We start from the raw sequence: 72,089 nt of genomic DNA, 5'->3' as shown, positions 1-72,089 counted from the left end.
GGAGGAAATGCCAGGCTGTTCACATAGTATAGGTGCATCACTTGCTGAGGGATGTAAAACTGTGTTGGCATTCTCCTGGTGTGAACCCTGAGGTTGGAAACCATCCCATTAACTTGCAACAAGTTCAAATCAGTTGTTAAAATAGCAGTGGCTAATGCAATCTGAGGTGCCCGAAGGAATCTCAGACAGCCATACGGGGCTGACTGGATGCATAATTTATGAAAGGCACATGTTCTTCTGGAGCAGCTGGAGGTCCTATGGCATCTTTTATGGCATTTAAACAGCTGAATACCACTCTAAGAGTGGGATTTAATGCCACATTCAGACACTGAAATTTATGTGTATGTATGCAAGCAAGGTGTCTAAGCTTCCATTACAGTTGGTGAAGTCAATGACTTAGAGTCTAGAGAGCTAATAGTCTCATTCTGAAAGAAACACCTACATGTGACCAGCTGATTTCAGATGTCTAATATGCTTCTACGGTCTGGACCTGAATTTCACCGCTATGTAAAAGCCCAATTCATGTGCCTACATTAATGTGGTACCTACTGCAGTTTGAGATGCTCTTGGTCTCCCACTTGGCTACTAGCTCTTATTCCAGGAGAGCATAGGTCCTTTGTCATATTTGAAAACCCCATGTAGATAGTACTGACACCCTAGGACACCTGAAAAGGCACTAGATACCTGTATCTGTGCAATTGACTTGAGCATTAAATGTCTGCTTTTTTGTGAGCTCAGAAGTTCCCTGAAAATACCTCTTTCTCTTCATTGACTACAAAAGAAGCCTAGTTCAGATGTTGAGACATCTGTGGTAGATCTCTAGACGTGGTCAAGCGAATGCCATTTCTGGTCTTCTGGGCACATGCAGCACAAAGACTCCTGGGAATCCTGTTATTCCCAAGGTGGCAGTACATTGTTTCCCTAGAGCTCCTGCATGATACAGTCTCTGTGCTGGTGCTTCTGACACAGAATAAAACGTGAGTGAAAATCATGTTGGAGTGGCTCTGGAGTGAGTTCAATGCTTATGCCTTCCTACATGCTCTACAACCACAGGGTGCAACCTGTGACTGATGCAGGTTGGTGCTATGATATGAAGAGCCAGAGATATTTTTTTGGCCATAGTAAGATCTGTGGTGTTAATTTTCTAAATTTGCTTCTTGCACAACAATATCTCTTCTCAAGCTTTCCCCCACTATCTCTAAGACTTAATCTTTTAAAACAGTGTCTGTCAACCAAAGGCAATGAGAAAAAACCGACAGGAAGATTTAGATCCTATTACAGTCTTCTGCAATAAAAATCTTGTTCCCACAAGGATCAGCTGTTCTGAACAAGATTCGGGTGGGATCCCCAGTGGTCTGTGTAATTACAGGAGAAAGGATTACTGCTTTCTGCCCTGAGTTAGACAGCTAAGTCTGAGCTAGACACATGACCTCCCTTCACTGAAACTGAAGAGAGAAATTGAAGTCTTCAGAGGAGATTCAGCATTTAAGACTGCTCTAATAAATCACTCTGGATGTGCTCATTTCTATCTACTGACTGTAAAAGGAGTTTCAAATGATGAGCTTACCCCAAACATAGACATTTTGAAAGTCAATGAAATAAAAATGGCTTATATGGACCTGTGACCAGTGGAGGATTTGCTCCTGCTCTTCAAGATGAAATGTTCTGTCAGCCTCTATATGAATACATGGAGTTGTATATACAAGACAATTATTTTATGTTTATCTTTACTGTTATACTACTTTTTCAATATTCAAATGGTGACCTTTAAATGAAAGTCACCAGTGTTTTCAGGAAAATTTAAGAAATTCTTCTTGGCAATCACATCCATCCTTAAGCCGTGGTGACAGCCAAATATGCACTGAGTTAATGCTAACTGAATCAGGTATGGTACAAACCCCCCTGGACATGGTGAGTGGGTTTCTATTTGTACTGCCTGACTATCTCTTCAAGCACACATTCTGCTGCTTTATTTCTGACCTCTTCTCTTCACACAGGTTTGGCTGTTGTTGCCTCTCTGATTTTTTGCTTTTTTTCTTGCTTTTCCCTGTTTTTCTTCTTTGCCTGTCATTTGGTTGTCAGTCAGTTCCTCAATTCTTCAAGCTGGGGATCATCTACAGGAGATGCTCAGAGTTCCTTGACTCATGTGGCTCTTCTTTGTACCACCACATCTGCAATGAGGTTTATCAATGCTCTGGCCTGAGACCTGACCTGTATAACATCTTTATCAATGACCTAGAGGAGGTGATGGACTCATCAAGCCTGCAGATGACACCAGACTGGGGAGCACCAGTCAGTACACTCAAGGGCAGAGCTGTCAGACAGATAGACCTAGACATGCTGGAGGAATGGACTCACAGGAACTTTACGAAAGGAGGGCTTGGTAGACAGCAAGCTGCACGTGAGCCTTGCGGGACAAAAGGGCAAAAGCCTCCCAGGCTGTATGACCAGGAACACAGTCAGTAAACTGAGGGAAGTGATCATCCCCCTCTACTCAGTACTCATTAGACCACATCTAGATACAGCAACAAGTTTTGGAACACCAGTACAAGAAAGTCAGTGACAAACTGGAGCAGGTTCAGCAGGGCCACCATGATAGTCAGGTGCTGAAGCATTTCCTCTGTGAGGAGAAGCCGAGGGAGCTGGGCTTGTTCAGCCTGGAGATGAGATGAATGTGGGGGGACCTCACAGCAGCCCCCAGCACCTATGAGAAGCACTGAAAAGACAGAGACAGGCTCTTCATAGTGGTGTGGGGGAGCAGGACGAGAGACAACAAGCTTACGGTGAAACAAGATGGGTACAGACTGGATATAAGGAGAAAATTTTCCTCATAAGGATAGTCCAGCAGTTAAAGAGATTTCTTGGGAGTTTGTACAGTTTCCACCCATGGAAGTTTTCAAGATCTGACTGGATGAAGTTCCAAGAAACCTGCTCTGACACCATAGCTGACCCTGCTTGGAGCAGGAGGTTGGACTAACAACCTCCTCAGGTCCCTCCCAAACTGAATTATCCTGTGATCTTATGATTTAAGCTCAGTCCTTGCCCTAAGTCCTTGCCTTAGCTAAACTGTAGTCCCTATATATTGTTGATCCTGAACTTGCTTTGCTGATTTGACTTCCTGGCTTGACTTTGGCTTCAGCGTTATGGGCTTGATGTGCAGTCACCAAACCTGTGGTGGAACCAGTTACTGCTGCCAACCCAGCTCTGCCTGACAATCCCAGCTACTAGAAAACTCACTCTTTCTTAGTCTGCAAGGACTCACTGTCATCATAAAATGTTCTGAAATTTCAGACATCACTTTAAGGCTCTAAAAATCTCCATGAATTTTCCTTTTAGGGCCCAGATACTGGAATCTGATTAGTCTATATTGGGCTTTTTAAGGCCTTATTTTGCGGGGGACGGAGGGATCTGTTTTTCTTCCTGATGAGAAGTTAGTCCACACACTCCATTCTTTCATATTTCCATTTCACAACTTTCCCTTGTTCTTTCGTCCTCCTGGGAATAGTATCTATATCAGCCTGTTACCACAGTGGGCTGAAGCACAAGTAGGAGCCAGTGGCATAATGGTTGCAGTAGAAGAATGTATTTTTATTAATAACATCTTGGAAAGGATGGAGAAATTGCAGCACCACTTCTGGATATAGTAAAACCATCATTATGTCTTTATGTGCTTTGAGGAAAAATAATTAGTCTACCTTGGGGCACTGTTGAAGAAATATGGGGAAAGAGACACAGTGGGAGGAGAGACTAAGAAGCTAGAGGGCATATAGGATCTGCAAGGAAGGTTTAGCTATAAGTGGTAGGGTAGTTGTGGGAAGTAGTTTGGCTTTTGAGATAAGAAGGAAAAGAGGTCTGGTTTGTTTACTCTGTAGTTTATATAAGTAATGATCCACAGCTATTAAATTTTAAATCCATTGTACACCTTGAAGACATTGCAGGATTACCCAGCTTCTCATGTTACTGCTGGAGACTGAAGGCACATAGTCTCCTGTAAGTGTCTGTCTATGTAAGTACTAAAATATTCCAATATGAAATATTCTTTGCTGTTCAAGGTCAACATCCTAGCAAGAGTGTTCATCCTTGAGTATGCTGTGTCAAACAAGACCAAGCATATCTACATTGTAGATTGTAGATTGCAGTTGCTTCTGCATCCCTCTAGAATCAGGAGTTGCAAGTTGTGTGGTGGTGGTGGTAAGAAATTTGTGGGGAGATGGAGGCTTTCTATGTGACAAAATATTTTGGTATGTCTGTGCTGGATTTGTTCCATGTGGTATTTGGGATGCTGCTGTAAAATTATCTGGTGAAAGTTAACAGTGGATTTTGTAATCAGAAAAGCTGTCCCAAACTCTCATGCATGCAATGCTCAGGGACTAGCTGACCAGCTGCAACTAGTCTTCTGATTAACCCTCCAGTTCTCAGAAGAGGAGCTGTCCCCATAGGTTGTTCTTCAAGCTCCTGACAGCACAGACTTCTCACAAATTGCACTGACGCAAGCATATCTTGTTCCCTACTTGCTACCTTCTACTGTCTGCTTGTCCTTGTTAAACAGATCTATCCATCCTACTTCTCTGCAGAGCTGTAGTCTCTGAGTTTTATGTGGGCTTGGAAGGAAAGTGGGCTACTGTTTTGTTTCTGACATCCCCTGAGGGTTTGGAGACATTCATTGGGAATTTCTCCTCCTCACATTGATGTTGCGTAGGAGATAGATGCTTTATTTTAGTAGTGACTTTGAATTGGGTTGGATTCTGTTCTCAAATGTACTGTGGAACAAGGGGTGGGTGGTGTCACATCTGAAACTTCATGCTAAATTCATCAGGATCAGCTAAATAGACAAAGCTCACATATAGGAAGATGACAAAATAATAGACATGTTTGGCTGGAAAGGTCCTCAAAAAGATTACTTATTGCCACTCTCTGCAGTAAGACAGGGTCAGGTGTACCTAAACCTTTGGTGACAGAGCATTGTCTACTCAGCTGTTACAAACCCTCAATTGCTCAGCTATTATAAACCCTAGATTTCACAACCTCCCCACACAGCAAACTCCAATGTGCAACTACTCGTTCATTTGCAATACCTTCTTAAATGTGAAACTAAATCATCTGCTACAAATTAAAAGTCTTTATTCTCTCCTTGGTGAACAAGGAGAACAGTTGATCACTATAATGAGCAGCAGAAAGACTGGACTGTTGAAACAGGGCAGTCTGTCTCCAGAGGTTTTGATTGTATAAGGTTTACCGGTACCTTTCTCACTTCCCTTGCCTGAAGGACAACACTGTAGATCTCAGATCACCGCTGCCCATCTAGATGGCTGACAAAAAGCACCAGCAGAAGAGAGGGAGTTTCCCCAGGATTACAATGAGCTCAAACCAAACTTTTTTGAGGGTGAGAAATGGCAAACTTGTAAAATCAAACATCTGGTGTTGCAATGTCCAGAGCATGGTAGTGTGGGAGACTGGATACTGCAGAGAGGAGCTGGTTATGGCTGTCATATTCACACAGATGCCCTATATTTGGTCCAGTGTCATCATGTAAACTGAGCTGGTGGGGTGGAGAAAGGCAGCTTTGAGCTTTCGTGTGAAGGTGGTGATGCAGACACCTCTCCCAGCTGCTCCCTGTCTGCTTCACTCACACCAAATGCCCTTCCGTTTGCTCAGAGGCAAACAGGCAGGAGGAAGCCAAATGCTGCATAAGCTTCATGAGGCTGCTAATGATGATGGCTGCCTGGAGTTGATGTGGTAAATGGAAATACCACAGCTGAGTCCAAATGGACATGCTGGTGTTTGTTTTTACCTTGCAGAAGCAAACTGAACATGAGGGCTTGACAACATCTGATCCAAGCCCTTGGAGCATTCCCTGGCATACGGTACCCTGAGTGATGAGGGACATGTCAGATGGACCATTTGCATAAAGAAAGTGACCCAAACTCTCCCACAGACCACATTTAGGAGATTCTGGATCTATACATAGATAAATAACACAGCTGAACATTTTTCTGTGTATCACATAGCTGCCAGTGACCTTGTATTTCCAATCTATCCCAAAAGATACTTAGCCTAGAAAAGTGGTAAGTACATTTGTGTAAATACAGAAAGTGATCCTGTTTATATTTAACATACACATTTAAAGAACAATAAGATTGCAAGGTCAGTATTTAGGAATAACTAGAGTTACTATTAAGCTTATTCATGTAATATCACTTCTGTCCCTTTGTATATATCTAGTATTTATAGCTATATTTACCCCTAGTTATAGTCTTTATTCACATCTGAGAAAAATCTAGCATTTTCTGTTGCAACGGAAGTCTGTATCCTAAGAGTGCCAGAAGGTCACAAAAGAAATTTTAGAGCTGGCATTTTCTAAATTTACACAGTAATTTCTTCTTATACAAGCTTATTTTCTGCTCATTTGTTTGTGTGTGCCTGTGAGATATATATGCAGTTTATTCTGTATATATTCATGTCCACATCCTCTTATTTTTTATTTCTTTCCATTATAAAAATCATAATAAGGACTATATTTCATTTTTAGTATATCCATGCTACAGTGCAGGAAAATCAATTAGCTTTAGCCATCACAGTTCCTCTTCTGTAAAACTGGGATTTACAATTCAGGTTTTGCAGTCTTCCTATGGAAAAGATGTGTTGGCTAGCATCTGGATGTTGTTGTTACTGCTACATACTCTTCGTTATCTGTTGAAGGGGTTAATAGTTTTTCACCCAGACATTTTTGAGCTGGGACCATGGGAGCCAGTTTAGGTAGAGAGGTTTATTGCCCCATGTGCAGCACTGTGTATGTGGGACTACGCTGCATACAGAGCCCATGTGGGCTCTGGTATTTCATCTCCACTTGTAAGCTCTAATTGGAAACAGAAGCACTGGAGAAACTTAAGCAGGGCAACAGCATCTGATATGCCACATGGCACTACAACACACAGTATCATCTTTGGGACAGTGGTTAGCTGAGATGGGGACTTCAGGCATGACTACAGATCTCTAATCCCTCTTACGGTGCTGCAGTATCCAGCTAATATTGCCCAGGGGTGTCTGTACTGCGGCAGGTGTATACTGCTGTTCTAAAATGGCAAACAGCGAGGCTGTAGCATGCATTTTGCACTGCTCTCTTAATGAAATGGAGCTGTCTGCATGCTGGACTGTGTCATTTGAGCCTGCTTATTTTGCGGTCAGTGCATGGAAACCATTTAATGTAGGTCACAATATGCTACAATGCAAATAAAGCAAAATCTGGAGTGACTGCAATCTAACATATGCATTCTTACATGCTGTCTTAAGTCATGGCTTGGAGACTGTTTGCAAAAATAATTTCCTCTGAGCATTTGCAAGGGAAACAGCTTCTGTGCTAGTTCAGTGCTGTAGGATGCACCAGAATGACAACCTCCCTTCCCTTTCTGACTTTGCAGCCTCCATTTTTATTAGAAGCCCTACTGTGAAGTACATCCTACCTTTTTTTTTTTTTTTTTTAAAAAAATACCCCCTCCAGCATCCCCTCTCTGACTATCAAACCAAACCCTTTTGTGAGTGCCTCGCTGAAGTCTAGGTGCGGTTTCTTTCCTTTTTATTTTTTTTGTGTGCCTGATGATGAGTGTTTTGAAAAGAAACATGGAATCTGAATGCATGAGCAAATCTATTTAGGCACCTGCTTCTTGAAAGAGAGGAAGAGTGAGAAGAGGATAAATGGCAGAGGCACTATGTTATTGCTGGAAACAGCTCTTTTCACATCCATTTTTTTTTTTTTTCAGAGCAAGCTTTTCTTTTCTAGCTGCAACAGTGCTTTTTTTTTTCACTGCTGCTTTTCCAAAATTTGCTTTTACAAATGGAAATTAGTTAAACCTTGTGGCACTCTTGTGAGATAAGTCATATGGTATGGTCCAGTTCGGCCCTGTAGATCTGTTTGTATGTAGAGCTACAAATGTGCCCACCAGTAAAATCTTTAAGGTTAGGTTCTGTGCAAGAAAAAGGGATGTAGAGAAGTATGTGGGGTCCATCCAGGAGACTGATGGTGTAAGTTGCATGAGCTTACACCAGTTCCTGAACAGAGATACTTTAAATCCTGTGGAACTTGCACCTGATAAAGTATCTTATGGCATTTCTACCTTTCTTCGTTTCTGTATTTTTTTTTCCCTATCTGTGTTTTGAGTGGCAATAAAAGCTGAGGGAGATCAGGAAGCTGCAGGGGAACATAAATCCACCTGTGAGATGACTCCAGCCCCTGGCAGATCTCCTGGGAGACAAATGGCTGTTGGGTCTGTGATGGTGGAAAGCTGACCATGCTGGTTTTTCAGGGATGGGGAGGACAGCTCTGACATGTTCTCCCAAATGAAGAATTTAAAGGAAACATCATGTCTGTCCTCTCCCATCTGTTCCATGTTATTAGTTTTCCTGTGGGAATGGTTAAGCTTATTCATGACTATATGCTACCATGGCAGTAGTGGACCATGGCTGCTACTTCATAATTGTCCATTATAACCTGGTCTAGTTTGAGTCTTGGAGTCTAGAGCAAATATAATCCTGTACTGCTGACCCGATATTCAGTTCTAGCTCCGCAGAGTCATGGCAGCAGTGTTCCACTCCTTAACAAAGGAGTGATACTACCTACTTCCCTACGCAATATATTTCGATTTCTGTGACAAACAGTCACACCTAAATTCAAAGTGTTATTATAAAATCTTAACACTAGTAATAAAGAAAAGCACTGCACTCAGCTGAAACTGTAAAGAGAATTTAAATAGTGTTGCAATTATCTCATTTGTAAATTGAGCAGGACACTGCTGGTAGCAAATTTTATGTAAAGTGTTGTTGGGTTTTTAAATGACCATAAGTAGGCAGGGCATTTGCTCTGAGTGTTTTGTGCAAGATGGAATAAATGGTGGAATGATTTGGGTTTTAAAACTAGGCTGAATAAAATGCTACAAGATATCCTGCATGGGTGGGCTCATTCTGACAGGCAGATGCATTCAGGAACATAACGTGTCTTGTATGGCTCTGATTTATATGACTCTCTGAAGGTGCCTAAGGGCTGGTTTACACACAAGCTTGCACTGTTTTAATTAAACCTGTTTTCAGTCTAGGATTTTCAGTTCAGAATAAAAGTTACTGTCATCAAGACAGCTAAAAAATGTCAATCTCTTCTTTATGCATCTCACTGTAGGTGTCTAAGTGAAGTGGCACAACTTTGCAGGTATTGTACATACAGAAAATGGAGAGGTAGGCAGTTCCAGAGCAAATGTCCTGAATTCCCTTGGGAAGAGGTTTAATTCTCTCCACTGACTCCAGGGCATGAGATGAAGTCCATAGCTTAGACAGCTGGAATGGCAGACCCAGAGTAGATGATGTAGTATCTCCTCTCATTTGTGCAATTTTCTTTTTTCCTGTCTCTGATTGTCCTTTCAGTGTTTATACCCAGTGTTTATATCCAAACTGCCACCGTTGGGTGGACATCAAATGCAAATGTTCTGTAAAAGACCTGAAGAACAGTCTGGATAAGAAATGAGGAATAATAATATCTTACTAAAATATCTGTAGAGAAATTCAAGAAAAATTAGGGAAAAAAAAAGAAAATGAAAGAACAATGAAAAGGTGCAGATGACCACTTCAGGAAGATGTGGCTGGAGGTCCTGTGAATGGAATATAGAGGGGTTTTTGACCACATTTGTAGGCTAAGTCTTGAGTTTTCAGAGAAGTCAAAGGGAGTGAGACAGGCAACTTAACAGGATTTTGGTGCATAATTTTCTTTCAGAAAATCTTGCCTTAGATACCCAAGTGAGACAGTATATTCTATTCATGTACATATATATTAATGAATATATGCACATAAAACACATGTATATATGCATACACATATATACTTATACATGTATATACACCACATGCACACAAATATAAAATGTATATTCAGTAGGTTTATGTGCATAGTAATTGGGTACACATATGCATATAGGCCTCCCTCCCCTTCATATAAGTACAGTCCTAAATTGACTAGAGTTTCTAGGAAAAAGAAATAAATAGCAGTTAGACACCAAAAATGCCACTTGGACTATTATCACTGAACTCTTAACAGAGGGATTCAGCTGTCCCTCAATCTCCTCCTCTGAGTTAGTTCATCTTTCTGAAAAGCTGTGAGCTCCCCTGTTTACTTCAGTGGTTTAAATTCTGCTTGCGCAGATGCCCAAAGGCTCTGGGTGCCCATCTCCTACCTTAGTCTATCTAGGATTTGTAAACGAATTCCATTCCTGTGTTCGGTCTGGCAGACATGATCTGGGCCACCTGGCTGGCAGGATGGGCTTCACACTAAATACAGTGCTCGGAGAGGTAGAAATAACCTTGAGATTGGAACACTAATCTTAGAATCATTAGACTTGGATTCAATCTGCTGTTTCAGAGATTCACATCTATGTTGTCTCATAGAACAAAGCAGTAGCCAGCACTCCTGAAAGGCTCTTTCTGCTCTTGAACTGAGGCCACAGCAGCGTCCACATACAGGAGTGTCAATGTCAATGTCCTGCACTCATATTGTTCAGAGTAAAGCCCCTCTGTGCTGATGTTCAGGCTGGACTCATTGTAGCCCTGGTATTTGAAGTATCTGAAATAAAGAGCTGGAAATAGCTGGAGCTATATAAATCAGCACTATAGGACTGAACTTGATGCAGTCTCACCCATGCCACCGCTGAGATCTTAACCAGGAAGATTAAGAGTAGGAGGAAACAAGTTTAGTAGAAAATAAATTGTTTCACTTCAAAGGAGGATCCCAGGCAAAACTACAAATAGACACTCAGGGTGCTGGAGAGAAATGAAGAGGTAAATCCTTTGGCATTTACAACATTTCTGTCCAAGAGCTACAGGACTAGAAAGAGAGCAGAAAAGAAAGCCTGAGTTTGCAGCTTAATGGGTAGGGCTCTTGAGTGTGAGATTCAGTTACAGATCATTTACAGCTCTCTTTCCTCATGAATAATGTTTATCATCACCCCTGGATAAAATAGGTAGAAAATATTCACAGGGGTAATCAATGCCAAAAGTCTGGCCCAGCTATTTTGCAGAATGAGATACTGCAGTCTGGGAAGGTACTGACTGGGAAAAAGGGTATAGAAAAAAATGAACACTGTAGAAAAAGTGAATAGACAATATTTACTTAGTGTAACACCTGGTGAAGTTGTCTGGGAAATTTATAACAAGAAAATTCAGTATTTTCACATCATTAAATTATGGAACTCATTGGCACAGCATACTGGGAGAGCTCAGACATAAATACCACTGGGGGGCAGGGGCAGATTCATGGGGGAAATACCTATTGCAGCCTACTCAAGCTGCAATAGAATGTCTATTAAACATGAGGTTCTGATATAATCTATAGCTGAGGAAGACCCTAAGCTGCTGACACAGGGAAGCAGGGAAGGTTTGCTTTTATTCTATTTTTATTTTATTGATGTGCTTTTTCTTTCTTTCCTAATGTCTTCCTCAAAGTGTCTGCTGTTGGTTGTTGTCTAAAACAAGAACTAGGTTAAACATGCCTTTGGTCTAACTCAGTGATGCTCTTCATATGTTATTGTAAGAGAAATCGCAGATAATCCTGAGAACTGTTACTTTTAAGGCTGGAAACGGAATATTTCACATATCTTTTCTGTTGCCTGGATAGTGCAGCATACTGCCACGCATGAAGTGTGCCAGTAATCCCATTTAACTCTCCCTATTCCACAGAGGATTCAAATTCAAGACAACAGCTCCCGGCGCTTAAAATACCATGTAGGAAGCCCAAATAAAGGACAGTGATTAGAGAAAACCCTTTCTAAGCTGCTTGGGCTTGATCGAGAAGTTCCTGCTTATGTCCCAGAATGTCACTGCTATTTTTGAGCAAACTCCCTTGGTGCCTACCTCTTATGATGGAGGTCCAGCAGGTTTACAGCAAATAATGGGCCACAGGCAGTTTAAGCCACTCTATGTGCCACAAGAGGAAGTCTGTTCCTACTTGTTCTGCCTCCAGTCATGGGCACATGGACCCATGCCTTCCCTGTGCAAACACAGGCATTTCTGTGGCAGTACAGTCAGCTTGATCAGCAAGATGATAACCATATGTCTACCTGAATACTAACGAGCAGAAATATGGAACACAAGCTAAAATTACTATTTTTGAGAGCAATGAGGCTCTATATTGGCTTAGACCACTTGTGAAAGCATGTATACCATCTCTCATAAGATCTAATTACTAAGCTCGCTCAGTCCAAGATGAAATTTTCAGTTAAAAAATTGTGGAGTTAATGATCATTTATACATTACATACTGTGTAGAGCATTTGGTTAGAAAGTGGAAGACCAAGGATATCAATTAATGTTCACATTGTTCAGATTAGGATAGGGGATTGTACAGCTGAGAAGGATATGCTTGCTGTAAATCAGATATATTCTTAAGAAGATCCCCTACATCCCTCCTGTTTAAAGCAGGGGTGAAAAATTTACAGGGTCAGAAGAGGTGAGACAGAGCATATTTCCAGTTTAGATGCCTCATCAGGGGTTGGAAAAATCTTTTCCCTGGATGATTTTTTTTCCTCCAGTGCTGATATAGGGTGGGATGTGCACACAGAATCTTGTAACCACAGCCGGATACACAGTTGTTCCTATACCCAGGTACAGAATCAGGCTCTTCTGCTGTTCTTCCTTTGGGTGCCATGAATTCTGCATACCTGGCTGCACAAAAATTCAGCCTGAACAGATGTGGAGGCATCTTTCTACCCAGGTGAGCCTACAGATGGCAGTTCATGCCCCCTCCAATACTTCTGGGAGGTATAAATTCAAACCCTGTTAGTCTGAGGAAGACACTGAACTCAGCTTTACCATTTCCTGGATAAGATGTTGTGCAAAAGAGAGCTAGCTGTTGCAGGGGCCTTCTCCTCAAGGGAAATCCAACAGTTTAAGCCAGCATCAGGTTTCAGGCTCTGAATTGCACAGACAGCCATGTCCGAGATAAGTGCTCTAGTCTAAGCAAGGGGCAATGTTTCAAATGCATCCTTCCCTTTGGCTTTGTCTGTCGCAGCAGTCTGCAATGTAGGAACCAAATCACCTCGTGTTTTACTCGAAGGGAACCCAAGCACCTGATGCATCTGACTGGAGCGAGGCACCCGGGCATGCCACCGCTGAGCCTTGCACTACAAAACTGCCTGAGCCAAATGCACACGAGTGCTGTCAATATGGGCCCGTTGCTCACAGAGGAGGAGTGAAAGAATTTAATTAACTTAATTCCAGTTACTGGAACACCCCAACCCAGGTTTTAATTGGGTCTTGAGAGCGTCCCCTTGAGTGCTGAAGGCTACAGCCTGCTAAGGAAAGCCCTGTGACTGTCACTCACATAGAAAGGTGACCTCGGCTGTATTAACACATGCAGCAAGCCTTCTCAGTAATTGAATGGGCCTGTGAGTAAGCTTCCAAAGAAATTTAATTGCATGGAAGGCTACCTTACCCAGAAAATGAACATAAAGGCAAGGAAATTTAAAAAAGAGCTATGTATCTTTATGTTAAGAATAAAGCCAAGTTCAGCAGTATAGTGATGATATTCCTGTAACTCACAGGAATTTAAAAAAAAAACAAAACAGGGATGTCTATTTGGTGAATATTTATAATTTTTAAAATAATTTTTTATAATATAATTTTTAAAACAGTAAGAAAAGAGGTGATGGGAGGACATCATATACCTCTTCCTATTCCTTGGATTAAAATCACAAGCTTCGAATACTATCATCAAAGATAAAAGGCTTGTTGTGTTGGTAACTTTACAGTCATTTTTCAAGCCTGTCAGGTAGTCATGCTGTGGTATCAGCCATTGTTCTTGTGGAGGCCTCCTTCTTCTCTGACTTGATGGGAAAGAATCTGTCATTTTTTAAATGATATTCCCTTCCCAAATTAAAAGGAGGGCAAGAATTGGCAGATCCCTCTCTAGGTGAGAGAAACCATTTATTATTTATATACTTCTTTTAACCCTGCTGCTGTTACATCTGATTGCAGAAAAACCCAACAAGCTGCCACCCACCATAAAAAAATAAATAACATTGAAAACGCTGCTTTGTATTGAATTAAAATATCGGAAATGCAAAGCTCTACCTTGATGTTGGGATCAAGGGAGATGCATTTGTGTTGCTGCAGTCATGAGACAGAACCCACTCTTTTCAAAGTAATTGGCTGCCTGCTGTCAGAAGTCCTGAGGAAAGTTTGGCATGTTTGTGCAGAGCTGCATTGTCTTGCTGTATTTATTTAGAATAGGATGCTGCTTATTGCTGGACCTCTTCAATCAGAAGTAAATGTCTACAATCCAGCTACTGAGTTGTGCATGTGCGCTTGCTTATACTGTGCAATGTATTTTCTCTGGTTTTGTGCCTTTAAGCTGTTTTGGTTGGGAAGACAACTAAAAGTCTCCTCTGTGAACATGGAGCAATCTGAATTCTAAAAGATTTCCACTTCAAGATTTACAGCAGAGACTTCTGAAATCCTGTTTAGAAGAGTTTTAAAGAAGAGATGTGGCCTCAAAGCAGCTCAAATGCCTTGTCTCTGTCTAGAAGCTCAGAAATAAATCTCACACACCATCTGGCAGGGAAAAGTAGCAGACTTAGACTGTGGAGAGGAAACGAGCCATTGACCAAATGTTTCCCACTTAAGTATCATTCAATGGATATTTGCCCCCTTCTCACCCTGAGAGCTCAGATTACCCAGTGAACCTCTTTGCCACAGTACTAAATGTGTGTGTCTTCAAGATGCAAGCTTTCAAGCAAAACTATTGATAGCTGATAGTTTAAAAAAAACAACCCCACAGCAAAACAGTTGGCTAGTTCCAGTAAAACTTCATATGAACAATACAGACTAGAGAGGACGTTTTGCATGAAATCACAAAGCAATTATAATCAGAAGGAGCTTGAAGAGATACGATATGAAATCCTGGCATTCCCCTGGGATAAAATAGTCCTGCAGGGCCCTTCCTGACTCATGAGTCTGTACTGAATTGAAGGAGGAAAATAGGACGTATCAGCTGATAAAACAGATAAAGAAGTAATAAATTCTTAATATTATGGACCAACCCTCCTCCTGTTGTAAATGTGTTTCTCATATTGAAGGGGCATATTCTGCCCTCATCTCCACCATGGATCATTGGATTTTTGAAATGTAGCCTAAAAGTAAAATGAAAACCAAAGGCTACGTCTGATATTATTAGCATCCTACTAGCATCCAGATTTATTTTTCATGGTGACACAGTATCAGTATTACTGGTTTTTATACATACACAGTTGGGTTTGTTTCTTATTATGAAAAGAGTTTCTGAATTTTGAGGTCTAGAAATCCAGGGAAAATATATTTATCCAACTTCTGCACATGACAAAATTTTTCTCATCAACTGACTACTCTGTACCTCTCCCTAATTTCAGATATCTAAAAATAAGCAGTCTAACTCTGGGCTAGTAATCTAGATACTTCCTCTATTTAATGGAGAGAAATAGGCATCTCCAAAATACGACATTTCTCAGACTATGCTAACTAACATGGATGGGTGAGTCATTCCCTCTTATGCCCATCCCGGTACAGATACTTTCTAGGAATTGGATGGAGACCACTAGGCACTGAAGGCTGCACAGCAGACATAATAATTTTGGTTCCAAATTTAGGTCACTACAATGAACCTGGTCTAGATCCAATTAGTGACCTGCTACAGGGGTGAAAGCCTGAATAGCCCATTGGTAATTCCCTGAGTTATTTGGTCTCCCAAAGCAATTTTGTTTAGCTTGAAGCCTGTTCTTCCAAACTACTGATTTATATTTTAGCTGAGTGCAACCAGGATTTTAATCATTAAATGTAATAACAGCATTTGTTCTTATAGGGTAAAATCAGCTCAAACCATATCCAGTAAAGAAGCCTGAGTAATTGAAATAGAAGCACCTAGTCCATCCCTTCAGGCATGTAACAATAATAGCTAATAGTAAAAGATGATATATCTCATCCCCTTAGAGACACTTGAGTAATTTGTAGGCTGACAAAAAGATCATCTATAGCAGCTGTTCAAAGCGGACAAGATGGTTTCTGTCTATTTGTATCTCTTGATTTACGCTTTGGATTGTATTACTAATCTCTGTGCTGGGGGTATCTTTGCATCTGCAACTAGACAAATTACACATAAACATGCTCACACACTCACTTGTGCCCACACTCACTCACATACTTTTCCTCTCAGAAAGACCATACTGTAAAATAAGTATTTTGTGATAATAATTTAAACTCTATAGAACAGAACATGTCAGAGCAAGGATGTTTATTTAAATGCCTGAATTTCAAGACATCACATCACTTTTTCACTTTTGCCATGGTAAATGTATCAAAGAAAATGTACTTGTGCTCAGAAAGAAAAACCCCACAAATCTGGTTAACTGCTGCTGGTAGAATCTAACTGCTGCTTCTGTGGTGAAAATAACAGAACCAATGTATTAAGAGGAAATAAATCACTAGCTACCTAGATGGTAATAGCCCCCTCTATATAAGCTTTGCTGGACACAACTGAAAGTTGGGACACAGTTTGCTTGATTCAGGCACTGATTCACACAGAATCTTTAGGTGATTATTTCAGTTGTGCTGCAGTATGTTTCCAAAGAGTGCTGTATACCCCAAGGGCAGAGGTAAATGACCCTGAAAGTTTCAGGGGCAGAACAATTCCAGCAAACTGTGTTGTCTGCTCCCGGGAAAGCAGGTTTCCTCCTCAAGAGGTCTTAACTGGCACCTACCTTTCTCCAGGGAACATAGAAACTTCCCATAGAAAAACTGCTTCACCCAGCAATTTAAATGTGGGTACAAGTGAGGCATCCAAGTTAGCTGGATTAGATCACTCTCTGTTATGAAATCAAAATACTCAGGTGAGTTCTTGACTTGCTGTAGACTCTTGGCTATTCTGTGGATCCATACAAGCAAAAGTACTTCCTTCTGCCCAATTAGACCGTGGAAGCTTTTGGAAGATTCCTTTTCTAATTCAGAGATGTGCACCCTGTATCATCTGGATCATCGTTACCCATACTCTTATGTAACATCTTAATTAGTTTTCTAAGAGATTACATAAACAGCTTGTTTCCACAGTACCTTGTTATGCCAGCATGGGAAGGGAAGTATGCTCAGGGTGCATGTGGATAGAGGTAAAAAAAAAAGACTCTGAGCGCAGGTGTATAGTCAACAAAAACACAAAATGGAATAGAGTGATTTTTTGGGGGGGAAAAATAAAAGAGCATATAGTCAATGAATTTAGATGTCTAGTTTAGGTGTGAATGAATGTAAAGAAATAGGCAATTTTGAAAATATTTGAACAGACAAAGATTAAATGCTTATTTAGGTTGCGTTTAAAAAACAAATACTATGGCATGGAGATAGCAGTCTCTCTGGGTGAGTTTCATGTCACCTAATTCTAGGGGTTGAGTACAGCTCTAGATTAAGGCACTTAAGGTTAGGTTTATAAATATGCTTTCCACATGCAGGTGAGGTTGCCTGGGATTCATTATAGGCAATAAAGATCTCTTCTTCTCATCAGTTGCCCCCATGCAGGTGTCTACTACCACTTGAGAAGCTCTAAGGTATTGTGCTTGGTCTCCAGCTCCTCTCCAACAGGCAGCAGGTTTTCCACAGGTACTGTGTCTCATTTGCCATTCCCATCTGAGACTCTTAGGTATTTTAGGGCATCTTGAATTGCTACAGATGAGGGCTTAATATAAATGAATCCTACTCAAAACACATTTAATACTGGTGGAACCAAGTGTACTGAAGCAATAGGCAGGACAGCCTGCATGAAGGAGTCCATCTACCACCCTATGACTATGTGAGAAAGATGGAATTGTATAAGGAGCAATGAAATAATTAAGAAAGAGAACATTCTGAAAAGACTTTCTGAAGAGGTAATGCTATTAGGGTTATGAAACAGTCTTGCTAGGGAAATTACATTGGCACCTGGCACTTTAAAATTTTGATAGCATAAGGCAATAGCAAAAGTGATTTTCAACTCATTTGCATTGTAGATACTCACTTTACATAAAGGTCTTCTGCTCCCCCCTCTGATAACTGTATTTGTCGAAATTATTTATTGCAAATGAAATATGAGATGAATTCAACTATTTTTTCCCTGTTTATAAATCGTTTTCAACCTCATCTTAATTTGTATGGAAGTATTCATTGCATATAAGTATTTGCCAACTAGTTTATGAGGACAAATTACAGATGACAACTTGTTGGTGAACACTTATTTCAACCCTTTATTACTCCTGAGTTGTGATTAGTCATCCATATCACATGGTATTGAACTGACTGTTACTTTTTAATCAAGAAAACAATGATTAATGATGGCAATTAACTGATAATGAGAAACAAGAATAATGTGAAGTTCAGGACTGACAAACATTTTTAAATAAACCAGCAAGCATTCGAAGACACACAGGCAACCAATACTAGTTTCCTGTGAGTATGAGCATGACTAGCTTCGTCTGTTCATTGATAAAACATGCATTTCCTCCAGGTATTATTCTTAAAAATTCATACTGTCATTGCTATGCCCAAAAGTAATTTTGGGATAGCGCTTAAGTAGTTTGTTGTTCCATGTTGTATTTGCTCACTTTCCAGGTGAAGGCTTTTATTAACATTGTATTTCTCCCTGTGGCCTGTACTACTCTTTGATGTAGTCTTTTGGGGTCTTTCTGAAGTCTGGTCCTGCACAGTATGTGTTAATTCCCAGATTTGATCCTGGCTGGAGCTATACCTAAAAAGAGAAAAAATATCAACATAAAAAGACAAGAAGCAGCTGTGCGGGTTGTAGACAAATACTTATTATTTTAAATTTACTTGGTTGAAATAGCCACTGGGAACGCTGGGAGAACCTTGTTCTGGCCAATAAGGAGCAGAAGGTGTCACTGCTCAGAGTGAGTGATGTTTCATGGTTGTGACAGAAGTAGCTCCAAGCACTGTCATTTGAGTACCACTACACTAGCAAGTATGTGGTAGAAATAAACTTGCCTTGGCAGCAAAATGGATGAGAATACTTTGTGCATCTTTTAACAGCTCTTCTTCCTCTGATTTCAGAAAGAAACAATACATAAAACACTTAAAAGAGATTTCTGTTAATGATGTCTCTCTTGATGAAGACACCTTTGACCTTTTTTCAAATTACTTGGGGGAGGGGGAAGTGGAGCAGATATCCATTTCCAATCTCTACACTCTATTTCCAAACACGGAATCTCCTTTGATCAACCAAGCTATGAAAAAAACTCAACTTGATTACACTTGCTAGATGACAAAAATCCAGAAGAATATGGAGCCACCAGAGAAGCAGTAGAGCAATTGGCTCTGGGGAAGCATGATGAAGTCCTCCTCTCTCACTCCTTTACTGCCCAGTATATTGGGACCAAAACTCTGTGAGCATTGACAGATGAGCTGACTAGATCATGACTCCATTACAGCTGGTGGAGTTAAGCTGATCATACCAACCAAAGTTTGGCTTATCAAGCTGCAAGGATAAACTTTCGATTGTCATCTGGCAGCTTCAAAGACTGATGGGCAATTTAGTCAACTTCATGAGCAGCAGAGCAAATGAAGCCTGTTTTCCTAAGGCTTTATTCCATGAAATTGGATTCTCTGGGGTCTAATAAGGAGTGAGCACCAACTGAAGCTTCTCCAGCAGCTAAGGCATTCATAGTAGCTCCCTTCCCGGTTGACTCTCTGGTGTATAGTAATGTGTGTGCCCATGTCGCAGCCTTTTCCCTGCTTTCAAGCTGTCCTTCCAGTCCCTATTTATTGTAAGAATATAATGTTTTGGGACTTCTACCTGACTCTCAGATGCAGTTGTAACTGATGAATGAATTGGGAAGGGACTGGGAACAGGCAAAATAGCACACATCCCCCCCAAAAGTATAGACAAAATAAATGAAGAAAGACAGGCTAAAATCATGATCAGTTTACAAGCATTTTCATACGTAGGTAGTATTGTGGGATCATAATGATAAAAAAGACTTGGTTTAGTTAGGTAAAAAAAGAGATACATACACTTTCTTTCTGTAGATATATCAGCATTTCAGCTTGGCTGTGCAATTACCATCAGCCCAGGCAGACAGAACAGGCTGGAACACAAGAAATCCTGGCCACCCCCCACCCTCTGCACCAATAGGTAGAATAGATGAAATGCTGCAAACACAGAAATTGAAGCCCAGTTGCAGAGTAGGTATTTCTGAAGTATCTCTCCTTAAGACAAGTGAAGGAGTCGAGTACAATGGACCATGAGTCATGAATCAGATGAACATGAGTATGTCAGTTCCCCTGGATGCTCTTCGGCTGTTGTCTTGGAAGGAGAGTGATCAGTCAATTCCTCTTCATCTTCACAGGATTTTACAGACTCAATTTCTCTTTGTACCTTAGTTTCCCCATATATAAATTAGGAATAAAGTCCTTGCTTTCCTCTGTAAAAGCATTTATGATCTAAAGATGAAAAGTGTTATGTAGGAGCCTCAAGGCATCTCCCACTGAAATCAGTAGGAGTAGACACCTATGTACCTCCGTGGAACTGGCTCCTACTATGTTATTGTGATGGGGAGCTAATTTTCCCTAGCTTCAGTAGTCTAAATAATAGGCATTTAATATAAATTAGTCAACTGAGATACATGAGTAGTTTCAGCCCACCTTATAATCCCCATGGTGTCCACAAAGAGAACTTAAATTAATTACTTAGATGGCCAGACCTAACTGGTTGTTTTATGCTAGGTGTCAGAAAGTTAATGGCTAATTTACTTGTGTCCAGACTGATGGATCTAGTATTAGCCTTTGCTAATAAGCAAAGTATTTGGTTATAAATCATTAGAATAGCAAATATTGTCCTGCTGCAGCCTTGTAACGCTGCCAGTTTAGCATGTGCCTGAAAAGGTGCTTTGGGTAAAAAAGGCTTAAAAGATCAGATATAAGATGAAGGTGATGTAATTTCAGAAATCATCTTCTGCATTTAGTCCAGATATCAATTAGTTCTGATTCTTCCTTAATTTTCACCGGGTTAAAGAAAAGATGGCTTTGAATTGATAAAGATGATTTGTTCCTACTCTGCTGCGCTTTAGTAATCTCAACTATATTTTAACCTGCCATGAGGGTACTGAATATATGGCATATTTAGCTCTGTGTGAACCTGAATTATCTTCTTGGAATACACTTTATTAAAGAGATGAGTATTCTAACTGATATATTTCTTTTTAGCAGGCTGAACCCTCTGGTTCTAATCACAAAAGAATGTAATCTCAAAGATTTTAATAAGAATATGAGATAATATGACATTGAGACATACCTCATTGGTATGCTTTTGGTCTAGATTATTAACCCTGGTTCTGTTTCAAGGAACGATTATAAAATTAAAACAAAACCCCACAAACTCTATCCTTCAGATTTATTTCTCAAATATATCAGTTCCTTCTTAATGGTTTCAGTTCCTGGCGTGTAAATCTCGAAGCTATTGCGCGTTGTAGCATACTGCCATAAAATCTACAAAATGTGCAGACAGTTGAGAAATGCAAATTGTTTTCAGGTTTTACAGGAGTCTGCACCAGGGATAGAATCAAACAGAAATTGTTTACCTGTAGGGAAAACAAAGGAGTAAAAGAGCAGAAGTTTTCAAGGTCTTACAGAAGTTTATGCTCCCATTAAAACCAGCCTGCTCACCGCTCACCGCATGACATTCGGGGAGGTTGAAGCAGCCTCCCTGCGGTTTCATTTGTTCGCAAAACATGCTAATGACAATTTCAGGATTAGAGCTAGCGAGTATGAAATGCGTAGAATGAGATTTGGAGAACATTCGAGGAGGCAACTAGATCTGCGGTGTACAACTCCGCACGCTCGCAACTCCCTCCTCCTCCTGGCAGGCTCTACCTGGGGGTCCTGTCCTGTTACATTTTCACGGAGAGGAGAGAAAGCAGCCTTAGGTCGCACCTAGGCTGGGTTTTGAGCCCCTGGTGGCCGCGGGGCGCGTGCCCCGGCGGTACCGGCCGGCCGCAGGACCCGGCCCCCACCGCTGCTGGGCCCCCGCCCGCCCCGCCCCTCCGCTCGCTTCAAAGCAGAGCCCCGGGCTCCCTCTGTAGTTCAAGCAGGGAATTAGAGACACCTCCAGAAGCCGAGTCGCCCTAAAAAAAGGGCGGGCGAGCCGTTTGTGTGTGTGCGTGTTGCAAGCGGGGCAACAGTCTGGGGTGTCCTGGGGGCTCCCCGGACCCCCCGCCGTGGCGAGGCAGCAGGGCTCTGCTCCGGGGCTCTGATGGGGAGATCCTCCCCGGAGACGAAAGCAGGCCTGGCAAGCTGTAGGGTGTGTGACCCACATCAGGTCAGTGCCTGATGGCCCAGGGGACACCTCTACAGTGTCTGGTGGCCCAGGGGACACCTCTACAGTGTCTGCTCTAGGCTGCCTGTCACTTCACGGGTGTAGTGTTGATCTTGCCTCAGAAAATGTCTTTCTTTAAACTCCAGATGTCCTTCATTAGCACACGCTGCTTTGCCTCAGAGAGTCACAGCACAGGCAAGAAAAGAACAGGATGACCCTGCGCCTATGGCAGTCAGCCTGCAGGGGCGTGATGCCCAGAGCAAGTGTAATGCTAGAGAGAATCAAAGTCCCAGAAGAGCTAGCAGAAAACATTGGAGCCTCAGGCTTGATTATGAAAAAGTAAGACCAGCAGATAAGTCATGCACTGGTGACCCCTAATTGCTAAAACATCATTGTCAAAAGCATATCTTGAAATGCTACAGTAGTTGTCAGCCCTGGTGGGCTAAAAGAGCCCTCCTGCCTTTATCGAGTAAAAAAGACATATTGGAAAATCAAATCATTCACAGATGGGAGATTTTCTGTATAGAGCTTATAGGATAAAGAAATATTCATGATTCCTATAAAAAGGCTTTGTTCAAAGATAATTTTGCCGCTGTTGCTAAGACCAAAGACCGACAAGTGGAGCAGAGCAACTGCTTCCCAGTAAGTGCACTGGTGCATAAAATCAGGTTGACTCAGAAATAGCGAGACAAATACGGAGGGGCTGCACAACTCCTTTTGGCATCACTTCATAGGACTAAGTTTCTGCCACTTTCTAGCTGTGACCAGTCTCTTCAGTCGCATTGGTCATTGGTCATTTGTGTTTCAGTACAAGCAGGAGAGTCCTCTCTGAAATCAGTAGGCTAAAGCTTCTCTGCAGTTTTCATGCTCTTTCCATGGATGTTATTTTTTGCTACTTTCTGAAGAGAACGTTAAACAGTGTGAATTTGGTGGTCACCTCAGAAACAGGCCACTGGCACGTGCTGTTTGGGCGTGTGAGAGAGCTGCTAGCTTTAAAAACCACCCTTGTATTTCTTCTTTTCTGGGACTTTAAATGAATGCTCTTCCCATTAACATTTTATGCTCAGAGCCAGTTAAAGAAAGGACCTCATAGCTTAGCTTTAACCCTTCCTCCTTGATATCTCTGCAAATTCTCTTCCAACTGTATCTTTAGCTGGCAGTACTGTCACTAACTGATGTCTTTTAACCTTGCAAGATTTGCCCAAGAGATTCTTGCTGATCAGTCAAGCTGAGGGGGAAGAGAAGGACTGGCCATTTGTGCCCTCTTTGCTTTAGCTAAGACCAGCTCACAAGGGACTGCTCCTGCCTGATTGACCCTGGGCCATGCTTCCCTCTCCTCTGCCCCATTGCTGTCCTAGACAGCCATCAACAGACCCTTCACTGTGGAGGTGCAAAGATGTAAACTGAGAAAAACAGATATAAACTGAGAAAAAAAGATTTGTTCATACTGTAAATATGCAGGCTATACCGCAGCTAAGTATTATACAGATGTTTGTGTTGTATTTACATTTACTACTGAATTTTTATTTAGTTCTTGCACTTCAGTCTTTTTAAATCTGAAACTCTTGTTTGTGCCACACTGATACTTAAATCTATGCAAAGGAATAAGCAAATATATTTTTCTTCTCTAGGAGAGTCAAGTTCTTGTTTCTTTTTATCCTTCATCTCTTCAGCTGGAGGAAAAGTCTGCTTCCAATTTAAGATAAATATGCCTATTTCTCCAAATGAACAGTTGGAAATATTGTACTTCACATTCTTGTGGTGCCTGAAAAAGAAAGTTTTAATGGTTTCCTTTTGGTTTTAGTGCCCATTCAGCTCCAGACCAATTGAGTGTGAAGGACAGTGGGAAAGGAGACAGTGAATTTAATTACAGTCATTCCAATATCAGTGGAGAAAGGCTAAGGAAACCACCTTCAGAGATGATGGAAAACCAGGTTGGAAAGTATAAAACTTAACATCTCAGTTTTGGAGTGCCAGATATAAACGGAGGCAACAAACTAAAACAAACCTGATCATTCTCCTTTCCAAAGCCCCTGGATGAAGGAAGGCAGGAATAGATTGAAAAGTAGAGATGTCTGACCCCCTAGTCATCAGTGTCCCTGACTCACCAGTGAAACATCTCAGTGATGTTACACAGACATGACGAAATCACAGAGGAGGGTCAGTCCCATGTTAAACACTGTCAAACCCCAAAGTGACTGGCACCTGAGTGCTTCGTTTTTGGATGCTCAGTCTGGTATGCTGGAGAGAGGCTTGAGAGTGAGCAAGTGCTGAGCATTGCTTTGTTAATTCTTGAAGCTGAACAGCAGCAAATGCAGACATTGAAATCATCAGGTACTCCTGAAATATTTGGTGTATATCTGTCCATGTGTGCATATCATATGTGTGTGCACTGTAAAAAAATAAATGAGATATATGAACAATTGAACTACTGAGTTACATAGGTATATGTTTATTACAGCTCACTTCATACAGGTGATTGTAGGATCCTAGCGTAGTATCTAGGATCCTAGCATAATTTTAGGATATATCTTATCTCCTGCAAAATCAGCACAAAGAAATGTAGATATACTTATTTGTAAATATAATAAATTGCTTTTCTGGTAGAGTAAGAACACCTAAGATCTTATTTTAAATGTGATATTGCTGATCCAAGATAAGGTTGCGAAAAATCAGCTGTTGCTATGAGAATATATTATTTGTAATTTAGTAAAACATGTAAGATTGTTGAATTCTAGAAAAATACCTCATATTAATTTGAAGGACTTCAAAATGTTGCTTCCTTTCCAGCTACCATATCCTCTGCAGAGGAAAAGACATACAAAGATGCAGAGAGCTATCACAGTTCTTATGCCCAACAGCTGAAAACAAGGAAAACACTTCCCCTGCATTATGAAAATGATTACAGGATCACATATTCTACAGTGCCAATTTATCAGCACATACATCAGTTTCTAAAGTCTAATTTTCATCCCCGGCAGCCAAAGCTGAAAGAATGTTATTATCAAGTGAATATTCCTAAAACTACAAGACTGCAGAGTGTATCGGAAAGATTTCTAAATGATGGGCAGATCAGCCCAGGAACTGGCCTGTCAAGACGCACAGAGGATTAAATCACCCTTCGCAGAACACTTTACCCCTAAGTGCCTCTGAAATAGGAACATCATTCTGAAAGAGCAATGAAAAGATATCATACAGTATAATAAAAATGCATTGGGTACTTTTGTCCATGTTTATGAGGAAGTGTTGTCAGCTGAGATGTGTAAATAAAATCCCAGCAAGATCAAATGTTACTTTAAATTATGGCAAAACCAATCAGTGTCTAGACAAATCACCTTTTTAAAATCATCCTCCATACTTTGTCAATGAATCTAAGTGAAAACCATGAGAAAGCATGTAATTAGTGATGCTAGGAATTAAAAAGTAAACGAATCCAAGTCATGTCTTTATACTGAAATGATTACATAAGTAAATAAAAAGATCTAAGAGTACATCTACAGTGAAATATGTCCTGAAGTATTTATTGTATTTATTAGTATTAGATGGCCTATCTATATTTTTTTGCTTTTTAAAAATAATATCAAATTGGCCTCAGATCTGCATATGAAACAGTGCAGGTAGACTTTTATGCCCCCATGGCTGGGTGAGTTCTGTGCATTCTGTATGAGTAAAGGCTCCTGCATTAGGACTCTAAGGAAATTGTAAAAATAGCTGTTCTGGAGGAGTGTAGGTTATTTAGGAAACTATTGTACACAGAAATATTTATATACATGTTTCTGTATACATATAGATAAAACATTTCAGTATTTATTTTATTGATTGTACAGGGTCTGACTGTGTTTTGGATTTGTGGATAAAACAGGGTTGATAATGCAGAAATGTTTTGTCTATTACTGAACAGTGCTTGCACAGCCTCAAAGCGTTCTCTTTTTAGTCACTCTGCCCCCAAAGTGATTAAGACATTGGTGAGCAAGAAGTTGGGAGGGGACACAGCCAGGACAGCTGACTTGAACTGCCCAAAGGGAATCCCCAAAGGTATATTCTATACCATATAACATCAGTTCTACCTCAAAATGTTTGCTCTCAGAAAATCCTGAAGGACTGATTTAGCACATGTTTGTGGTCATTTCAGATAAGGTTAGCTCAATTTCCAATGAAAAGCAAAATTTGAGAGCTGTTTAATAGAGATTTTAGTTAAAGATGATTAATTAAAATTGGGTACTGGGCAACAAACTGCTGTTATTAGTCCAGCTGACCCAGATGAAGATAATCTGAGGGAGCTCTACAGTTGAGCTAAATAAAGAAGGAGTAGAGCAAAGATCTTGTTTGAAAATGCATGCTTTCTTCTGGTAGTTTCCTGGATTATTTTATAAGGAATTGCTTTTCACAGCAGAAAGACATAATTCAAGCACTTCACAACACCAAAAAAGAGAAAAATATCCAAAGTATAATAAATGATCAATGATCTGGGACCAATAAGTTATTTTAGTGGATGAGTTAAGATGCTCTTTATGCACTACTTGGATAGCTTAAAGCACTCCAGGAGGTAGCTACATTTTGGCTGCATATTCTTCTAAATGATATTCTTTTTTAGCTTTTAGTTACATTGTGTGTACTTACTTAAAACATGCACTTTAGATTTGCTTTTTGAAAATTGAGATGATTCTTGAATTAAAACCATGGAGTTAAATGCTAGCTCTTAACTTCACATGTGCTTAGTAGGGCAATACACAGTTTCAGAAATTCTAAGATTCAGCTCCTAACCAAAACTTCCCCAAACAAACAACAAAGCAGTCTGAAGTCTGCTTCTCAGGGAAAATATATGTATACCTGAATCTTTGTCTAGAGTCAGAAGTTTGGTCCATGTCCCCCATTAAACATAGTTTTCTAAGTCACTGTGAAAATTAGATTACTTTTAAATGGACTTTTTTTTTTTTTTTTTTAGTGTTTTCAGTCTTCTTCTAAGTGTGTATATATGAACCCTCTTTGATAGGTTATGTGAATGTTAGCAACCTGTATGGTACAACAGAGACCAGGGCAAGGATAATGTGGCTTGGCTGATAACATGTGTTCTACCACCATATCAATATTAAAGAAGATTTGATTGTCACAGGTGTCAGCCTAGTTTATTAAGGGAAGCCAGTTTACTTGAACAAGCCTGTGAAGTATGACAGTTCAGTTGCTGCCTCATTTGCAGTTGCAGTGTCCCAGCTGAGACATTCATGTGTTGAGAGAGGGGTGGGATGAATAACTAGGATTAAGAGCTACTAGAGTCATCCCAGGGGAAGCAACTGTCACTCTGGAACAGAACCCTTGGCTTGTTTGAAGCATATATATAACATTCACTTTAGGCTGCTGTGGTGATTTATCTTAGCTACAATTTAGAGACCAAAGGTAATAAGTAAGGCTGGCAATTTCCATGTACAGCCAGTGACAAGAAGTAGGATCCTCCAGGGGGCAATTTGGAACATGCAAGTTAGATGCTAAAGTAGCTGAGAATGGATGATGTGGTTACCTCCTTCTGTACCTAATTTTCTTTATCCATTAAGGGGGAATAATAGTATTTCTTTACTTTTCTCCTTTTCTCTGACTCTTTCCTTACAAATGAATTGTTTTTCAGGTACAGCTTCCTCCAGTGGCACAAAGGCAATTTAAAATCCTGCATTTCCCATATGTACTTTTTGTTCTAGGAGCCAGCACATCCTGTGAGCAGTGAATGCTGGGAAGGAATACTGATCTGTTATGCGTGACTTTGTATATCTTAGTATCGCTAGTAGGCATAGAAAATAGTTTTCTACTGTCTATTGTATCGATATGCTAGCTATGCTGTTTGACCTTTGATGGTTGAACTGAATTGAATTGATCTCTCTTGAGAAAGAGCCTATTTCTGAGATTGTTGACTGTGTATACAAGCCATAAAGACCTGAAAGGAGACTTTGTGGTTCAAATCCACTCCATAAAGCTCATGTCATTGGACTTTGCATAAAGGTGAAGGAACTCATTCTTAACCACCATAACCAGTGCATGCAGGCTCAGAGTTGGCCTGCTAGGTACTATGGCAACGATATAATAAAAGCAGGGAATCAACTGCTGCCTACTCTGTCAGCTGGTTTGAATAAAAGACACTAATTGCTAAGTGTCTGTGCCTTCACCAGATGCTCAAGGGCTCATTAACCTCAATAGAATAGCAGACTCATTAGCAGGCTTGTCTATGGATTAACCATTCAGGGCTGATAGAGACCTGCATTTGCCCAGGGTAGGTTAAATTAACTCCATACCTTCATATTAGGTTTATATTTTGTAGAAGCTGAAGGATATTTGGAAATACATTTCTGTAATTTTCTTCTATCACAGCTCAACCAGATTTTAGGAGGCCAAGAAGGGGCTTTACTGTGGCTTAATTTGTGTGTCAAAACTTGCATCAAAGTGGATTTTTCTCTAAAAATAAATCATGGATGCAAGTTGTGTTTTGGTAGTTTTGCTCTTTTGTCCATCTGCCTTAAATATTGGTGGAAAATCCAATGACAGTCTGGAAATGTGTCTATGATGATTGCTCTTCTGCCATTTTCTGCCATATCAGAAATAGCGTGGCCAGCAGGGACAGGGAAGTGATCTTACCCCTGTACTCGGCACTGGTAAGGGCGCACCTCGATTACTGTGTTCAGTTTTGGGCCCCTCACTACAAAAAGGACATTGAATTACTCGAGCGTGTCCAGAGAAGGGCAACGAAGCTGGTGAAGGGTCTGGAGCACATGTCGTACGAGGAGCGGCTGAGGGAACTGGGGTTGTTTAGTCTGGAGAAGAGAAGGCTGAGGGGAGACCTCATCGCTCTCTACAACTACCTGAAAGGAGATTGCAGAGAGCTGGGGATGAGTCTCTTTAACCAAGTAATGAGTGATAAGACAAGAGGGAATGGCCTCAAGTTGCACCAGGGAAGGTTTAGACTAGATATTAGGAAGCATTTCTTTCCAGAATGGGTTTTTAGGCATTGGAATGGGCTGCCCAGGGAGGCGGTGGAGTCCCCATCCCTGGAGGTGTTTAAGAGTCGGGTCGACATAGCACTGAGGGATATGGTGTAGTTGGAAACTGCCAATGCTAGGTTAAAGGTTGGACTAGATGATCTTCAAGGTCTTTTCCAACTAGATGATTCTGTGATTCTGTGATTTTTCAGATCTAGAGTTGGGTTCTGGCAATTACTCTAGAGCCAACCCTGAGGCATTCTTGTGTTTGAGACATTTATAAAAGAAGCTAAAGATAGAGGCAAAGTTGAAAAGAAACTCAAACCAATTAGTTTAAAATCATGGTGATAACTCTACTTCACCATTAATTTGATCTCTCCACTTGTCTTTCTTGATTCCTTTCCTTGATTCCATCAAAGGATGCCAAGAGGAACCAAGAGGCTCTTTCTTGGAGATAAGAATAACTCTCTGCTCTATGGGCTGAGAAAGAAAATACTGATTTATTTGCAGATACAGGCCTGAAGCCTCCTTTAAACTACTGAACTTGATGCAAGTCTGAGAAATGAGCAATGGTCAATTCATTATATAAATGAGGTTTGTTTGTTTAATTAGAAAATAAATAATCCAATTCTTATTACTTTTTGCAAGTTACCATTAAAATAAAGATTAAAATAAAACTTATATAAACATATTTTTTTCTCTTTGGTGTTTAGAAAGAACTCTTTGACTCAACGTGATTTTTATTGTCTTTATTCTTGCTTTGCACAGAACTAGGTGGTGAAGAGTTAAGCTCAACAACCAGTGCAGGTGCAAATTCAGTGTCTCTTGGGCAGAGTGGAATCTCTGCCTGAGGTACTGAATTCACACATACACTTTGGTTGCCTCAGAAATCAGGTGTCCTAAGTTCTTTACCTCATGCAAGGAGGCAGCTGTCTTTAGAGACTTTAGAGAACGGTCTTGCCTGCTTAATTTTGGACACCTCAATCAGCCAGGCAGGCTCTCTGTTTGGAGGCCTTCAAAGGTACCTGCCAGTCCCTGGGGAATATGTGGGGAACTTAGGCATGTGCTTTAGGAGCACTTCTTTGCTAAGCACCTGGAGCTTAGGTGTGAATAAGATGTTAGAGTTGGTCAGATTAGTTCTCATCAGATATCATCTGCCTGCAGTCATCTTTCGGGACACCAGGTTAACACTGGCAGTAATTATTGAAGACTGAAGTTGGGTTGCAATTTACAACTAAATTTAGGTATGTTAATGTAGTATATTCTATTGCATCTTTTCACTCTGTGATAATCTCAATAAATCCAGCGTAAGTAATACACACAGAACCCTGCCAAGGGTGTAACAGCAAATGGTATCTGCTGCAGAAAGCTGACCTCAGAGGTTTAAGGTGAAGGGGAGCTGCTTAGGAAAAAAAAGCTGAAATCTGTGATGCATTGTAGGAAGAAATGTTGCTTACATCTTTCTGGTGAATTAGGTGGTGTCAGAGTGTTTTCCTGGCCTTGGCACTTGACCATCTGTATTGTCAGAGTAGTCACTGGCAGAGTTTTGCCCAGACCTGGTAGCGGCCTTTCACATAGTCCTTGGGCACTGTTTGGGAATTAACATAGGCCAGGGGTATTTCCAAGAGGGACATTGCGTATGATCAGCCTGTTTTGGAAAGCAAGAGAGCTGAACTCCATGTGGATGCAGGTCCTTTTGCACTAGCTGGCCTGTGGCTGAGATCAGTCCTAGATATTTTTAGTTTACCGAGATGAACACAGGCTCTTGGTGACTGCAGTTTTAGATCCTGAACTATACAACTATCCCTGAAATGATGCTCTGCTTTAGTGCAAAGGACTGCATTGATCTTAAAGTGACCCACAATCAATTTCAGAGCCTTCAGCTTTAACGCTTGGTTGATTTGTACACCTCTGACCCTGCACTGGTATGCCAACAGAGCATTAGCTGTAAAGTCCCCTGGTACTGTCCTCTGATTTGAGTGAACATTTTCAGTAAAGAAATCACAAGCTAACTAAAGCCTCAGGTAGGAGTTTTGAAAGGGGCAAGTAGTAGTTTTTTCAAATTTGATGTTGCTTACATACAAAACCATCATTTGTGAATAGCAGTGAGTCAACTCTCTTGTAACTAGTTTTGGATGACACCTGACAATGTTTGTCTTTTGAAAAATCATAAAAATCATAGAATGGTTTGGGTTGGAAGGGATCTTAAAGATCATCTAGTTTCAAAACCCCTGCCATGGGCAGGGACACCTTCCACTATACCAGGTTACTCAAAGCCCCGTCCAACCTGGCCTTGAACACTTCCAGGGAGGGGACATCCACAGCTTCTCTGGGCAACCTATTCCAGTGTCTCACCACCCTCACAGTAAATTTCTTCCTTATATCTACTCTAAATCTACCCTTTTTCAGTTTAAAACCATTACCCCTCATCCTATCACTATACTCCCTGATAAAGAGTCCCTCTCTATCTTTCCTGTAGGCCCCTTTTAAGTACTGGAAGGCCACTATAAGGTCTCCCTGGAGCCTTCTCTTCTCCAGGCTGAACAACCCCAACAGTCTCAGCCTGTCCTTATATGGGAGGTTCTCCAGTCCCTCATCATCTTCATGGCCCTCCTCTGGACCTGCTTGAGCAGGTCCATGTCTTTCTTTTCCTGGGTGCCTCAGAGCTGGACACAGTACTCCAGGTGGCGTCTCACGAGAGTGGAGGAGAGAGGGAGAATCACCTTCCTCGACCTGCTGGTCACACTTCTCTTGATGCAGTCCAGGATACAGTTGGCTTTCTGGGCTGTGAGCACACATTACTGGCTCATGGTCAGTTTTCCATCTGCTACTACCCCACAAGTCCTTCTCTTCAGGGCTGCTCTCAATCTACTCTTTGCCCAGCCTGTATTTGTGCTTGGGATTGCCCTGACCCATGTGCAGGACCTTGTACTTGGCCTTGATGAACCTCATGAGGTTTGCATGGGCCCACCTCTCCAGCCTGTCAAGGTCTCTCTGAATGGCATCCCTTCCCTCCAGTGCTTCGACCTCACCACACAGCTTGGTGTCATCAGCAAACTTGCTGAGAGTGCACTCCATCCCATGTCCATGTCACCAACAAAGATGTTAAACAGCGCCGGTCCCAGTATCGACCCCCAAGGAACGCCACTTGTTACTGGTCTCCACTTGGATATCGAGCCATTGATTGCAACTCTTTGAGTGCGACCATCCAGTGAATTCCTTATCCACTGCATGGTCCATCCATCAAATCCATGTCTTTCCAGTTTAGAGACAAGGATGTCATGTGGGACAGTGTCAAATGCTTTGCACAAGTCCAGGTAGATGATGTCAGTTTCTCTTCCCTTATCCACCAATGCTGTAACCCCCTCATAGAACTCCACCAGATTTGTCAGGCACAATTTGCCCTTAGTGAAGCCATGTTGGCTGTCATCAATCACTTCCTTATTTTCCAGGTGCCCTAGCACAATTTCCAGGAGGAAACTCTGATCTTTCTGGGCACAGAGGTGAGACTGATGGCCCTGTAGTTCCCCAGGTCTTCCTTTTTTAAAAATGAGTGTTATGTTTCCTTTTTCTCAGTCATTGGGAACTTCATGTGACTGCCACGACTTCTCGAATATGATGGATAGTGGCTTAGCCACTTCATTCACCAGTTCCGTCAGGACCTGTGGATGCATCTCATCAAATGTCATGGACTTGTGCACCTTCAGGTTCCTTAGATGGTCTTGAACCTGATATTCTCCTACAGTGGGTTGTTCTTCATTCTCCTAGTCTCTGCCTTTGCCTTCTTCAACTTAGGCGGTGTGGCTGGAGCACTTGCTGTTGAGGACTGAGCCAAAAAGGCAGTTATATATTTCTTACAGTAGGATATTTGTTTCGTGGTAGGTGCACAAGTAAATGTATGTAGATAAGATTATTTGTGAATGATGCCACATTCATTCATGAAGACAGGAACAACCTCATGTCTTAGGAAATGGCTCTGAAGTATTCTCGAAAGTGTAAACAATGACTGTGCTCTACCCATCTAAGGAGATGGTTTCTGTCAAGCCATTGATTTTTCTCAGCCCTTTGAATGATGGCTTGAGAGGTTTTGCTGTGTTGTAATTAGCCAGGGAAGGAGAAAATCACTTTTAAAGTTAGCCCATACACGCACTCTCTATTTGTGATGTGCATGAAAATTAATTACAGTTTGAATTTACTCAACACAAAGAGAAGCTAGTGAATCACAATTTGCAGTTCATTGAATAAATGTCAGTTATTGATTTCTGTGGTTGAGTACTAGTGAGGTAATGCCATGTTTGCTACTCATTAGAGGTGGCACAGCACAATATATCATAAAATGTAATTAGGGGAACATCAATCATTTAAAATATGCAGCTAAGATTAAATATATTGCTATGCATGGAGAAATGAAAGGGCTCATTAACAACATAGTGTAACGTGACAGCAAGAGAGAGCTTGATTTTCAAAAAAGCAATCTTCCACTGTGTTGAAGATCATGACAAGCCTCTTCTTCATATTTTAATTAAGATTTTAATCTGATTTTGATTCTGCTGCTAGAACAGATGAACCTTCATGCATACCGTTTTGTCAAAAATATTTATGATAATGTTCGTTAACTGTTGATTAATAGATCTTCTCATTAAGGCTCTTTTAAGACTGGGCAAATGTCTCTTTGAATGGGGTATTCAGTTCATCTTTGCCAAGATCTGAAATGCGATTGTTTGATCGCAACTTACTCCAACAAATCTTCATGATTTTTTGATATCTCACTTGTGTGGAGAGACAGTGAGTCAGGACAATGAGAAGCAGGGAGGGAGAGACAAATCAAAGCTTTACCTTGCTGTGAGGGAACTTCTTCAAGGTGCTAGTGAAAAAAAAAAGCAGACGAAAAGATAGCATTGTAACAGCCTTCTACTTCTTTCTTCAGAAATGCAAGTAAAATTTCAGTAAGGGTGGTTCTTGCGGCTCCGTAAAGCACGATTCTAGTATGTGAGATGTTAGAAATGCTTGAAAAGTCGAGGGCCTGTAGAGAAGGCTAATTTTAGCTCCCTGTGCAGTGGAGGGATCCAATTCTTGTGAATGGTGTGAAAATGATCTTTTTACCCCCGCCTGCAGAGTCCCTCATTTGTTCTGTCCTAGGCTGTTCTTTCATCTGGGCTGCCAGGCTGAAGCAACAGCTGAGAAGAGAAGTCTCCTAGGAGGAGAAACACTACCAAATAGCTTTGCTAATTCTGCCATTTGAAAAGCTTTAAAATTTTCTTTACCTGAGGGAGCAATGGATTTTATAAGTAATCTAGTTTTAGGAAGTGTGGCTCTGTGACCAAGATTCTCATTATGCCATGTGCTGAATAGGAGGCAAAGATCTTCCCCAGCAGAGAATTTCTTTGTTTTTAATGATTCTTAGGTATTCAGACACTGATTGTCATCCTAATATGAAGCAAATTATACTAGCATTTCATGGAAGTTGTTAGTTTTCAGATATCCTTGTCTGGTCCCTTTCTACTTTTAATAAAATAGAGAAGAAATCTGACCACAATAGAATGGCGAAAACATGAATTTTAGTTGCATATATATTCCTTCTCTTTTTCTCTGTTTCTCTTCCCTTCTCTCATTACTGAACTCTAAAAAGTTCCTTAAAAAGGCTTACTCAATGCCCCCATGTCCCAACCCCTACCCCCAGGGTCATTTGGTCAGTTAAAATTTAAAGCCAGAGCTAGGACTCATGGCACCAAGCCTGTCAGAGTTCAAGGAGCATCTGGACAATGCTCTTAGTCATACGGTTTAATTTTAGGTAGTCCTGTGAGGATGATCCTTATGGATCCCTTCCAATGTGAAAGATTCTATGATTCTATGACTCTGGCCCTCTGGGAGTACTTAGGTTGGTGTCAGACCTGGAATCCAGGCCCCTGCCAGTGTTCTGCAAAAGCATTCAGGACTTCAGTCCTAAACCAGTTCATCTGTAGATCATGTTTTATTCACATGAAATTCAATCCCTGTAGCCATGTGTAAGGAACTGAAGGAATTAATGCCTCAAACATTCATTGACACAGAAAACCTCAAGGACAAATTGTGGCCTTTGTGATTAGTCTAAGGAATGAATTATCTGCCTAGGGAAGCACAGGGTGTATTTCAGGGTGCATGGCTCTGCTCCCTTACAGTTGTATAGCCAAATTCCTTAGATAAGCCTCAAAGGGAGGACACATAGACTGAGTAAAACCATATGTTCGGGTTACGGCCTACACTTTAATTTACAACTATAGCCTCAAAGAAGAGCTAAAAGATTGATAAGAAGGATAAACAACTGACACCAGATGGAGCTAATGACTGGATAATTGCCCAAGAAACAAAAACTAAGAAAAAGGTAAAGGTGGTAGGGTGAGATCGCGACTGCCGACTCAATAGAACAAAAGGGTTAATGTACCCCATTCCCCCCCCAATGCACACACAGAACCCATGCTCCACCTTTTGCCTGTCTCTCATGGAAATGAGTTCATGGAATACCTGCCTCTCTTTGTCTAGTATGCTAATCAGCTGATAAGATAAACTTAAAAGGCGACAGAAAACTTCCCTGTGTGTGCACCCACCACCCAAGATTACCGGACCTGAGACAATGCTGGAACCTGGAGTGGTGATCTGGATTTCTTTGACTCTCCCTCCTTTCTTTTTCTTTTCTCCCTTTCTTTTCTTTCTTATAGATTTATAAGTAACTACATTGCTTATTATCCTTTCTGAAGTTTAAGCTGTTTAACCCGAAGGGATCACAGAACCGTTAACAACTCTCTGCGCTCCCAGGCTGGGTCGTGACACCATGTCTGTGCAAAACTGCTATTCTACCAGTACTGCCATGCCCTTTCTCCACCCTTTGAATGAGCTGTCCTCCCACCTTTTCTATACCAGGTTTTCCAGAACTCTGCTGGTTCCTGTTGATATGCCCATGTCTCTGAAAGGAAGGTACCAAAGTGGGAAGGAAGCAGGACTGTAGATTGCAGGACTAGGCACACAATACTCTCAGGACATTCCCATCCCAAGCAGCATCAGTGAGAAATGGTCTTCTCTAGGATAACAAGTCCTTTTGACTATACTAATTGCAGACGTTTGACTTTATGGCTATAGGTCTGTTAACTAGATATTTAACAGAAGCTTATACACCTATCATACTTGTAGATACCTAGGTGGAGGACTCCTGCGTTGAGTCACTTGCCTGCACACAGGTGTGTAATGCTACTTCAGGTAGGTTAGGTACCCTGTTTGGTTTCCAGCTGCCACTTCAGCAGGGCATGGTTCTCATGTACTTCCAGTGTCTTGTCTGCCAGCTCCGTGTAGATACCTGTGATACCCTAGGGCCTCTAAACTGGCCTCAGATGCCAACGTTTGGGGAACTGGATCAAGTTCCTAGAGTTAGAGTGAACTGAACCATACCCAGGTCTCTGCTGTGTTGATATATTTTAAACTAGTCACTGTAGGCTCCCTTTCTAGTCACACGAGAGGGTCATCTGACCAGTTTTAGATGCCTGCTTGAGATGAGACGTACTTTGAAAAGATAATTCACGCTCTAGCAGTGCCTGTTTTCCATGACTGATTATTTTAGGGAGCCCAAATGGCTAGCTTTAATACACACAGCACACAGATACATTCAGTCAGGGGAATCCTGACCTCTTTTTCTGTCTCTTTTTTTTTTTTTTTTCATGGCACCTTTACAAACGAGGGCAAACAAAGAGTCAGAGTACTCACACTGCTCACAATCTGTGTTTCAAAAAGAGTGAAAGGGTTTGCAAAAAGCAAATGTCTTGGCAAATGAAACCAGGGCTCACAGCGGTGCTCCCCAGAGCTTACCCTGTATGCATTTGGATCCTTTTGTTTTAAAGAAAAACAGGAAAGCCAAAGTAAATTGTAGATCCCAGAATGTTTCTTGCAATTTGGATAGTCTTATTGTGTGATAGGACATAAATTAGTGATGCTTGAACCTACACCAGGACAGAGCCCAGCTTCAATTTCTCAAAAGCATGTCCACTTAGACATAGCTTTCATGTGGGTGTGTAGGGTGAGGATATGTGCATTTAGCTCTCATTTTCAGATGTTACCACAATCTCAAAAATGGTTTCTGTAACACTGGTAACTTTTACCCTATGTTTGACAGGTAAATAATACAAAGTGAAGAAGCTTTTTGAATCTTGAAAAACCTGTTTTCTGTGTCCTCATCGCATACTACCCAGAATAGTCTGAAACAAAACAAAATGTCCTTTATCTGCAATTCATTCTCTGCACTGTAACTCATCCTCTTCCTGATGTCTATGGCTTTTCACCTTTCAGATGTTTTCTCAAACAGGTACAGAAATGCCAAAGATCAGTAGATACAAAAGGCCCAAACACTGTGGATTTTTGAGTTCAGTCCAAACATGGAACTAGACCTGAATTCAAAAGGTACCTTTGCACCTACAGTGAGATGTTGGTTGAGTTGAGGTGTCTCCCTTTAGAACTGCACTTTTTCAGGTGCTTTCTGACTTAGAAGAGCCTAAGCTACAAAGGCATCTCAGTGTTGGACATCAGCAAGTGAAAAGGACTGCTTGGAAGTATTGCAGTCTTGATAGGGCTAATGAGTTTTTCTTATCCCTTCCTTTTGCTTCTGGCCAGAGCTTAATCCCGTGGTGTTCTTGGGTTGCCTAAGAGACACATCTTAGCTGAAAGCATAGGATGAGCACTGGATGTCAGTGAGTTCAGTGGCTCCTCTGCTAGGAAGAAATTGAATCCACATATCATACCACCCAGTAAGATGCTTCTAATTCAAATGAAAAAATAAGCATTTAAACATTTAATAATAATTAAAAAATAAGCATTTAGTGTTTGATAAAAGGGGATAAGAGAGATATGGTCTAGCCTCAGAGTTAGTGGTCTTGGGAGTAGGTTGATCAGATTTTTGTTTGGAATGCAAGGTACACATGGGACATGACTTGTGTGTAGGGTTACTTGAGGGAAAACACATCCCAGTGTTTTCATGCAGCACAAAGCAGAAGTAAGAAATACCACTGTGTCAGATCGCAGGGCAGAGAGTTGGGTTTTGTAACACATTGAGGAACACCGGCTATTGTTGAGGTCTTTGTGTACTTTTGTCATAGCATTGAGATTGTGCACATTTAAAGGGGTATGGCTTGAGATGGAAAGCTAGAGAAATCTCCATATCTTGGATATAAACTAGGATTAAAATAGCATCCTAGTGACTATTGTTAGAAGACTAGGTCTGTCCTGGGACTACAAAAAACCCACCTTTTCCCCTGTTTTTATTCTAAGCCTATTTTTTTTTGGTCAGATTTTCTGGAATATTTGATGCTAAGACAGTAGAGAATATTCTAAACAAAATTTTTCAAGTTGAATAAAGTAAGTTTTAATATTAGGAAGTGTTATGCAAGCAGAATAGGAAATGGTGCAAGCTCTGCCTTTAATGTATCTATAATAGTATTTTACATGCATCTATAATGTACATCTGTGGTGTATTGGTCAATAATGATGCAGAACGAGCTAAGTAAATTGATTGCCTATATAAATTCAGACCCAAGACAGTAATTGCATAATTAATGTGTATTACACAGCTTTAGCTGAAAACTTACAAACCTCATCTACTTAGCAATATACATTTAAATAATGTTTCAGAATTCCAGGGAGACACTACAGTGTATGAATAAAATAGCATTAATCCATGCCTAGTTGAGTAAAGCACAGCCAGAATATATGAATTCATTTAAAGCAATCCACGAATGTGCCTCAGTGCTTTCTTACAAAGTTAGCCATGTAGAGAACCTTTGTTAGTTTCCTTTTTATCTTTATTTTCAAATGAAAGGAACAATTAAAGAATTCATTTACCTAAATAAAGAAGAAAAGGCAAGGTAAAAAAAAGATTGTGAGTCAGCCAGTGTTTCTGTATCATTCAACAGGCAGCAGACAGAAATTGGCAGCAGGCCATCTTTCTCCATAGGTGAAGGCAAGAGTCTGAGTTCCATTGAACAATGACTTTTCCTAATGCATCAAAATTACGGTGACAACTGTGCTAAATAACTTTCTCTTGGAAGTGTGTGGAAGCTTCAAATGTGTTATTACCTCTCACAATTGTTCATTTGGTGAGGTAGTCTACTGGTTGCATACTGAGCTGCAGTACAGTGAACATGAATGCGGTTGGTCATGGACTTGAAAGAGTTTTAAATACAGACTCCGACTTTTGGAAGGTTTAGTAATTCTTAGTGTCTCTCTCTGTATTGACAAGTAGATGAATTTTGAAGCATTCATTCCACTCGTAGACACAGAATCAAAAAGGGAGAGCTGTTAAAGACACAGTTTTTTCCAGAGTGTGGTGTTGACTTTGGTCTTGGGCCAAGAGCTCAGAATTTGCCAATGTCATGAAAGCACAGCATCACAGAATTATTCACCTTGGGAGGGACCTCAGGACATCTCTATTTCAACATTCTGTGGTTGGTGAGGCTGGACTGCACTATCTTTAAATAAGAGCTACTCCTGGTTGCACTCAATTAAAACATTTGTACTTGAAAATCACCTTTTCATGCTCTGCACACTTTAACAGTTGCAGCCGTACTGCTGTTGTAGTACTGTACAGGCTGCAGGGTTTTGGACCTCCTAAACATTTCAGGCTTTCCAGAGGCTGAGAGAAAATTTTTATATGCACAAAAGCACCCTAACAAACATCCTCATAGTAAATGGGACTTCAGAAAGGGATGAATACCTTTTAAAGGTAGGGTTGACTGAATTCCACCTTCTACATTGGGGTGAGATGCCAGTTTTCTGGGCTCCACTGGATACTGAGTACTTTCCATTGCCTCTAATGGAAACTTAGACACGTCTCACATTTACATGCTACATTTAAGTGTGATGATCTTGAATGAAATCCAACTCCTGATGATCAATTCAGTTGTTGAAATATGGGTGCCTAGTGCCATTTAATATGTTATTGTATGTCCTGTGTGTCATCTAGCTTCCTGTATTGATGACAGAGGATGTCCTACAAGTTCTGTGTCATACCTGGCAGCTCAGTCTGGATGCTGTGGATATGCTAAGGCATCTCAATGACATCAGTTCCTATGTTCAGGCAACTAAATCAAGATCTTGGTATTTATCAACAAACCAACTGGATAGCAATCTCTGTGTGTGGTGTGAGTAGAGAAAACTACCAGGCTAATTTTTCTAACTGCGTTGCAAGTATCAGGAAACATTCTGAAGAAGTATCAGCTTTGGTCTGGGACTTACTTTGTGCTTTATCAATAGTAAGTGGTGTCCCACGTTCATCAGCTACCACTTAGACCACAGCTCCAACCAGCGTGTGTCACTAGAACTGACTGAGAACAGAGGCTATCCACACTGTAACTGCCATGAATAAGATGATTAAAGGATATGAATGAAAGATCATAGATATCTACAGCTAGAGACTTGTGGTAAAGTCCAGGTTATTTAATTTTTTATTTACTAGCGAAGTATAACCAACTGCATAACCTTGACTTGCTTTAAAAATGCCCAGTGCTGCCCTATGTTTGAAGGGAAAAACTGGATATGAGACAATTTGATAGGTAGTGGGAAAATTGTCTTAAATATAGAGGGATTAATCTCAGGTAACATTAGCCACCTTATGATTAGCTTAATTTTGGCTAGTCACTCATGTTCCCTCTTGAGGGAGTAGACATTCTTCAAGAGAACAGTACGTAAATATTGAAGCCAAATTAGATGAATCTTCCAGATCCTCAGCTGATGAAACTTAGGTAGCTATCTGAGACTACTTGCCAGACTTTTAGATAGCCAAAGTCAGATGAAATGAGTCCTATGTGCAATGTTAACCTTCAGTAGCATAAGTGAATAGACACTTTCTGTGTCAGCCTATTTGGCTGGAAAGGAATCAGATTAAGTAATAAATAAAAAAGCATTATTGACATTAAGGTCGATGGTGTTTGATTATTTAGGGTCTGACAACTAAACATCTTTTTCTTGTTCACAGTATGAAAGCTTTTTGGAGGCTGGTCTTCTACTGGGTGTTAATTTGAAAATTACATTCACATGATGACTAGATATTTACCCATGGTATTCAGATTTAATTGCTGTTATTCTCATGCAGGAGCAGGTCAAAGAGTAGTCAGGCAGCTTAGTTTTAAGAGGACAGAATTCAGGGCTGAATGGAAAAACGTTGTTTTCCTTGATGTTAGGTTTTAGAACAGCAAGAGGAGATGAGAGACAAATCAGTAAGTCTCACAACTGCAGTCTAGTCTCCCTCCTATTCTATTGCTTAGAATGGATTTGGCACCAAATATACAAGCCTGAATTGTGCTAAAAAAAGGCCATGGTGACTGGAAATGGTAATCTGTGTACTTGCTCCATTTTAGGGCACCAGTGCAAGAGAATATTTCATCTGAGCTGGAACTGAAGGTATAAGCTTACAAGTTTACATGATCATGTGTCAAATTTGTTGAGTCCCATGATGAGATGTGGACAGCTTTCTCTGTTATATGATGGAACACAGAGGGCCAGGAGCAGAGAGAGTTTAGGCCTTTCTCATTGTTATTTTGCAATCTGAGCTCAGTGACAGGCAAACAATGTTTTGCATAGCTTCCTTCTCAGCATGTGGACTTAATTTTCTTTTATTTTTGTTTGCCTTTAGTTTTATTTTTCCTTCCTGTTTCTCAATTGCCAATAATATATTGCTTTGTTTAAACTGAATGAGTTTGCTATTAGAGATGTCAGTATTACCAGCCTCAAAAATTAAAAAGAATAATTTGCAAGTCAGACTTCAAAATTCACAAGAATTCATTAAGATAAAAGTCTTCTCATTGTATTTTCTTGCATTCTATTATATTCTTGTATTGACTTCTGATTTCTTTTTTTTTGTCCTGAGAGAAAGAATGTCATCCAGTCTTCTAAATTTCTGGACAAAGGTGAATTTCCAGCTTCAAATTTGAGTTTACTTGCTCTCTCACACTCACATTCACTTCTCCCAGTCATGCTGTTTCTGTCCTTATCCACTGCCCCACACTGTGACTGGGAATCACATACCCAGATAGCCACTTTGTTCAAACCTTCCATTCTCTCCTGTTCTCCTGACAGTCAATTCATTGTGTTCCCAGGATTGTACTTCCATTTCAAGCCCCACATTTGACCCTGGATGTTCTGATCACCCAGTCTGGGATTTGTCTAACCAACTGTAGACTTCTACAATGTACATGTTGGTACTGGAGCTAGTCAGCCTCTGTGGCCTTTAAAAACAATGGAGAGAAATACAAAGTGCATCTCATCTTGAAGTTGATAGCAAAAATGTATCAGATGGATCTTGTCCTGTAAACAAAGATTTTTTGTAATTGTCGAGCAAGAAAAGCCAGAGTGACAGGCTCAGATAAACAGGTCTGTACTGCAAGAGTCTAAGGATAGGCAATATGGACCCCACCTTTGTAACATGCAGGGCTTCTTGGTCATTGTTTTTCTCTTTTGGCATTGGATGTAGAGGGAAAGCACCGGAATGATCTGACATTCATTTTTTATGAGGGAGGTGAGAGGAAGAATCAGCAAAGATTTTGTGATGATGCTTCTGAGGAAAAGTGTAAGACTTGGTTAAATAGAGTTCTGAACTGATACAGAAATAAGGGACTGGCTCCCTTGAAACCAGAGATGCAGGTAGACAGGACACATAGGAGTCTGGAGGTTGGACTTGCTGAGAACAGAATGCTTCATGACTTGTCTGGAAGTGCTACATCTCAAAGAATTGATAGACTCAACCTAAAAGGAAATAAGAAATGTCCTTGTCTTGGAGCATGATCGATCAAGAAGATAAGTGGTCATGTCATACTGGATAATTGGTCCCTGCTGAGAACTGGTCCATGGACACCAGGTGTCTGCGTATGAGAAGCAGACTACCACCATTCTGGCTTGAGTGGATTGCTTACTGATCTGGCTCAAAGACATGAAGTTATGAATTTGGGGTTTTAAGATGTATTCATGTGAGATTTTAAAGTATCATAGTGTTTTATTCTACGTTAATTGGAGCTCTTGGTCTATTCAGCTGGTCTAGCTGAGACAAAACAACACAGAAAACAGTGAAGTGAGATACTCTCACTTACCCAAACTCAGTTCTAAGGGCCACAGGAGGAGGAACTTACACTAATTTTTTAAATTTTTTTAAACGCATTTTGTTTTCTTTCTGATTAGCCACCCAAATGTAGGGGAATTTTTTAATGACCCTACAGGTGCTTCATCCAGAGATCCACAAACATACATACACTCGTGTGCAAGCCATGGTGCTCACATATTATACCTGGCATATCAGATCATGATGAAGTCCAGTGATTAGCAGTATAAATCTTGGGAAACTCAAGAACAGAAGCCCTAGACTCTTATGTCCCTTTACTCTTAGCAGCTGTTAGATAAATAGATGTGCTTATATTTGAGGGGCATCACAGAAATATTTTAAAGAATTAAAATCATATATTGGATAGGCAAGGATGACAATGTGCAACCGATGTGTCTTAACCATGCTGAAAATGCTAGAGCAGTCAAATGTCCTTGAAAACATGTATCAGCTGCTCTTTGAGGCCTGTCTCTGATGCATGCAATTATTTAGTTTTTTGTTTAAAATAGCTAGGAAGCTTACCAATATGGCTCCCAACATGAACCTGGCAGGTACCCTCAACAGCTGGGAGGGGGAATATAAAATAGCATCTACCCAAATCCCTAAATCGTGTGAAATTCAAGTGCTGAGGAGAAAATCAGAAGTGTCATGATTAAACATAGAGAGCTGTCATTTCTGCATTATATTAAAATAACTTGCCTCTAGCAAACCACATACTATTTCTTGCTTTAAATCTGCCACTTTTCAGGAGCTTGTTACTCCAGCTGGCTGCATCAGTGGCTTTGGAGCTATGTAAGTTTTATAGTGAAGAGGGCACTTATAGAAAGACTTTTCATGAGCAGTGGGGAACCCATTAACCACTGAATAACCACTGCAATGTGCAAGTTATATTTTCCTGTGACTTAATGGAACTCGGCTCAATCAGAAACTTAAAGCAGAAATAGTTCTCTGATGCATTTTTAAGACACAGCAAGGCTCCAGGCAAAATAGAACTTATTTGTTTATGGATTTCTGTCATTAATAAACAGATCAGCCTCAAGCCATGACACTTTTAATGATGTCCAAAGCAGACAGATATTAAAGCTGTGAACAGCAGCACAATGGAGTTGGCCTGAATGAGCCAGGGAAGGAAGAGGAATAGCACGTCAATGGTAAAGTCCCTGACACTCGGAGAATGAACAGAGGCTTCTCATTATAAAGACTGCTCTTTCTTTATACCCTTTGTCTCTCTGAAGCAGACTCCTGTGTCCTCCAATAGATCTCCATTAAGTGTGTAGGTTTTTTCTTGAAGCTAGAGGCATATTCTCTTCTACTTGACCTCTGGGATTTTTCTTTACTTCACAAAGGGCAGCTTTAATACATCTTTGTGAGAAGTGATTTTCCTGTCCCATGAAATTTTGTGCCTTAAAAACCAAACAGAACTCTTTTCTTTCCACAGTGACTTTTTTGTCTGTGTGTGTGTTTTTCACATCCCAGCTGTGTGACTGGACAACGAGGCTACTAGGTAATTTGGAGATAAATATCTACTTTTTTTTTTTTTTAATATAGGTGTGTTACATACGCATTTATCTTCCTTGTTTCCCCAGGGAAAGTGTTCCTAAAAACTGTAAAAACAGTTAGCTTATTTTAGTAGACCAGAGAAGCTGATTCAGTTGCCAGGTTAATTTAGGGATCAAGGAGATTCAGGTTCAAGACTCTCATTCATTGAATATTCAGTCTGTTACGTGGTATGGAGAGCAAAACAAGCACCTGCTGTGCAGACTTTCTCCTTTTGCAGAGATTTCTTGCATCTCATCCTCAGAAACAGCCTGTCCCCAGACATTAGTGTCCTACCTCTATCCTCTGCTCACGTTTCCCATTGAATTGTTGGGTGTACAAGGAGCACATCCCTCCTTCCAAGCGTGCAGATTTCCTCACAGCCTGGAACTTGCTGAATGGCTGTGAAAACTGTGCAGGTAAAATTCAGTCAATGTACAAATTATTTGCATGCATTTTGAGGACATTTACGTGCTTGATGTGTATTTGTGCTTGTGTGAATGTTTGTTGCATGGATAGGCATGTCATATTCATTTAAATAGTTCTTCTTTTGGAGGCAGCTGTGAAATGAAGTGCCCTTAGATTGCACTAGTCTGGCTAGGGATGGGCTAGAGGATGTATGTGCAAGAAAAGGGAACTTGAAATGGGAAAGAAGGGGAAAAGTAGAGAAATAAGCAGGTCTCTAAAATGTGTAGGATTGTATGGTAACGAATAAAGCTTGTGCAAATTTATGATGGGTAAAGGAGACAGGTGGCAAAGGGATAGGGTGAGAGAATCTGTGAATTTATCTTCTCGTAACAGAAACAAGTTGAAGGCCATAATGAAGAAGAAGCTACGCCTCCTCTTTATGGCCTCTCCAGGTGAGAGACTGAACAGATAGGACATGGAGCCACAGGAAGGTCTGAACCATAGGCCAGTTGCTCTTTTTTCCAGAAACCCCTGAGTGTACTCTCCCCTAATGGGAAAAGGTGGTCAACAAGTCTAAAAAGACTAAAGAGGGAAATATAACTACTGAGTGTATAATGAAAAGGGGAAGGTTTTCCTGTGGTTAGTTTTTATGTCTTCAGCAAGTGTCCCTGCTCCTTGCAAGATGCTGTTTCTTCCATTGCCAGGAAGGGGCCATTGCAGGTCTCTTCTTCCTTCACACTGACATCAGGGGACTGCTTTAGGACTTTTCTAAAGCTTGTGATGGACCATGAATTGTTTCATAGAAAAAATGAAGCTAGAGTTAAAAGGTGTGAGGTACCAACTCACACCTCATGTGAGCTCTAAATGGGACTCATGGGACCTATTTCAAAATTCTAAATGCTTTTTTTTTTTAATGCCAGTGTTTAGAAAAATGTTTATGTCAATGAAATGCCTTCTAAAATGTTGCTACTAAATTAAAATGAAGTTGATTTTTTAAAAGAGAGTTATGACTTTTTTTTTTTTTTTAAAAAAATGAATATACTATGTGCGTGGGAGCTTGGGATGCTTCCTGCATATCTTAAAGAACCCTCAAAACATACACATAGAAGTAGAGGTATCAAAAATGCATCCTCTGGTAGTGTGTTTCTCTTGGAAAGTATAAGTAGCCCCAGCTATATACAGTGCCTGAATAGGGGACTGTGCTTAAATCCTGGATAAATAACCATCAGTTGAGGAGTTGAGGAAGGGTGCAAAATGGGAATGAATTGACAAGCTCCACCACTGTTGATGAGTGAAAAGGAAGCAGGGAAAGGAAGGGAGAAAAAGAAACATTCCAGAAAATGCTAAAGGATGGATACAGTACTGCTTGTTTTAAAATTAAGAGTATATGTGAAATATATATGGTACTTCTCATACATCTTGAAAAATAATAACAGCTTATGACTCTTCTTGTTACATTTGATCTTATTAACTGTTTGAGAGTGTTTCAGTTATGTACTGCAAACAAAACAAAATTATATCATTATACAGTACACGCCTTAGCCCGTGTCACATAACTTGTTAGGAGATGGTAGTGGTGGTTTGTAACTAATTAATGTGTCCGTGTTTTATTTTCTATAAAATCATATCCATCTGTGTAGATGATTTCAGTGAGTTTTAACAGGGTCTCTATAAGATGTTATTACTTCTGTCAAGCAGAGACAACTATATAACGATTTACATAATTATAGACAGAGGAAAATGTTACCCTGCATATTTAAAACTGTTATATACATTTCTACCTTATTAAAGAAAATCATTGGAGCTCGGTAGCGTACTCAGGTTGGAGATCAGGTGGCAAAGTATATAGATTACACAATCTAATTTTCTAGTGCTAAGGAGTTCCAGCTGAACAAGACCAATAGTACTGACCTTGCTTGCTGAAAAAGTTACAGAAGAAAACTCATTTAAAGAGTGCTTCTGTGAAAACACACACGTCCCTCTCTGTCATCGTAACTCTAACCTTGGGGATCAGTCACTTTGGATGTGCTAAAGAGATGCTTTAATGAATAAGTGATGATAGGCTTTAATATAATTAGGGATCTTAATAGGCAGAGCAGGAAGAAGGTTACAGTACTTGCAATGTGAAAGCATAGGGACAGACTCACAGAGGGTACACATGCAGTCACATCTGCAATTTAGATCATTTCTTCCTCTGACTAAATCTGGTATTGTGCAAATTTTTGCTGGTGAGCATCTGTGGAGTTGCTTAAGCTTTGACAGCTCTGGACATCTCAGCACATATTACAAGCCATGACCCCAGCGGGACCTGCAAGGAGGCAGATTCTGCTAATCTCACACTTGAGGTCTAGCCCTGATCTGTGAGTGCCTCAAAACACTTCTGAACATGGTCCTACATATGAAAAAACACATGTTCTTCTGATGTGCTCATTCAAATTGAATGAGTGGGAATACCACTTGACCCTGAAATTAATTTAGGTAAGATGCTTGTGCTTTTTCCATGTTTGCTTGATGAAAGAACAAGAACAACTTTTAGAAGTGAGTCTAAATCAATTTAAAAAAGAGTGCTTGAGGACAAATTAAGGAAGTGAATCTCAGTTATCCACATTTATTAGCTTACTCCCTGTCTCTGTCTCAGATTGCTCCAGCCAGTTCTCTGCAAGACTGATTGCAAAAGGCTAATCCAAAGCAGAGTGAATTTCATCCTTGACCGTGGGGTCAAGAGTGCTTCCTGTTCCTTTTTAGTTTGGTAGTACAGACATAGTTTAGAGTTCTCAGCAAATTTGGCCAGAGCGAGGATTCTTACATTGGGAGATATGGCCTATTCATCCTTGGAAAGTGGTGTGCAGGGGCTCCCTGCCAAGGAGCAGAGTCTGAGTTGTGTGAGGTTCTGTAGGACATCTCTAGCACTGTCCTGATTTAGACAGAATTGTCCAAATTCTGCAGGGGGCTTTTCCAGTTCTCTCCACAATTTTAGCACTGGATTAGGAAGATGCAAAAGATGTTTAGAAGTAGAGATCTCCAGGATAACTTCAAATGGCCTGGTGTACCTGAAGGCTGGGAGTCAGTGCTGGACAGAGATATACACTCAAGACTCAGAAACTATGCATCTCTTCCAGGGTAATAGTCTGTCTGGGCTTTCAGTTGCACATACCATATAGATTAGCAGAAGTCAATCAGTGGCAGCTAAAGGCACTGGCTTTCTGTTTGAGGCCTCCATGATTTGCCCTCTGGACCACACCTGCACTAGAGAGGTGTGAGAAGATAATTGCAGTTGTTCCCTGCCTCTTCTGAAGATGGCAGAGAAACTGCTGAAGACCTCTAATAAAAGCATGTCCAAGTCCATCATCTCAACTTCTGGTATAACAGAGGCCCTTCAGTGGCTTCACTATTAATTTTGCACTGAGATTTAAAAATATAACAGGAATTCTATATTTTTTGTTTATGAACTATATATTAGAATCCAAATTTAAAGGAAACACTGACTCTGCTATGATTTAACTTAAAATGTAAAAGACACTATTTTAATTAAAAAATGTTTGAAAAAGACTTTCAGGTTTTTTGGCAGGGAAAGCAGAAGAAATAAATTTCATACTTTCTTCTTGGTGAAGAAGGTGGCTGGGTTTAAAAATTTTGAAGTAGTCTCAGCTGTATATCTTCACCTACTGTAAGATTTGGCAAAATTAAAATTCAACACACCTTAAACTATTATTTTGTGATCACTAGTTCTCATAAATATTTCTATTAGGCTGCCTGTCTTCATACAGTCCTACTTACATCAGATGAATTTGATAAAAAATGAGTGTGACAACAAATATTTTTGAAATTTGCAGGTTTTGTTGCAGGGGTGGAACTGGTATTCAAATAAGCAGTGCTATGCAAATAGGTATTATATAAGCTTAGTGAATCATGGAAAGTGATGAATTGTATAACACCTAACTCATTACACCAGGGGAAAAAAATTAATCGGTTAAAAATATTTGACATGCCAAATTTATTTCAAAACACCCAATTGCATTTACTATCCATTTAGTACATATTGTACATGTGTCATTGAAGTATTCCCTTATGTGTTAATATGTTTTTCAGGTAAGAAAGCTGGAAAAGGAGGGTTTTCCAGTAACTATTGACACAGGAAAAGTAGCAACAGTGCAACATGTTGTCACAGGTAAACAAAAGATTGGGTCACACTGAATTAGTCATAGTCCCTTTTGTTTGCCAGTACTACCTTTCCCTGGTGATTTTAGCAGAGGCCCGTGAAGAAATCCTAACTCACTGCAAGGCAGTGGTAATTTTGTCACTGATTCAGTACCATTACATTTTCTCCACGATACTTATCATTAGATAAAAGCACTGAGTGGTGGAAAACTGATTGATCAAGGTCACTGTAGAAGTATTTTTTGAAATGCAGGCAGCAGTGTCCTAAAATGGCAAGCAAGTTCTAGTTCTGTCATTTAGATGCATGAGCAAAGCTTCAATAAACAGAAGGAACAGCGAACATTTATAAAACTCCTGCCCTGGGTTTGCTGATGGTAGTCTCATTTGTCAACATGGGGCCCTGAAAACTCAATGCTAAGATGCTTCCAAATGAATTTTGATTCTGCAAGGAGCTACTCACCACAGGAATGATTTGTCTTTACTCTGACTCACTTGGCTTTGTGATGCTTCACCTTTTTTTTTTTTTTTTTGTAAACTGGCCCCAAGCAAAATTATGTGGAGTCTGTTGCTGATCCTCCCCATTTCATGCAAAACTACTTTGAAGACAAGAGAGATGGTAACATTAATTTTTGAAAGATCTGCATCTTTGGTTGTGTGCCAACCTTCTTTTCATTTCAGAGTGTTCAACAGATATGGATGAACTTGATGTTTCCATAGTGTCCAGAATGACAATTTTATATCTACTGATTCATCAAACGCTCCCCTCCTGGGAGCTCTGCTCAGGGACTTGGATTCACACATACTGTCTGCAATACAAACACAGAGCAGAGAGACAGCCCTCCCCCAAACATTTCTCTATCTAAAAAGGAGAAAAGAGGTGGATAAAGTCAAGTGGGAAGTACAAAGGGGCAATGAGGTAAGCTTGAGGGGATCTTGAAGATGAACTGCAAAGAGGTCTTGCTAAAGTTTATGGGCATCATTTCACAGTCATGGGGGAGGCACAGGTGAAGATGTGACAGCTGCTGCTTGAACATGCAGCAAAACTGCAGTGGAAGCTCTGAGACTGAGCATCAGACAAGATGGTGGTGGTGGCTGGCAAGAAAGGAAGTAGAGGGATGAAAAGCACTGTTTTACTCAGGTTATGCACCCAGGCTTTTCATTGGTTGTTATCCTTCTGGTCTGAAGACTTGCATTCTTACCCATCCAGTGGTGCAGCTTCAACAATTAGGGAGGTCAATCCCTTGTGCTCAGTTCTTACCGCTGGGCAGTCCATAGTGCCTGGGATGCCCTCCAAGGATGTAGGGTTTAAGATCCTCCGGGCTGAGGCTGTTTTCCTTCCAAAATTGTGCAGAGACCCGCTTTTGTTGGCACATTGCTTTAAAAAGGTGCCACTCCTAGAGCATCACTGAAGAGATGCAAGCTAGATGCATTGCCTTGGCTAGCTGAAGAGATCTATCAGAAAGATGTCTTGTGGCACTGTTCACAGCAGCAGGCAAGCATTTTGGAAGTGCTGGAGCTCTGAACAGATCTCCCTTATATGCCAGGGTTAAGCACCTGATATTGGACAGAACCATCACGCACTCAGGTGTATAGCTTAGTGGCATGTGTCTGGACAACTTTCTGATGGAACATTGTGTGATCAATTGAAGCATGCAGGCCACGAATGGTTTTTTTCTTCACATTTTTGTTACTACTTACTATTACATGTACAAACATCCCTCCTCCTCAGACTGCATCAGCAGTTCACCTCTATTTCTTGACCAGTATGTTCCACCAGTTCATTCTGGATAGTTTTGCCCATGGGACGTGTCTTTGTGAGACCACATTTTAAACAGCTCTGACATTGTTGTCACTGGTGTCAACAAATGCATGACAAATTTCAAGTGAGTATCTATCACTCAGAGTGAAAGTATTTCCTGGGATGGGACTTGGGAGATGGATGAAAACAGTCCTCACCCCCCATACTGCAGCTGTATTAGTCTGCCTGCCTGGTGTGAGCTCTTTGGACAGTTTCCTTTTCTGCCTTGAGGCAGAACAAACTAATTCCTTTGCATATGCAGCTTGGATTCTGCAAATGCTGATGGGCTTTCCATAGGAATGAAGGCACATGACCGCATAATCTCTTGTCCCACATACATAATACACATACGTATAATACACACACATACATAATCTGTGTTATCCAGGTGTCACACTTGTTTAAATGACATACAGTTTTGTCAAGTCCTGTGAGTTTGCAATGTCTTTCTATTTGATGATGGAACTAAAGATGCACTTTTGCTTTACGTTGCATGAAAGTTATTTTTAATGGTAAGATAAAAATGCCTTTTTTTTTTTTTTTGTAGGCCTCTTTGACTTTCCCAGTGAGCTCCAAGGAGCATTCAACATGTTGAGTGATTTCTACTGAGGGATCTATGATGTGTTATACCTTCTGTATCCAGATAAATTGATTCCTAAAATAGAGACTTCAGATTTCCTGTCTAGCATCTAACTGGAGTGTTTGTCTCAAAGGAATCATCCCCAGGGACATCCCCCATGAACAACACTGAAAGATTTTGCAAAGCAGTTCAACCAGCCCAGACTAATGCTGAGAACATTAAGAGCAAAAATAATATCGTTATTTCCTGACAACAATTAGGCCTACGCCCAACTCTATTCGGAAACAGATTTTCATCTGATCAGTTGCGACTGTCTAGATGTTCCCATCTAGTTGATGGGAGGTAGAAGCATCTCTGTGGCTCTATCTACTTCACCTTGAAGGAGAAGGTATCTAAATTCTAAAAGAAACATGCCTCAAAACCACCTGTTTATTTTCTTAACTAGTAGAAGAACCCTCAGGTGGTCTGATCAGATGTGAACATCTGGCTCTTTGCAAGCCTAAAGCTAAGGAAGATGTACCCAGTGAAGAAGGGTCCTCTCTTGTCTCAGATGTAGAATAGAGTTCACATCATCCTTTTGTGAGCAGTGAGCCTCTATTTCTGATCAGAGGCACACTATGGAGTAATGTGAATTTTTCATATGCCTCTAAATCAACACATGTATATAAGGCTGTCTTCAGATTTGATTCCACAAGGAAGCATTACCAAAGTACGTTTAAAAGACCTGTATCATCAGACCTGAATCTGAATTTGTTTGCCCTTAAGCAAGATGGCCTAACTGTTAAAAGCAATTTTGAAGGTGAGTATCTGAAAATCCTAGTGACTAACTGATTCTTCAAGCACTTAGGTATTGAGTCCCAGGAGCAGTCCTTGTCTACGGTGATGCCTCTTTTCCCTGTTTTTAACTATGCATCTGGAAGTGTGAGACTTCTGTGTAAATAAAAATTACTCCCTTCATGTTTACTGAGCTCGACAGGATGAATTTGTGATTTGGAAGCAATACTCCTCAAATGGTATAAGAAATATGAAATTGAGCAAAACTATAGATATTTTTTATGTCTTTTGTTTGTTATTGTGGCATACGACAAAGCACAGATCATTTGAATTCACAAATTATATTTGCTTTTGTAAGAAAGAGCTAGGTCTCCTGTCTTTTAAAGCAAGCTTAAAACAATCGATATTATTTTAGCCTTTCAAAATCCTTGAAAGCTTAGGTGATCCAATAAGGGACAGATAAAAGTAGAAACAAACCAGAAGTATAAAATAAGCAAGAATGAAGGGTGTGTTTAACCTGAAAAGCAATATGCACAGTGTCTTGGTTTTTGTTGCTGTTAAAATAAACTACAAATGAATGTACAGGTTTATATATCACCTCAGAGGATAGCTGCAAAGACTTCTATGGAGTCACGGGACACTCAGCCTATTGAATCTATTCCAAAATGGCTAAGTAGCTTGTTGTGCAGCCAGGAGCAATAGATATTTTGATAAATATTTGACTTTTTTTTTTTTTTTTTGCCTGCGTAGTCTTGGAAATAGCCACTAGATGGCACTGGTTTAGCATAGCTGGAAAGTAAGCAAGATTTTTCCAGAGAAAAAATCGAAATGGCTGGTGCCGTTGAATTCTATTTTATATCAGTAGGTGGCAGATTTGAGCTATGTATGGAAAAACAAAGGCTTTAATGTTCTGTGTTGCTTCTTGCAAAAATATTTTTTAAGTCTTCTATATGTAAAATATAATGCAAACCTAAAAATTATTAGCTGACTAAAAAAGGAATTTTACTTAAAATCTTTGTTTCATCTTTTCAAATTACAAGAAGAAATATACTAGAAAGAGCCTATTAAAGCCATTAATAAAAAGGAAATCAAAATATGAGTTAAAACACAGTTCTAAAAACAATTTCCAGTCAGAGTTTCAATGGTAATAAAAAAAATATTCTAACATATAAGAATACTTAAAAGGCAAAAATAGAGAAATATCTCTTGATTTAAAAACATATGACAGGGACACTTTTTACTTCTGTGATGCTTTCAGTCTAAGATTGCAAAAACATCAATTTTTTGGTCTCTGTGAGTCCTTTTAAATACATTTCCAGAGGTGAGTAAAAAGGGATGAAAAGAAAATTACCACCTCATATCACTGATTTAATTTTTGGATGCTTGTGCTCTCTCTAGTGCAAGAAATCAGGAAAGTAGGCTTGGCTCCCCTGAAATCAGGGAAAACCATTTTTCATGGAGCAACAGTTTTCAGCCTAGCTATGATGAAGATCCTAACAATCACACCCAGAACTTAACTCGCTAGAAAGGAGTATGTCTAGATGGTGCAGGTATAGTTCCAGATAGAGAGACCTGAGCTAGCTCCAAAGCAACAGCAGAGTGGCCACAGTTCGTGTGATGCTTTGTCTAGGTAAATTAACTTTCAAAGGGTTGCGTGGTGATGTTGCTCCCAGGACCTGAGCTATTATCTCTGCAAGCAGTGCACTGTGAGCCAGCCAACAGAGACAATCTGAGGCCAGGAATCAATCTTCTCCCCCCTAATACACCACTATGGCATCAGGTCCCTCCATCCACTTGGAACCCAGAACTCAGTATTTTACAAAGTATTTTTACCTTTCTCTCCCAAAGTGATATACAGTTCTCAGGGTTTTTTTAAAAAAATTATTTTTTTAAATCCAGTTATACTGTGTCACCCTCTTATGTAACAGCCCAGTGCAGTCACCCAAGAAACAACAGCCCACGCTCAGCTCCCACCTTTCCCTGGGGAGACTGCAATCCACATCTCACTGCTCCTCAGAGGTACTGTAAACACCTGACTGCTGCGTGCTTGAGTGTGGGAGCTCTCTTTTCACTTGTTCTGTGGATGGTGCATAGAAAAGACATCACTGGGGTCAGAGCAGAGACATGAGTGCATCCCCTGAGGAATGTGGGTTCTGGTGCTCTTCTAAGTGGCTGCATGCCAGGCTGCTTCCTGCTCTCAATTTCTTTCTGCTCCCAGCACCTATGAAGTTAACTATTTCCTACACAGCGGAAAACCTTCAGTAAGAGGTTGAGGACTATAAGCAGCCAACCACCTGAGTATAAAAGCCTACTTATTCAGAGCCTCCTCTGGGAGGCTGTGGTAGTTTTGAGTCCCCTCAGGCAATGGTGGGGATTGAAGGCAGGTCCCCTCTGTGATCTAGGCCTGCTGTAAATACTGCGCAAAGGCAGGGACAGAAACCTCCTCTTCTGGCTGCCTTTTCAAAGCAAGCTGTGAAAACCATGGTGTTTGATAAAGGCCCTGATTGTGTAGGTGTGTTGGGTGAAAAACATGAAACTGAAGGGGAGTTAGAGTGGGTTTCTGAATGCTAATTGGTCTTGGGTGTGAGATGGAGCTCATCGGTGCTGTCAGAACTGAAGGTTCATCTGTGCGCACCCAGAGATCTTTAGGCAGTGAGGGAGGTTTGATGTAAAATTGTATGTGGGTACTTTTGGGACCAGGAGAATCTGAGCAAAGGTTTTGTCTTTGCACCCTACCCACCACGTTATGCTTCTTGCAGACATCCAACAGCTCTCTTTTGGATGGGTCCTAAATGGTCAGCATAAGAACCCAGAAGAAATTGATTTATATGCTTAAACAGAACTGAGCACACATAATTCTTTCCCTCCTATACCTCTGGAAGCTCATAAAGCTACAGGAGACTCCAGTGAAGCCTGAGTTGCATGGTCTGGCAGAAGGATAGCAGAGATTAGACCAGCGTATTACACCTAGAGCAGACAGATTCCCTAAGGGATGTGTGTGTAGGATGGATTGGGGAAACCTGGATGAGAAACATACAGTGCACAACAACTCCAGGCACATTACACTGATGCCTGCTGCTTGGGCAGGATAAATGCAATTAGTTATACCTGCTGTGCTAATCCGGCAAATCCCATCCCAGCCAATTCACTGAAATTGCATTCTCTAACTCTCCCTTCACTTGTCGCATAGACGTTCCTGTGCCTAAATCTGGGAGCTTAACCAGGGCATCGCTCTGCAGACGGTTGCTGGAGGGGATCATAGCAGGAGTCATGCCCTCACATGTTGTGCTTTTTAAACTTCTATCAAGCGCCATCCCTGTCTCAGAGTGGCTCTGAGCTCCTGCAATTCCTGTCAAAGCCAGTTCAGTACCCTGATTAAATGCAAGTATGAGATTAGCCAGCATCTCCCTCAGATTTAGGATAGGGCTCATTTCTTTCAGCTTTAGCTGTGTAAAAGGTACATGCTCAAGCTATTAATCTGAGCATCCTCCCTCTAAACAAGAGACACTGTCACCTCCAAAGTGGTGGTGACTATCCATGCCCCCATTTCAGGCCCTGTCTTAAGACAACATGAATTTCCCATTCTTCACCTTGACTATGGGGGTCACAGAGCTGGCTGAGACTGGAAGCCTAACTCTGAAGGTCTCACTGTTAGTTGAAGTGAATCCCATGCCATCTCTGTGAAGGAATCTAGAAAAAAACCCCTAACTGATAGCTCTGCTTCAGGGCTATTAGCACTTCTGTGGTGCTGCTCTCTGCTTGAGGCAGAGAAAATCCTTCTGGAATTTCATGGGTAGGTTATAAAATCATCCATACTGTGTTGGACCTAAGAAGGTCTCTAGTCTGACATACTGATCAAAGCAGGGCCAGCTGTGGGGTCAGACTAGGTTGCACAGGGCTTTATCCAGTTGGGTCTTGAAAGCCTACAGTGGACAACCTGCCTGAGAGTGAAAAATGCTTTCTTCATACCTGCTCAGACGTTCTTGCTTTCCTGCCATGCACTGCTGTGCACAGCCTGTCTCCATCTTCTTGATGACCTCCTCAAAGGTGCTGGGGTCTGCTGTATGTTCCCTCTGAAGCTGTCTCTTCTCCAGGCTGAAGAAGCCTGGCTCCCTTGGCCTCTCCCCACAGGGCAAGTGCTCCAGATCCAACCATTGTGGCAGCCTTTGTTGAACTACCAGAGCAGGAGTCGATTAGTGGTTCCCTTGCCCAGCCTGCAAGATAGCACTCACAGTCCCCAAAAGGAGCTGTCTCAAGCCTGGGCTCCCAGTGACCCCACCCAGGCTGCTGTAAGGACCACACCTCTTCCCCCTGGTCTCATGGAGTGGCCATGTGAGAACAGCAGCTGACAGACTAATTAGTAAGGTAATTATCTCCATGTCTGTAAGACTTATGTTTTTCCTCCCCAAAACTTTCGGGCATGAAAAACAAGGCCAGGACTCTCCCTGTGCTATGTGCCCCAGTTGTGAGGAACCATGGCCTTGAGCAAGACCAAGCTTTGGAAGTGTTGTAGTGTCAGGCCTCTAAAACAGTTAAGAAACACAAAAAAGAAGGTAGAAATGTACCTTGTGAGGTCTTCAAAGGATATCATTGCCTAATCCACATCCACTGTAGCTCAGCAGACTCCTAACTCCATTCTTCATCAAACTCTACACCCATATACAAGCTGCCATATTCTTTTGTTGACTCTGGATGGCCTTGCATACTCAGAAACTGTTACTTCTAGCAGGGTTCAACATGCATGGTGTTTCTCCTGTGTTTCAGAAAGGCTGATGTTTCTTCCAGCAACTGGTCTCATTACAGTGAACGTGAGTATTTTTTCTCTCCTTTTGTATTCAGTACAAAGCAGTGTGGTTCTGACATGACTGTGTTTAAAATGAGGCAGGCTCCAGCATCTGCATTTGTGAAAGAAGCTGCAGTTTGTTCTTGCCACTAGATCTGTACACAGCCCAAAGAGCTGACTGTAGCCAGACTGCAAACGAAATGCTTGCACTGATATTGTTTCAATTTAGAGGCTACCTTGATATTTCTGGAGATGGTAAAGATAGCTCAAATCTCACACCTGCATCTGCAGCCTCTCTGGACAGTCACTAGGAGAAGGTCACAGTCTCACTGTCCTCCTTTCTGTTATGCTCTAGACTGTCCTATCTCCACCTCTGGTAACAAATTTGCACAGATGCTCTAAGCTATGTGGGAGGTATTTGTCTGCTGTGCACATCTGTGTATGTCCCATTGTAGCCAGTGCAAAGAGGCAACAAGGAATCCAGCTCCTCTGCTTGTCTCCACAAGCCTCTTAGCAGCAGAGGAAAAATTCTTCCCCTCCTTTCCTTCATTTGCTGTTAAAGCAGTACCACCCTAGGATGTTAACAAGGACTGGGTTTCGTCTCAGTTTACTTCTTTGACAAATGTGGGATTCCACTACTGCCTTGGCATTAAGCAGTTTTTAAAATGTAAATTTCTCAGCTGCAAGGAATCACATTAAAAAAAAAAAAAAATTCAAAAAGCAACTGTCTAAATCAAAGACTAATTGGCTGCCAAATTATGGGTTTATGCAACTCCCTCATCGCAGCTTGTTTTGCTTTTTTACCAGAGGTAAGTAAAAAGGCATCAGAAAACACACAAAAAATATTTTTGTTTTCCTTTCATAATAAAACATGTGATGTCAACCTATTTACTTTGAAAACTCTTGCTGCCTACAGTGAAAATCCTGTCCACCTGAGATGGCCAGTCCAGACTAAGGTTGCCTCCACAGGAAACCACTCCTGTGATCAAATCCTGACTAAGGGGAAACTGAGGCAAGGAGCAAACTATTGGGTGACTCAGGAAAGGCAGTAGGTTTCTCAAAGACCTGGCTATCATGCCTTCCCACAGAGGGTTCAGAGAAGCAGCACTGAGATCATCTTCCTCTGTGTGGCAAGGGGCATGAAGATTCACAGTCTTCTTGAACCTGAGATTTTTTTGGTGAATGCCCTCTGGGAGTGGGGCTGTCTGGGGACTGAATATACAACTGAAAACTCTTGAAATCAAAGTGCAGCAGTTGGTTAACTGTATTGCTCAGGTCTCCATGGTGGCCTCAATCTCACACCCAGGGAACTTAATGGGAGGAAGAAATTGCTTCCTTGACAGATGTTCACAATCACATGGGTGAGATGCTCTGAACTGCGACCCACAAGGCTCTGGGGTTAATGTTAGACCTGAGGTACATAATTCTGGGTCAGTGTCTTTGTGGTTGACCCAGTCCTGGTGTGGAATTTGGAGACAATCTCCCGAGGATGTAACAGGAGGCAGATCACATTTTCTTTTCTTCTTTCTTTCTTTCTTTCTCTCTGTGACAGTTCCTCATCCTGCCTCAAGCTCTGTTCTTGCCAGCCTCTCAGAAACATCATATGCGGCAGACTACCTGGATGCAGTGATCTTCCTCTCTATATGACCTTGCAATGATGTTATTCTTCCCCGATTCTGTGCCAGGAGTTTTATCTTAATCCTTTGTTGCGATCTCAGTAATGTGAATTCACACTTGCAATGAAGAACAAGGATTTCAGGCAAATTACAGTGAAGCAATGGGAGTTTCTGCTAAAGCATTTGCCTTATTTCTTCAGCTTTAATGCTTACCTTTTCCTCTAAGTTTTCCCAGTGATTCGTGTTTAAGGGGGTAACAAATCCATGGCCACTGGGGAACTGTACACCCGACACTATGCTGCAAACTGATTACTCAGGAATTCCCATAAATAGTGGGATAAGAAATCTGATTCGCCTGCTACAGCTACACAATACCTTACTAGAGCATTGGGGGGCTGGGGAATAGTGTCCTTATTTTAACAACATATGACCTTTGTGAAGTAATGAGTATTTTATCTAGTAAAAGGCTTGTGGTGTGCATGTATATACACTAACCAGGGTGGGAGTTTATCTTCACTTTTGAAATATGCTCTCCAGTAAGCAACAACTTAGAAAGAGAGGGGTACAAATACCATTCCAAGAGCTTTTCCAACTGTACCACATCTTTGCTATGTCAAAAATAAACTGCAAAATGAAAAGATGAAGAATGAGCCTACCATTTTGCGTCCTCACCTCTTAAAATAAAAGAGTAGTTTTAAAACACATAAAAATGTTCTGCAATGATGAATTACACATTTATAACCCTATTTAGTGAAGTATTTTACCTATGTAATTTTAAAACTGTCATTTTGACAAAAAATATAGATGAGTGAGTTGGCCTTTCACATTTAATGTTTTCGTTCGTATTTGCAATTCACCAGGTTCAGCTTTGATTAAAGAAGTGGTATAAATGGAATGCATAATGGTCAGGACTTGAAGAACATATTACTCTGACACTGCAGGATAAGACTTTTTTCTTTGTATAAGCAGATTTGGTTTCTTCACCTGAGAAACTTCTTGAGCCTGGGCCTGCTGGCTTTATTACATCTGAAATGCATCTTGCCTTTGACTCCAAATTTCCAAATAGAAAACTATGCTTGCTTTAAAGAGGAAAAGACAAAAGTCAGTGGATAGATATGTTTATAAACCACCACTTTCTTTTTAACAGACTTTCAGTGAACGAATCATCTTGTGCAATTTGACTTAAAGCCTGAGATGAAGTGTGGCTGTTGCAAAAGATTTTAGGGCCAACGCTAACTGGTGATTAGAAAAGGTTCTGTTCTGGACATGACCACAGCAGCTGCTGTGGGTGCTCAGCATAATGTGTCCCTGAAACAGCTCAGAGGAAATATTTCTCTACTACTTGTCAGAGAGACGATTTTATGTCTTCAACTCATTTTCTCTGGGAGCCTCAGTTCTTCCAGGTTAAGTTAATATTTGTGAAAAAACCCCTAAATCCCAAACTCCACCAACAAAACAATCCACTAGAAAGGCTTCCTTTTAAAATACTCAAATACATTAGTATCTGCTGTTTTGGTAGACATGTAAAATACAAATTCTCTCACTTGTCATTTAGTGTAACTATTATGCATTTTATTCCAGCTCCACACTCAAAATTTTTTGTTGGTTTCCTATTGGAATCACTCTGTATCAGTATTTAACAACTGTGGACAATAAATCCAGATGATCCTTTTAGAAGGACCTTAGGTATATAACTGAATTAGTGACCGTTAAGGCAGTGAAGTAGGCAGCCTCAGGGAATAAAGTAGGCAGCCGTTTAATGGCTAATAACAACATCACGCAATTATCTATGGGTCCTTACTACCTTGGCAAACTATGGATCTTACTCCAGATTTGTACTTTTTGTTTAGTTCTGTTTGATTAAATGGACCCCCCTTGCAAGGGTCAGTGACAGCAGAGTTTGCTTTAGGATCCAAGCCTACCAGCTTGGATAAGAAGAATATAAATAAATAACTAAAGAAGACGACAGATGTGAGAAACAAAGGAGATAACAGAATTCAATTACGCTATTTGGAGATGGTCCTGACAGGAGGCGTGAAACATCTACATATCTAGGAAGGCCAATTTTAGGAACGAGGGTAGTGGTACACTGAAGCATTCATTCTTCTTTATTAATTTCCTTCGTTGGATGTTGGTTTGCAGCAGACCACTCGGCAGCATCTTTGAGCCAGCAAAAGATCTGACACCTGGCTTCCAGCCCCCATTCCAGGGAATTTCATAAGCAGTTTGTGCAAAGCTGAACAGTATCAAGAAGAGATATTGAGCCCATAATTTTAGATAATTTACCCTGTGCTGTTTAGGAAGCTCGCTTTAGAGATAGAAGCTGGGAGTTTGAGCCCATTTTAAGAACTCCCTGTTTTCTGTACCTGGGTTGGTGACAACTGGAGGAAAGAAGTGGCTCTTTCAGTTATTTTTTTATGCCAGTCTAAGTCTGAGAAAGCCTTCCCAGCTGAAACTATTTGTCAAATTAATGTTGAATTCATAAATTGTTTTGGAATGGATGAAATTGCTTTTTGGGGATATGAATAGTTCATTCACAGGAAGAAAAATGTGCCCAGCTCCAGCAGATTATATTGGCAGAGATGCACCCAAATGTTGCTAGAAATGACTTCCAGGCTGAGGAAGGGTGACGAATCCCACACTTAACCTTAAACATGCACTTAAAAGCTTTCCTGAATGTAAAGTATACTCTCGTTACTGGAAGTGCTGGGCTGAATTCTACACTGCTTTGTATGCTCATGTACGTCTAGGCAGGCTAAGTGCCAAAAAATGTAATATGCAACATGTTTGCAGAAGTGTTTGCCACATCCCCACCTTTTCCCAGAAGTGTTTATGCTTATGTAGGTTTCTCTGACAGCAGAGAAGTGGGTCCAGTTTTCTAAAAGACCACATTTTTTATATCGCTGTCTCATCCGCTTTGCCTGCAGAGATTGTTAAACAGAAAGTCTCCAGTGAGGTAAATGAAATCTTTTGCTAACTGTCCCTTTTCACATCAGGGCAGTGAAGGTATTTAAGTCAAATATGACTCTTCAAGGCTGAGTGTGACACATCTGCTGTACCTTTTCTTCCTTCATTGCCACTTATCCCACTTAACGGTGACTTGATTAGCTGGCTAAGTGGAAATGCTGAACTGTAGCTGAAATTCTCTCCTTCCCTATCAGTTCTTGAAAGGCCAAAATGATAAATGGGATTCAGATCTCAGAGCCTCACTTGCATCACAAAATGTCAAACCAACCTTTGTCTGGGTTTAGTGTTTCTTAAAATCTACTTCCTTCCTGCTGTGTCTATCTTCCTGTGCATCTGGGTATGTGCATGTGACAGCACATGTATGTGTGTTTACGGGCCAGCCTCTGGTTGTCTTGAGTTGTAGGCACAGGGAATGTGGCAGATTTTAATATACATCTTCAGCCTCTCCTACTCCTCAGTTTCCAGCAATACAGAGATCTGATGCATGAAGGTAAGAAAATGAAAGGAAGGAAAAGGAAAATATTTGAAACTCCAGAACTAACTATACACTCGAACCTCCCGTTGACCACAGCTAAAAAGCCATTTTGCATAACAAAAAACCCCACAACACCCATTTCCATAGCATACTGTTAACCTATAATAAAAGATAAAAAGATTGTAACTAGTATAATATGTCTCTGGAGAAACCAAGAGACATCATGCTCAAACATCCCAAGGTCCTTTCTGATCCCAGAAAGCAAACCTTTTATCACCACAATGACAAAGGCAAGGAGCCTTAAACAGCTCACATCCATCAGATTTGGATGGAAGTACCTACCTGCCCCTGAACCTGTGATTGTTTTCAGCCTGAATATTCTAGCAAGATGCAGTTGCACAGCACCGAAATTAGTATTACAAGGAGCACTTCTGTGTCCTGCCTTCTGTCTGTAGCTGCAAAATCTACTGTCCTGAATGTTACAATGCCATTGTATCTTACAATTACAATTTTATCACCTTGTGTGTTGTGCACCTGTGACTTTTTCAGGCTTCTAATTGTACAAAGCTCATTCTGATGAAAGGATCATGAGCATTTTCAAGCAGTTTATAATGAGGATGTCATTGCTTTTCATAGTGTTAACAAGATTACCATCATGTGTTCATGAATACTTAAGCACATTCAATAAAAAGGATGGGATGTGAAGAGGATGAGCTATTGCAGCTCTGAGATTGTTAATCAAGGTTGTAAATTATCCATATCCTTTAAATTCATGGTGGGACAGCAACATCAAAGCAGAGTTTCTCCAACTGGCTGCAGTCAGAAAACAAACTTTTTTTTTTTTAGGGTCATCACCATATTTTGCAAGCTTTTAGGATAAAAAATGAGCTCAGACTCCCAAAGTACATGTGGTCATGAGCTGTTTCTGCATTTGCTTGCTTCTGTCAGCTGATTACTCAACAGTCAGAGCTAAAAGGAACACTTTATTTGGTGTATTGGATCTGGGGGAGGGTGTAATACAGGTTTGATGCTTTACAATGTAGGCCGTCAAACATACAGCTTTGTTTCCAGGCAGCTCCATTTATTTACTTACTGATTTTTGTATTGAACCTCCTTCTGCCACCTAATTCATTCATGTTAGTTCTCCAGAGTCTGCTCATTTACACTCCCTCACTCACCTGGAAAGTTCCTACTGCTGCACTTCTCCAGGGACACAGGACTCTACTCTCACAGTCACTGATGGGTACCCCTTGGGTACATCAACAGGCACAAAAGAGGGTCAGGGACTGAATTCTGGCCCAGAAGTCAAGTGTCATTGACCAGTTCCTGTCAACACTACTTAGTACTAACCTTCTTAGTAGAAAATTCCTCTTGGAGTTAGTTGACGTGGTGCAGCACCAAAGAGTGACTAACAGCTAAGTAGTGCAGACAATAAGGTGGACACTCAGGCTTAGTCCTCTTTTTCTCAGAAGAGTGGACAAAGCCTCTGAGTAAGAGTGATGTTGCTGTCTGCCTGCTTGTGTCTCTACCATGGAAGCAGATTGTCTATGAAAGTCTTTTTAGGACTACAGTGGCTTCTAGTGAACTGTGCAGCTTCGAGGACTACTAAATTACCAAAATCCTCACCCGTTCCTTACCTTTTCTATTCATAAAAATCACTTCGAAAGATCTTCTGTCACCCTTAAAACTAAAATGCACTACTGTGTAATGAAATGCTGTTGCTGTGATATTGTGATAATTCCCAGAGGCTCAGTTATTAACTGGGGTGCTGAGATCTTGTTAGCATTTAAATGCCTACTTCAGTGTTTTGAATACAGAGGGGGCATCTTGTGTTCTGGACTCTGCTGGAAATCCAACATTTTTAGTATGGCACATAAGAGGAAGTGGACACAAGGAGTCTTTGCATGTCTCTAGCCTCTAATCTATTGCATGTCTCTAGCCTCTGTACTAGACTTTCACTCTTCTTCTATGTTTTACTCCATTTAGATCTCTGTAATCCTTCTTAGCTATATGGTGGGTTGTTGTGGGCAAGGGGATAGGCAAGTGGTCCCAGCCTTTCTCAGCCTGCTGTGTCATTTGGTGGTTAGGACACTTATGTAGAAAGTAGAAGGAAGAGGTGACTCTGAATGTCCTCGGTCAGATCAGCGAATTAAAACTAGGCTCCTGTGTGACTGCTAAAATGACCACATTATTGAATAAAAGGTTGCCACAGAACTGGTGATGTTTGTTCAGTGCTGTTGGAGTGTTAGGCATGTTCTCTCTAAATATGCTTAATTTGCTGTTGAGCAGGGTGTTGGAAGGCACATTGACCTTGTTGTGCCCTGATGTACTGTGTTGAATTCAAACCTATGCAAGACTCAATTAATATAAACTTAATTGTAACCATCTGAGAGATGAGACTTTTATATGACACACTGCTTGATGCAGGGGAATATAATCTCTAAACTACTTACCTGCTCTCTCAGTCAGGTTGGTGTCAATGTCAAGTGGCCACATGAGGAAGACATGTCTCCTGAGCTTCTGAATTTGATCTTTAAACTGATGCCTCCAATGTTTCAACTAACACTAACAATAACAAAAACATCGGACTATAGCAAGCTTCCATTTAGACTGGTTACCCCTAAGTTGTGATGGCCAGGTGTTGGTCTAAAGAAAACAACTTGTCATACCTAGTGGTACTACAGGAGCTAGATACTCCTTGTTTGCCTTTCAAGAGTAGAGTGAAACAATGGAGGAGGCAATCTTTGCAATTAATGTGATGGAGTTATACAAGGTAAACCTTTGACAAATTAAAACAGATTCTGCTACAAACAGACTTTGTACATAATTTCTCCTATAGTTGACATGAAAATACACTTTTAATCAGAAAGTCAGAGAACAAAATTCTTTCATGTTATTATTGCACTATGTCTTTTTAATCTTTTTTATCCTCCTTTTTTTTTGCACTGTGCTGAGCCTCTAGTATCATAATTGAACTGAACAGATATTTTTCATTAAACACCATGCATCTTTTCTGTGTCCCTCCTCAGACCCCTTTGAAATTCCCAGAAGTAGCAATCTGATTTGCTTCATATTCAAAGCTTCCTTCCTGAGAGGACAGTAAAAATATGTATGATTGCTTTGAACCTCAGTTGAGGTAAATGCAATGTTCAATAACTTCATCAAATAAAGCTTGAATTTTATGGTGCAAATGCCAGTCTTCATGGTTCAGTGAACTTTTTCAAATAGTACACAGCCTGCCTATATCAAATTTGTAGAAAGGGATTGATTTTGTTGTTGTTGTTGGAATAAGGCCATTTCAGCCTTGTTGCACGCTTTCCTGAAATAATAATGCTATATTAAAAGATAAATGATAAACAGATTACTGTTTTTAAGGATTATTCAGAATGTTAACAACAAATATGACAGACTTTCTGCTGTAAACTTAAATGGCAAGTCTCAACCTGATTATTAAAGTTCTGTTTTCCACAGTCATGTAGGATTATAGGGCAAGCACTTTTGTCTGCTAGACAGAAGCATTATGCTTTCAGCTATAACCGTAGACTGTTGTGATTATTTTTTTCCCCATCTATTTCCTTAGTTTTGTGGTGGTATTGATAAGATAGCTATGAGAGACTGCAAAATGCTTCCTGTGCATAGCTAATGTTACCAACTGTGATAGCGGGAGAATATGCGATGAAAGCAGACACATTTAGAACATTATCCATTTCCAGACTGATAGTCAGTGACAGGACAAGTGGTAGCTGTTTAATGAATTATGTTGAAACCTGGCTAGTGCAATGAATTCCCCTTGGATTTTTCTATCCATGTTTTCTAAGGCTATTTGTATGTAGCTATTTTTTTCCTGTATTTGTTTGCTTTTGTCTGTAGTTGGATGATGAAAGGACAGCCTTTAGCATACACAGGCAGCGGCACATTTAAAAGCAGCTAAAATGCAAATATACCTAAAATTTGGGTTATAAAGTATGTAGTAGCAGCTCCTTAACTGGTGTCAATGAATACAACTCCATAAAAGCCACTGGCATAGTGCTAATGTGTCCAAGCTGAGCCCATATCTGTCCTTAGGTCCCTATCAAAGCAATACATGATCAAAGCTTTCTTTGTTCCTTCTCCCAAATAATTTGCAATCTAACATTCAGTTCTAATTGGTTTATCCTAATTTCCTTTATGTCAGTGCGTTTTGTGGCACTGGCAATTTTAAACGACATGCATCTTGGTATTGCACAGGCAAAATTTATGCCAATAATAATTAGATCTCACTGAGGCCTAGGACGTAAAGAGGAATAAGTTCATGTAGTGAAGATAACAGCAGTATTATCTGAACTTCTCAGAACTGTCTGAATGCCAACAACATGGTATCAGGTCTTTGGTGTGCAGTTGTTGAAGCAGTATGGAGAAAATGAAAGCTTATTTGCATTAGCACTGAAAGGACCAAAATCAGACAAATCAAATTTAGTTCTGTAAGCTAAATGTAAAAATTACATAATGTTTGTAATTCACTCATTCTATATATGGATAGAATGGAAAAAAAATCTGCAATTTGGGAAAGTATACACAGGAGCTTTTATGACCTTTTATTTGGAGGCAGTAACTTTGGGCTCAAACTAATGGGCACAGTGGGGAATGGGTACTTACTTTGCAGAGAAATATATAACGGGTATTTTTTTCTCCTCCTTATTCTTAACTTGCCTTGAAGCCCCTCAAACACATGGCACTATGAGGCAAATCATCTGAAATCATTGTCTATAATGATGATCAACTCTCTTCCGTGTTTTCCTTGCTCTCTTGTGGGGCTTCTGCCCTCTGCAATGTAGTCTTTGGGTCAGTGATTCCTTTTCCTGTTTACCCCCAAGACTTGTAACAGTGAGGCCCTGGTCCTCATGAATTTTTTCTTTGATGGTACAAGGAATCAGTAAAGCAGGGACAGATGAGAAAGAGGAATTGCACATCAACCAATAGAGAAATCCAGGTTGCTGAACTGAAGTTTCAAGACTGGGATGGGTTTTTAAACCTATATGATATGGGAATCTAATGCCCTTAGACTACTTTGAAAGCCTGGCTGTAGGGTATGCTTAGTGTAGTGAGAATGTGATTTGTTCACTTAAGGTGTCCATTAAGTCCTTGCAACCTTGCTATCCTATCCTGACAGGTAATTGGTGCTGACCTGCTCAGAAAGTAACCTGAATGTAAAACCAAGTTAGTAGTAGATACGAGATGTCAAGAAATAGGTAGATAAATATTAGGGAGTTAGAGAAAGCACTTCATTAAAAACACACTATTCAGGCAAGGTTAGAAGTAAATTATAGATTCAACCTGCCTCTAGGTTTGTTGGGAGCAAGGACCTATGTGCTGAAATCTCTTGGGTATGGTTGTCATTAGCTATAAAATAAAATGTATGACTAAGGGCTTACGTGGATAGTTTTTTTGGCTGAACATGAAGGTTAGGAAAAAAAAAAAAAGATGGGAAAGCTTAAAAAAAAAGAATAGAATAGGGCAAGAAAGACTGGTAAATACTGGTTAAAACAGTATGAAACTGAACTTTGGCCCATGTTGGAAGGTTGATGAAGTTAAGCTGGCATTGCACATTAGAGTGTTTAACATATTGTTCTGTGCATCAACATTTTGCTTTCATTTTCATTTGATAAATAATGCAGTGAGAACAGGAAAAGGTACATATGAACCTCCTCTGACATTGCTTGTAACAGTGGAAAGGAATAGACTCGCGGTGCCTGGAACATCAGTTGCCACACATACTAACAATTATACAGAAAAAGCCCTCAGACAGCAAAATACAAAATTATCCTCTTACAAGTTACCCTGCTACTGTACTGGAAAGAATTAAATAAACTTGCATTCCATTTACACATGCTACAAAGTGAAAACTGTATCTCTAGTCTATTTATTTTGTGTAGCATTGGAACTGGGCATTTTCAAACCTAACACAAATGAAGGATGACCCTCAAACTGAGACATAATTTGGGTTCCTTATGTGTATACACACATATATATTTTTATATATAGATAGATAGATAGATAGATAGCTATTGCAAATAGCAGCCAATATCTGTAGCTCATCCAAGTCCCTGGGGGGAATCTCACTGGAGACATGCAGTCTCATCTACCAGAACAAATTGAGACCACCTTCCCCGACCCCAAGTGACACTCCTGTTTCCCAGTGCCTTTACCCCTTCCTTTTGGGTGTGCTTTGCAGTTTGCTTTCTGAGTAGAAACAGCCAGTATTGTGAGAGATCAAAGAATTACATGCACAATCAATATAGTGATGAAGCCATCTTTAAAGTATGAAAAAACCCCACGGTTAGGAATAAGAAAGGAATAAAGTTAAGGTTAGGGCCAGTTAATCAAAAGCAGATTTACCGTGTTGTTTTCATAATATATGTTGATAACGGGAGTTAGAAATACTTAATGGCATTTCCTCTTTTGTGAAGTAATGAGACTGATTGTTACTTTTACTTTTATTATGACTGGCAATCTGATTCAATGAGCAATCACATATAGTATGTGTAATTTTATTATTTATTGCTTTGTTCACTATTCACTTTACAATTTGGCTTTAGATAGCTATCATTTCAAATTATTCTTCAGTGCTGCAATTAGACATTTGATATTCAGTCCTAAGTAATGCTTTCTTCTGGCACATGGTAATACTTGAAGAAAATTCCATTCTCTCCATCTAGACAAAGCCGCTGAGAATTGTGCATTCAATTTTCTCCTGCTCCAGATTGGCTATTTGAGTTAGTGCAGCTTCTGAACTTATGCAGTTTCAGCTGCTTACTTACCTGCAATAAAACTGTTAGAACTAAGGAGGCTCTGAAAGGTCTTCTGATTAACAGGCTCAATGCCTTGTAGAGTACATTACTGCTATGGCGAGAACTATATGGGAATAAGCAAGCGTAGTAGCCTTGGTGCCCCAGAAATATGAAGGAGATTTAAAAAAAAAAAAAGAGTTAGTTAATTGGGTTCATTTGTGCTTGAATGAGGTCTGGGACAGCAAGTTGCATTTTTTCCTGTGTATTTGCTCTGTGAGGTAGCTTTGCCATGGAACAGAGTAAATTCTGCTGGATAACTAAAGACTCAGGTTGTTTAAAGGTTTTTTCATAAGACACAATGACTACAAAAGAAAAAAAATATTCAGATTATGCTAGCTGGCTGCCTGCTTCCATTTTCGTTATAGTCTTTTGTCCCAAATATGAAAAAAAATGTTGTCAGATTCTGTTTTTGTTACAATTTTTTTCCTCAATAATGAAATACCAACATTTTCATGGTTTGTACACTACATGAAATATAGTATTTTGCTGGAATCCTTTGACCTTTTCAAAAACCTGTATTTTGATTGTCTGGCAATTCTGCTATTTCCCTGCAGGTTAGAGAGGAAAACTATGTTTTGTGGAGGAGGTGAATTTACAATGGCATTGCACTGGGCTCTGTGGCAGGTATTCAGAAGCAGACTGGATAGGCTATTGGATATAGGGGTGGTGGTGATTTGTAATGATTAGTCCTGCAAAACATAGTGACCTGGACAGATATTTTTTTTTTCCCCCAAGTGTCATTGTAATAGGATCTGCTCTGATGAAAAGAAAAAAAACTCCTCAGAAAATGTCCAATTACCCAAGATGAAACTCAAGCCAGGCCTCCAGCAATGATACCCAATTCTGTCTTGCACCTGAAGCCATCTTCTTTTTTCCCACCAACACTGATAAACACCACTTTTCTCTCCAGCACAGAGGCTCCAGGCTGACAAAAATTCCCTGCATACTGTTTTGTGAAAAATGTTAGGGTTTTGAAAACTGTTTTCTTTTTGTATCAGAATGAAAACCGGACTATTCAAAATATTTTATGAGAAAGAAAAAGACCGATCCCTTCTCCTCTATGGTGGTATGAAATAAATAGGTAAGAGACATATATGCAAGGCAGAGAGAAGCAGAAGCAAATCTGAGTAGTGTTTTTTCTTGGACCAGGTGAGGGTGCTGAACTGGAGCTTAATGCTCCTGGTAGGGTCTCACCTGACCAGGACTGCCCTTGGAGGTTAGGAGGTGGTTTTGACAGGCTGATACAATAACCAGAAAGGTAAAGGTGCCTCACTTAAGAATTTTCTGTCCAGTCCTACCCACAGCTGGAGTGGTTCTTGGAGCATCAACCCTGCCAGGTTGAAGCACTGCTATCTCTTTCTGTTCCTGAAACCCTGTAGCTACTGCTCTGGTCTGCAGCAAAGCCCCTCGTCATGATGGACAGTCCAATATTTTCATCTTCCTTTGCAGCTTCCTGCTTCCACCTATTTCTGTCCAGCCTAATGACACAACATAATTAGTTTTTCCTATCGTGTATTACAGTCCCCTTATGCACTTGGCTGGGTCTTTTCATTGGTTACCCCTGCACCTTTTCCATTTTCATCCTTCCTCATTCCAATTTGTTTTACGTCCTTTTTTAATCTGAAGTGCTCTCTCTTTGCATAGCCAGTGTCCTTTTTATTTTCCTGTTCAGGTTTGTGCATATCAGGCACTCGTGTTTCATGCTGCATAAAGTCCTGCTGCAGGTCCGTGGACAATCTTTCTTTGTGTGGGGGCCTTTGACTAAAGTCCCGTGGGCTTTATTGGCCTTCAGGTAGGGTGTGATGCAAACAACAGCAGAAATTATATAATCACCGTGTTCTGGAAATACAAATAATAGGGCTGTTTTTCAAATGACTGTACAAGAGACGGGAAAATACTTGTATCACCTTTATATGTCTCAGCTCCAGATATAACACAGCTTTCGGACCTTTAATGTTAGCAGTAGCAACCTGGGCACAACCTACTGAGGATGAATTTCTTTTTAACTATGGTATGTGATTTAATCTGCCATCACACAATTTTTGAATAATAATTTTCCTGCCTAGTTATTTTCACATTTGACATTCACTTAAACCTTTCTTATATTGTAAAGAAAATAGCTTTGATTTAGGCAGTTATAGTGTAATTTAACATTTGTGTCTTCATTACTTGGGCATTTCAGTTGTATAACACATCTTTCTTACCTACCTGATCCATCCTTCCCATCCATCAGATCACAGTAAAGCTATCGGTATGAGTGAAAGCTTCATTTATTATTCTAGTTACGGAAAGAGAGAAGATTTTCAGGATAACATGCTGTCTTACAAAAAATCTGTTTCGATAACAGTCTTAGTTATAAGAAAGTGACTGATCTTGGAGACTTCGTAACAAAAATTTCCTCGGTTACATTAGATCTTTTGTTAGTTTGATAATATCATATTATTGCAGGAGAAGAGACAAACTTTTGTGTAGATAGTTTTTTCTAGAAATGGGTGTATGTGTGTGAACTTCAGTTCTAGAGTCTCGACTTTCTCCAAGGTAAAATCCAGTACTCTGGATTAGATCTGCCAGGAGATATTTATATAAATTATAATTTCTTAAGCAAAATATTCAAGATGCAGCTCGAATCTTGTACAGGAAGCAGAACTGCACTCACCCAGTCCTTCACAGAACAAGGGTATACTTTACAGTAGACACCTGCCAAGATTTTATCATACATTGTTTTTACATGAACTGTTATGAACATCTTCTTGTATAAAAATGCAT

At 40.5% G+C, this 72,089-nt stretch overlaps 1 long non-coding RNA gene across 1 annotated transcript; it reads left to right on the top strand.

Annotated features, from left to right (window-relative positions):
* Nucleotides 1-50,333: 50,333 nt before the first annotated feature.
* On the top strand, nt 50,334-52,147 carry LOC141940220 (uncharacterized). The gene is made up of 2 exons (XR_012627925.1): nt 50,334-50,419; nt 51,849-52,147. It is a non-coding gene; the product is annotated as an uncharacterized LOC141940220 (long non-coding RNA).
* Nucleotides 52,148-72,089: the final 19,942 nt, after the last annotated feature.

This window comes from Strix uralensis, chromosome 2 (assembly GCF_047716275.1).
Source record: "Strix uralensis isolate ZFMK-TIS-50842 chromosome 2, bStrUra1, whole genome shotgun sequence".
Lineage (NCBI taxonomy): Eukaryota > Metazoa > Chordata > Aves > Strigiformes > Strigidae > Strix > Strix uralensis.
The sequence above is the reverse complement of the archived record's forward strand: the minus strand, read 5'-3'. Positions and strand labels throughout refer to the sequence as shown.